Here is a 72,089-nt window from a genome sequence, read left to right as displayed (position 1 = left end):
CTCAGGGCATGTGCTCAGGGAAGAGAAAAGCAGGGAGAGAAGGCAGGGAAGCACAGAGGTGCAAAGCTCTCAGGAACCAGACCAAGGATCTCTAAATTTGCCTCCTGCTTTAGTTAACTTAGAATCAACACATTACATTTTTGAAGGCTAGATCTGACCACATACTTCTAGTTCCTTAGGCTGAACTCAAGTTAGCAAAAAAATTATGACTGTCTGAAAACAAATAAAACCCACACACATTGTGCCTTTTGGCTCTGAGCCCATGTACATTCAGCAGTTTTTGCAAAGACTTGAGACATACTTCTTAGCAAGAGAATCCCTGAAAGTGAAAATTCCCACACAACTGTCAGACTGCAGGAATGATGGGTTGGAAAAAAAAAAAAATCTGATGTTCCAACTCTTGCTGTGGACTGGAGGCAGCTGAGAACATCCAACTGCAGAAACACAGGAGTCTGTCAGGTCTGGATTATTTTGCTCATTGGAGCTATGGACAAGGATCACTACAGCCAATGTCTATCCCGTCTCCATCCGCACACAATATAACATGACTACTGTTACAAGTCTGTAATGGTGGTTTCTGTGTCAATTTATAGGCAGGTTTTTTGAAAGACAGCTGGTTCTGTCTTTTGAATAACAGCCAGCACTCACTGAAAGCACTGTACAAAGTTTTTTAGTGGCTTAGGAGTCGCCTGTCCTATTCCCAGGGCATGTTGCCCCTGCCACTGATGGCAGAGCCACATGGGCGGTATAAGTAAGTTTCACCAGAAAAAGACTGAAGAGGCATAGATTAAATTCACATCCCACTCTTGGAAATTATTTCCAGCCTAGTGAAACTGGAAATGATAGTTGTGAAGTACATTGACAAAGAGGGCTTGACAGGTGCTACCCATATTAAACATTTCAGTGGATGAAACCTCACTCTGTAAAAGCCACTCACACCCCAAGCAGCTTTTTCAATGAGGAGCCCCCACTGAAATTGTTGAAGAGAAAAATACAGCCTCGGTTAGGCAAGGGGTATATTTCATTGGAAATAATCCTAGATACATTGAAATTACTTGCAAATTTTGATTTATTTCAACAGGATGGGACCTTGGCCACTTTTGATGTAGTGATGATGAGCTCCATAGGATGGCAAGTCGTGTAACTGTTCTCATGTTTTAGTGCAGGAATTCAAAGCAAGGCATCCCTCCTAACATGCATGCAATGGAGCACAGTCACTGTTCTGCTGTTCCCAGCCTCTTTACAGCCACAAGTTAGGCAGAAATCAGCTGCCATATGATCTCACATATTATCTTTGGTACCCAAGTTGTAATACATGACCAAAGAATTCAAGAGCAATTATAAATTAATTAACACAGATACAATTCAACACTAAGCAAATGAGGTATATGACAGTCTAAAAATATTTTCATGCTAAATTTCAAAAATCCCAGGTGATTCTGCACAGTAACACGTCTGGAAAGCTCAGTTTTTGCTCTCTCCAGTGACAGCACACAGAGCTGGATCCCAGTCCTTGGTCTAGTCACTCTTCCTAAGCAGATGTCCTCACCTACTCCATGCCTTTTTGAAGCCAGGCCTCTGTACAAGAATCAGAACTCTCTTCTTAACAGCAGAACTGAGCCAAAGCAAGAAAGAGAGAGAGAAGGAAAGAAAACACCTTATTTATGACAAATTAAATAGTCTAATCAAGTATAGTGAGGAAAGGACCTGCAGAAATGTATTTATAACACACAGGATGTCAAACAAATCAGTGACAGAGGGAGCATGACTTAAGGAAGTTAAGAGTCCAAATAATCCATCAAGCTTTGAGTTGGCAAGAATGCTACAGGATCAGATGTAGGCTGTGAATCAGCAGCTTTGGAATGCCAGCACAGAAAAAATGGCAAGAGAGATCCAAGGGGGGACAGAGGCATGCAGAAACTGCTCCAAGACCATTTTAGCAAAGCACATGTTTCTAACATATATTTATGTCCCTATGATGGTAAAGTAATGGCTCAGATGCTTACTAGCTTAGCTTCTCAAAGCATTAATTGAAGTCAAAAGGCTGATATCTTGAACAGATGAAATCTACTGCTGACCAGGCACTAGGGCAAAATTTAAAATTTAAAATAAAAAAAAAAAAACATGTTTTAGAAAGACCTATTTGCTGGAGAGCTGAAGTAAAATGTTGAATTACTGCAGCTTAGTTTCCAAAATCTGCATTCTGTAGACTGACTTCTATCTTGGCTGTCACCAGAGCAGGCTGAAGAAGTGGAGGAGAGTTCTCCCATGCTGCTGGCAATGTGGTGCCAAGGGCAGGATTCCTTTCCCTGGGTGGGGATGAGAGACATGCTGAGGGCATTTGTTCCCAGCTAACTTTGGCTGTGTGCTAAAGAGCCTCAGGATAGATGTGGGTCCAGCAGGAGGGCTTGGCAGATATCCCTACCTCACCCTGCCCATTGCTCTCTCTCCTTGGCCATGGGGCATGCAGGATTCTTGCGCTACCCAGACTTCATTACTAAAGATCTTTTGGACTCTGAAAAGATACTTCACAAGCCAGTGAGAGCCTTTGTACCATTTTCTTCTTGGCAGTATCACTCCTTTCTCTATCCCTATCAGAGGTGAGCGATACCAAGCCACTTTTTGTACCCTTTGTTCTGTTTGAACTCATAGTCCCTGTGCCCTTCTAGAGAAAAATCAGACTATGTTCACTAGAGAAAGCAAATGAAGTGTCTGTTTCTAGAAACAGGAAAAGCACGTGATACTGCTGGAAGAATTATCCTTATTTTCTTGAATTAAGCCATACTTCAGGATATTTTGCAGGGTATAGTATATATCTATTTGACTTCAAATGTCTCTCACTGATTTTATGACTTTTTTCTTTTCTTCCCTTTTTCATCTTGAGTGGGAAAAAAGAAATTAATTTCTAAAATTTTAACAATAACTTTTTCTCCAACTTTTAACCCAGGAAAAAACTTTAAAATAATTTCTCTATCAGCTGACTGACTGTGAGTATACTCTGGTCTGCTCATCATACAAAGAGACCATTGTCAATAGTCAGAAAACACCTCAGCACTTCAAACAGAAATCATATGAGAGGACCTTCCTGATGCCCAGATGGGTCAGTTGGCAGGACAAGGACTGATAGCAATGAGAACCCTACTTTGCATGTGTTTATAATTACCACACAGGCCACTTAGGATATTTTTATTTATTTTTTCCTCGTGACTCTGCTGTCAGCAAAGTCAAAGGTCTTTATGGCTTCCATAATATACCCGAAGATGCATCTTCCTTGAAATCCATTTCAGCATTACAAGGCAGGAATATTCCTGTCACCAACAAAGTGGGAACTGTGTTCTTCTTTCAATTAGAAATTAGTTTTATCTTTGACTAGTTCCTCAAATTACTTTGATCTAGTCCAGAATAGCAATGCTGAGTTCTTTTCAGACAGCAGGATAACAACATTTTTTTTCTATGCTAATGAATTCTTTGGATGTAATTTGGATGAAGACAGGACAAGGAAAAAGAAAATTAACAAGAAAATATTAAGAGAATTTCTAGTGTTCTGTTCTTCTTCTCAGGCAAAAAATCCCATGCAAGATGTAATGCACTGGACCACGGGCCGCGGCCAGGAGGAGAACGTTGTTTTCAGAGGACAATTGCAAAGCTCCATTCCTTAGACCGGAGCTGTGCTGTGCTCTGGGGCATTTGGATCAATGGCATTCCTTTCAGTCCCACTGTGCCCAGACACAGACCTGGAGGATTTATTAACAATCTCTGTGGGCCCTCTGCCCTCACTGCATTCGTAGCTGCAGCTGCCTGGATGGAGAAGCAGCAGAAGCATTTCCCCACTTCTAATGTGTCTCAAACCTAACGTGAAAAGACCACAGTTAGGATGAGAAATCTATGTCACTCTTGTGTTCAGGCTTCACTTGCTGCTGCCATGGGTGACAAAAGTGGCAGTCTGGGCTCTGAGGACACCTCCTCCTTGAGGAGCACCAAATACCTGGCAGCAACATGCTACTGCCAATGGGAGAATTTACCCAAACTGTTTGTTAGAAGCATAAATTATGCCTCCCATCGCAAAGCACCTGGGCATTTAGAAATTTGGAACCGGGTTGTTTTTTTTTGGTACTGTGTAAACATGAAATTTGTTCCTCAAACAAATGCATTTTGTTTCAGTTATTGTACAGTGAAACTAATCCTGGCCTTATCAACAGAAAAGCTGGCTCTTGTTCAACACCTCTCCTCTGATAAAAAACTTGAAATACTGTAAATTAAACTAAATAAATCAGAATAAAAAAACTACCATGTATATTTCACATGAAGTGAACCTGCTATATCTGCTAAATTCTTACAGGCAATGTGTGATCTGCTTTTGATTCATCACTTGTTTAAGTAATACAGATATTTTGCTCTCCAAAGTAAAAGGCAGAAAAGACGAAGTAAAACAAAATGTAAAAATACCCAACCAGCCCTTTGCCTGATGGCTCGTGTTTGCAGGTCAAATAAAGCAGAATTCTTTGTGACGTTTCTGAAAATCTTATGGGTTTGGATATTATCTCACCCAGCAGAAAACCACTGAGAAATGTTAAGAAAGGCTTCATCAGCAAATTGTGACACCTCATTAAATGGATTAAAATAAGTTGATCTGCATCATGAACTAGAGATCAGCAGTGTGGCTCTGCGTTTGATCCTTTGCCAATTGTGCCACTGGGAATTTGTCTTTGCACTTGTAACCCAGGCAGGCAAATGGCAAGCAAGGGAGTAAAGACTAAAAAGACTCATTAATGCCTCTGTAAATAGCAGTTCTTGCCTTGTAAAGGCACTGGGAATGCTTTTTTCGTGAAGATTGGGTGAAAACCCAAGCAGTCTCAACATTGATGGGCCTTGTATTGCTTTACAAACTTTATACAGACATACAAGGGAAGAGGAAAATGCACCTGCAAAATATCTTGTTGACCTGCAGGTAGACTTATGCTGTTAATTAACATTTTGATAGTGAAAGGTTTCTTTACCTGCATCCTGATGTAGCCACTGGCTAAAGTAAAAAGCCAGATTTTGGGTTTGCTGGTACAAAACAGAGCGGATGCAGGGCACACAGAATGATGATGAGTTTGGCTGAGTCTACACATTCTTTGTGTTACATTCCCAGCCTGAATTGCAGTATCAGAGATGACAATCATAATTTCACCTTGAGAAGCTAAAAATACATGCCCTAAAAATAAAAAAGAAAACAAAACAGTTTGTACATTCCAAATTGAATGAAATTATTTCCTTCACTGACTCATGGCCGTTTGTGCAGAATTGCCATGGTAGATTGTCAGACACCTGGCAATCAGCATAATGCCAAAACAATATAATACAGTCAGTTGTACAGACCTGATGTTTGTGACTTGAAATTATATGGCTTGCTAAAGCAAATGTTTCAAGTTTTGTCAGTGATAGATTTGTTCTTCTGACAAAATAATTGAGCATTCTGTTAAAAGGGGTATTTTAGTGTGGCAACGTCAGAAATAACGAAATATCTATGACACACATCCATCGCATTCATTTGCGCAGTTGGAAGGCAAATCATCTGTCATCTGATTGATTATCTCTGTGACAGAGCTCCATTAACATTATTTGAAAATATAACTCAGTGTAATGCAGTCAAGGAGTTCGAATTTCAGCGGTGTCATCATAGGCACATAATGTTAAGAGATGATGCTTATTAATCAATCATCAATTTGACTCATCTAAAAACACCATATGACAAAGCAGAAAAAAATAGAAAGGAAATTTATCCAATCAAAATAATTCTTTTATCTATTGATTTCAGTAAATAAAACTTCCATAGTCTTATTCATCAACTTTCTTTGATTCTTTAGGAAATCAAAAGCATTGCTGCAGGGTTAAAATTGGACAGAAAAATCCGTGGAGATGGTTTGAATGAGGACTATTGCATTTAGATGAATCAGACTGTGAGAGCTTGCTTAGACAGTCTGGAATAAGAATACTAAACAATTTCCTATATTCGAGTCTTGTATCTTGAATGATGTGGAATTCATTATTTTCACTTACAACTCAGCATTGAAATCATCCTCTTACTGGGAAAAATTAATGTGAAAAGACTGCAGAAATTTAAAAAATATTGATGGTGCACTTCTATTTAAATTCAATTTTGACTGCATATGCTAATAATTTTATGATTTGGTTCTAAATTATTGAAATACTTTATATGATAGTAAGGACCATTGTATAAGCTCAATTTTATGAAAATGAACTGTGCATTTAAAGACAAAGAAAAAAGCAAAAATCCCCTCTAGCATAAGATGTGGTAGCTTATTTTTCATGCAATTATCTTTATTATCCCTTCCAAAACAGCTGATTGCTTTGATAATCACATAAAACAGTATATAAATGGAAAGGAAAAGTCCATGCTGCGCTCTGCCAGTGGAATGTCTGATTTTGATCGTTGCAAAGTGTCGATGAAATACTTCTAATACACTGACAGACCAATTTTTTTAATGTTGTGTGGATAGATAACTCTACCACACTACTCTGCCCTTAGGGTTTGTTTCCACTCAATCTGACATGCATTCATTGATATTGATGTTTCTGTTCCTACCTGGTGGGGAAAGCACAGAGTTGCCCATTACTGGCAGGCTGGTGAGTCAATCTTTAAAGGATTCCATTTTGAATCTGATTGCTCCTTACTTTTCTTTCAAATATACCACAGGCACCTGCAAAATTTGTCTCTTTGACATAAAACTAGAAGGTTTCTTTAAAATATTTAAAAATCTACTTTCAGTTGGGTGCTTTTTTTTTTTTTTTTTTTGAGAAAATGCAATAACAGTGTGGGCAAAGTAATTAAGAATTCAGGCATGGGGACGAGGGAATGTATATGAATGCCAGAAATGCAATTATCCCAGAATCATGGAATTGCTGAGACTGGAAGCAAGCTCTGGAGAGCATCTAGTCCTGCCTCCTGCTAATGCCCAGTGCCTTTCACTATGCACACTTAATACCATTTGGTAGTTTCTCTCAACTCATAACTCATGTCAGAGTCTAATCAGCCCTTTCAGAGAGCTAATGACAGAGCTCTCACAGACAGTACTTCAGCACAAAGTTTGAATCAATAATGTTTTAATGGATTCTATTTGATCTTCACAAGATACAGAGAACCGATCCGATTCTACTCCTTCAAGTGAGTGCCAAATACAGCCTCTGCTTTGGAAAAAAACTGCTCTGAGGAGTGTACTAAATGTGTGCAGCACATCTGAGACTTTCATGTGATTAGAAATGTTGTTCTGAGACTGATGCTTTGCTGTTATCAATATATTGCACATTGCTGCATATCTTATTGCAGTTTTCTGGAAGTCTGCTTAAGGTAGGTCTAAATTTACATTCAAGAGTTCTGTGGGTAAACGTTAGCATCTGACTAAAATTACCCCACTTAGGAGTCCAGTTCAGTCTTCATCCTATCTAAGCTTTAGGCTTTATCTAGGACTTGGATATCTAAAGCTACGTTAGATTACTTGGGCTCTTTTACAGTCGATAGAAGGTACATGGGCCTCTCCAGAAGATAATTTAGCTGACCTACCTTGCACTGACATAAATCACCTTCTTGGCTATTTAAATTTGTTCATAGAGTACAAGAGGAGACTAGGAACACTAGACTATGTGCTAGCTTATAGATGCTTAAACAGGTTAGGTGAAATCTGCTCTAGGTTTTAACTGTCCTGGTTGTTTAACACTCTAGAAATCCTCCTGCCCAAGGCAAGGTCAAAAAAAAGAACATATCACAACACCTCTCTGACAGACAGAACTTCAGCTTTTTTTGGTCAGAATGCTGAAGAGACTTTCTTGGACACCAAGAAGACTACAGAATATGTATACCAAGGTTCCTAGCAGAAGACCAGTGTTTCCATAGATAAAATATTACTATTTTGGCTGTTTTTTCTTTGCAGGAGCAAAGTAATCCCAAAAAAATAATAATCAATTAACCAGTTGACAGCAACTTTAAAGTCTTGTTTATATGATTTTGCCTCTTTAATGTTGAACCTTGAGGAAAGATCAAAGCAATAAATATTGGTAATTCACAGAAAGCCTGTCTGAAGCAAACCAAACCTTTGCTCCTTTTTCTGTGTTCTCATTAAATTACATAAATATCCTTGCTAGCAATGCAGTAAATTCTGTTGGCCATGTATAATAAGGAACAGAATTCAGCTGATTACCTAATACATAATTACCCTGTCTAGCAGGAACAACAACAAAAAAAAAAAGCAAAATTACTTTTGTCGCTTGTGTGTGCAGATAAAAAAAACCCTTACGGAACTAAGAAACGGGTTTGCTAAGTAAAAATCTGTAAGGTTCATATAATTTTTTTTCTCAGAGAAGAAATTCTCCTCAAAGTAAAAATCTTCTACACATCAGAATACACTAGTGTGTGCACTCTGCTGTACTTTCATTAATGCACACGAGATTTCCTGAAAGAGTTTCCTTTACAGTCTTGTATATCTCCTAAAACCTTCAGTGATCTTAATGATGACTTACATCACATTGGACTTTTTAGTTAATTCTAATGTGATGTGACCAACATGCCAGTACTTGTCTTTTTTAAAGCCGAGTCATGCTATTGAGTGGGAAGTACAAGAAAGGGAATGCATGTCTCTCAGGCAAAGAGCTGTGTCACTACCTACATCTAGATACAAAGAACAGAAAGGAAAAACATACTTTGCACTCAAAGCCAAAACCAGCTCTTGTGACATGTTCAACATCCACAAAAGGCTCAGTAGGGGTTTCTGGAGAAATCTTTAATTTGGCCAAGAAGAAGAGCCCTAAGCAGGTCAGAGGCACAACCAACAGACTTCCACGCTTACAAGCACTGCTTGTTATTCTCTGGGTTCAGGTCTCAGCACATTCTAGAACATAGTATCAGAGGATTGAAAAAGACTACTAAGGTCACTGAATGTCCCAGGCAATCCAAGAACAGCTGCGACACGTATTTAGTCTAAAAAGATCCATACAACTGCTCCATGAACAGCCCCATACCTCAGCTTGAATGCTGCTCCTGATTCCCTGTGGGCCTGAGACACAAAGAAAAAGGAGTAAAGCTGTACATCTGGGGTACCTCGAGAAGGAAGCAGGAGTGGCCATTTCCAAACACCCTCTAGCAGGAAGAATTGAAATTGACCAAAGGGTCCTAAGATGCTCCAAGAACGTCTAACACCAGAAACAAGAGCAGTGCCTCTCACTGAGCGCTCAGCCCAGGACCCACTCAGCTGCCAGAGCTAAGAACAGAAATCCTGTAATGGGAGGCTAAAGCATTGCAAACACACAGAATCTCCTCTTGAACAAGCACTTGGGTATCAACGAATTGATACAAAAGACCAGTGATCTCAAGCTTTAATTCTACTCCACAGTCACTCTTATCTTGTTTTGGGATCCCCAGCTATAAATTTATCAACCTCCATCTTAAAACACTTTGAGTTTCTTATAACAATGTACCATTGTTGTCTACCTTTTCCCAGGGAAAGCTAGCCTTGGGGAATACAACAGGAATGTGATTTTTTTTTTTTTTTTAATTTTTTTTTTTTTTTTTATTTAACCAGCATGAACTTCTGTGTTAACCCTTACATCATTCTGCTAGATAATATACATCTAAAATAATATTGACCACTGGTGTTTTCTGCAGACCAGGCTGTACCTTGGAGCAAGGAAGTAGGGCTGATGTATCTGTAATCAGTGTGAGCTGTAATCCTCACACAGGAAGGACAGCTGCTCCAGATAATCAATTCATGCATAAAACACTGCTATAAGTGAATTCATAAGTCCTAGATTATATGCAGAACACATACAAGCATAATTTTTTCCAAGACATACTAGGTACCCACCTAAGCCACTGTGACCCATGAGATGATGATAATGTTCAAGAGGGAGGATTTTCAGAAACAGTGACAGGATTAAAGAGGTATTCCTTCCTCTTCCATTTTTAAGTGAATTTAGGGAATTATATCTGCTCTGGATACTTGATCATCAATTTTATTAACAGTGAGAAATTTATATATGATTTTAATATCACACATAAAATAATGATAGTATATTTACAAAGTAAATAAATACAAGTAATTTTCTTTTCAATAACGATGAATACACATAATAATAGAAGTGGAAATTTTCAGCACTAAAATTACTTCAGCGTATTGTTAATGATGAAACTGTTGAAAATGGAAAACACCAATATTATTGGCTTGTAAGTAGAAAGGGAGATTATGTTGATGAGAATTCTGTGACAGAAAAATAGAAGGGCCTATTCCAGGGAAAACACTTGGAAAAGGACTCTGGTATGCAGAAAGATAGTTGTTTCAAGGCTGCTAACTCTGACCAGCATCAGGTACAATGTAAACTGGGCCACAGCATACAAGGAGCACTGATACTTCACACTACAAGTCTGACATTAACTAAATTAATTTCAAATAATTTTCACTTAAGAAAATATTCTGGAGGATTTTCAAGTCTATCTATAAAATTCTTTCACAAGTTATTCTAAAAATGCTTCACTGATTATGAGGTCCATGTGCAGTGACCATACTGTAGAGCTGTGACCAGATAAAGGGCTGGTGGACGAGGTAAGGAGAACTAAAGGACACACAGGGCTTCCAATCTACAGTGTCCTTAACAACCTTCTACAGGCTGATCTGCCAAATTGCAGCGACCAGTGAACCACATGCTAAAGCTTCAGCTGCCTCACTCTAAGCTCCCAACCCTCTTCTTACATCCTAACCCTCACAAAGTCTGCAAGGTAAACCTTTAATCCCACATCACTGAACCGGATTCAGAGGAATGCAGCAATCTATCACCCTTGTGCGCTGCCTGTTAAATGCTTGGCCAGACCAAAGGGCACAAAGAAAATTTTAGTTTTACTCACACTATGCTGTGTAAGTTCCAGCCATTGCAATGGGCACATAAACCTTACAGAGAAGTTTATTATGAATTCTTCCCTTTTAGCTGGTGACAAGACTTTTGGGGGGCTCTGAAAACAAAGATTACACTAATGGAGGAATCCATTTCCTTATTTTTCTATCCAAGTACAAGCCCTCTCTTCAGAGCTGTGACCAAGGAAGGAAGTATTCTTTGCCAGGAATGATGATACTATTGTTTCTGAAAGAGATGCATATGGACAAATCAGAATACAATTATGCAAGAGGCGTGGAAATCACAAAGGCAATTTCAGTTTCACTATTCCATTTTATCTCTGTATTTCTGGCAATGCCTTAAAATTTTCTGCAAACAACTAGGAAAACAACAAGGCCTATGATGTTGATGTCTACGGAAAAAGAAGAACTCGGAGTACAACAGTCAAAAGTATTAATGGCTTTTAAGATGAACCCATGTTTTTTTAATATCAGAAATAAAGGGGTTTCATAAATTGTTCTCACTGTTCTTTTGTCTTTGCCCATATTATTCACCAGTTTGGTAGGCATCATGACAGAAGTCATTCTTCCAGGTTATTTAATAGCTAGGGTAGAAAGCATGCAGTAGAAAGCATTGCTGCAACTCTGGGAGATAAACTGTGCCCTATGCTCAGCATCGAAGAAAAGAACACGAAATCATGAGCAGAGGCAGGAATAGATAAAAAAAGAGCAGCAAAGTCATACAAATAATGAAACACAAACCCAATGATCTTTAATGTCGTGAAGGTGCTTGAGTAAGAGAGAATTAAATATGTGGGGCCAAGAAAGGTTTTATTAGTAACTATACTTTTTTTTAAATTGTTTGAGATGCCTGATGGACATTGGGGAAGCAACAAATGTACCACCAAAAACCATTACAGGGCTGGATAGACAGGGTAGAGCTGTGTTAAAGCTGAAAAGTGACCACCTTCATGAATGAAATAGGGATGAGACAGAAGTTTACTTAGGATGACAAAAGCTCATTAGATGTTGCCAAAAAAAGTGATTAGTACCTGTCTCATTCCTTACCTGATTTTCTTCGCTTTACTCAGCCACTCCTTTGTGTGCTAAATCAGCACTTTAGCACCAAAGCTCCTGAATAACTACTAAGAACTGCTGCTTTCCCACATACTAAATCCATGTTGTAAGAGCTGGAAAACTTCCAGAGTAGAAAGAAAAAAAAAGAGTGAGAGAGATTTTTACTAAACAGCTTGAAAATCTGGTGTAATCTCTCTACTGTTTCCTGTGGACAGCATGGTAAACAAGCTTGAAGAAAATGTGACTGAGCTGGAGAAAACAGCATGAATTGCACTGTGACACACATGTGCACGCAAGCACACACTCCCCTACGCCCCCTCACTCCCTCCACCTAGGGCAGCACACATCCAGTTATGGGAGGATTGAAGTCAGGATGGTGAGTCTGTGTGAGGTCAGCAGGAACTTCACAGCAAAGGTTGATTTTTGAGGTGCAGTTGTCCCACCCTCTCAGTCTGGCTGAATTAGCTGCACAATCTCAAGCCAGAAACTTTCAGAGAAGCAAAAAAAAGAAAAAAGAAAAGGAAAAAAAAAACCACAAAAAACCAAAAACCAAACCAAACCTAACCAAAACAAAACACAAACACAAAACAACAACAACAACAAACCCTAGGGGCCTTGGGGATGTTTTTCCACACTCAAGATGGGACATTGCATATAATTTCTGACACCCTTATAGCCAGCTATACAAGACCATTGGACAGACTCTGATCTCCTTGGAAGTACACAGGATATAGGCCTAATGGATTTTGATAGATAATACATGTCATGTAGGTTTATGGTCATAAAATAGATAGCTTGACATTTCCTTATCCTTCATCTTACTTTTTGCACTCTTCTTTCTCCAAGTTTTGGGGTCTGAAGGACTGCAAATTAGCTATGACCTAACCCAAATTATATTAGAGTGGCAGGGGTTTTTTGGCACATAAAAGCACATCAATAAAGCAAGGTTGTCTATAGACCATACCAATGAGGAGCTGTGACTGGCACTTTACAATCAAGAATAGATCCAAAGATTGTGCATCCTTCAAAGCTCACAGTGTAACTTGTGCTCCCTAAATTTTTGTTTGACATTTAAAAGTTAAGAAAAAAGTAAGGCTGCATTTTGAAGAAATAAGCAAGGCTTCAAATGTAGATCTTTCATCCATAATTTTTCTGCTTCCAGGCAAGGTTATCAGGATATGCTCCTTCAGAAGAAAAACGCTGCAGTGAAGAGAAGGAGAAAACAAAATTGAGAACAAATTGGTGGAAAAAAGAAGAGCAAATCCAAAATGGAGCCAAAGAAAAGTTGCATTCAGAATACACTGGTGTTAAAGCTGACTTCCATTTCACATTTCAGGTACGGTTGTAGTAGCTGCTTCCTGTGGAATGGTAGTTTCCCACCAGCTAAGTATGTAACAGAATGACCATCTCAGTGGGCTTTCTTGCCAATTCTGTATGCAACCTGAGGTGCGAAGCAATGATGTTCAGCCACCAGTTGTTTGAAATTAGGTTATTGTGAGACCACCACTCCTGTCAATATCAGATCATTACAGGTGGATCAGCCAAGAACAATTTTATGTTCTTTTGAACACTTTGTATGCTAATTCTTGCAAAGCTTGTTCAGTGCGATTTTCTTTGTCCTTTAAAAAGCTTGGAAATTTCTCTCTATTTCTATATATCGCTTTATTATAGTACTGGCATGAATTTTGTTCTGCAGCACCTGAGCCAGCTCTTTTCTGGAGTACCTCAATAGCTCACACAGACACTCTCATGATCACACTTTGCCCTGGCCCCTTCCACTAACAAAGCCTATGGCAGTTATAGGATATTGTCCCTCTGAGTGTGCAAAGCTTCATTTGCTTGTTCCATATTTCTTTGCTGGCAGTAGAAAATGAGGGAACATAAATCCCATTCCTAATGCTGAAAGAGCTCCTGCAGAAATCACAAGCTTTTTTGCATGGTTCTTCTGCGTTCCCAAACTTCTGATTTCTGCTTTGCCTCTTCTATCCCAATTACGTTTTTAGTTTCCTCCTGTAAATCCATCCCTTCCTTTCTATCTTCTTCCTGAATTCAAGACAGTCCTGCTCCTTGCCTTCAGCTCTGGCTTCTGGATCAAACACACAGACTGAAAAGGCAAAGGCTGCTAAACCCCCATTACTGAGACACGGAGCGAGATCATTTGTTCAGTGATTCACACACAAGCACAGACAGCAGTGGGCACGGGCTGGGGCTTTTAGTTCCAATAAAAGATTCTGCAGGACTCTAAAGGATATGTTAATATGAGGTTTTTCCCCCAACATCAGCCTTCAGTGTTTTTTGACAATCAAAAGCAGATCCCTACAGAAGCCTCCCCACCAAATTTCAGTCTTAAGGTTGTCTTTTATAACTCCCACATGGAAGGATTTTAGGAGTTTTCCTTTAGCAGAGATGGAAAACAAGGCATTTATAATTTAATTTTTAAATAAATACATAAATAATCAGTTTTTGCACAACTATAAAAAAGTTGCTTCAGGCAGGCACAGCTAAGATACAATCCAGTGGTCAGTTTAGTAAGGGCTATAAACAACGAAAAACAACTGAGAATAGAGATTTATGACAGCATATTTCAGACAACATAGGCTGGATACTTTTAATGGTTAAGAATATAAACCAGGTCCAAAAGTGTGTTTCTACTTCAAAGAGAATTGGAGTCAAGGCTTTAGGTAGTGAGCAGACAGATTTCTTGCATGAATTTGCACAAATTAGCTGAAATAAACATCTAAAATGTGACATTATTCCCAGAGCTTGCTTTTGCTTTTAATTAGTCTATCGCTATCAGAATAATAAATACGATCTTGCTGATTAGGAAAAAATTAGAGGGTTTTCGGATTTTATGAATTTCCAGCTAAAAAGTGAAATAAACCCGATTTTTAAATTAATTACATTTTATTCCAAGACAAAGTTATCTATCAGCAGAAGAACTCTCAACACGTTTCATCCTTCTAGCTCACATAAAATCCAAAACTTGATTTGCACCAGAGATACATTCCATATCATACTGTTTGCTGGAATGAAAAGAATTTTTAGTGTTTTGCAACCAGATAAGAGCTTCGAATGATCTAGCTGGACTCCAACAATACCTTTGGCCATTGAACTTCACCCACCAACCTTCTAATCTCAATAAATCAGTTAGTGACTTCTCAAGCTGAGTTCACCAGACACAGCCTCTTGGTAAAGAGACTTAAAATATATTTATATTATTTAAAATATATTTGCACAAGCTGTTTGAGCCATAACACTTTGTTAATTTTAATTACACTCTTCCAGTGTCAGGCAATGTTGCTAGACTTCATAAGTCATCTTAATAGCCTTTATTTACAGAGTGTGCTACAAGTAACAAAGAATTTTGTTTGAGGTACACTATATCTGGCAGATTAATCGCTCTTTTGTCCTGCAAATTGACTTGCAAATTTGGAAAAAAATTGACCTGGAATGCACCTCAAATTCTCAGAAGTCATGTCATATATTTTCCCAGCACACTGCAAATTAAAATGAGAAGAGTACTTGTGTTTGCATTAGGTACACTGAATGTCAACAAGTGCTGTCAACCAATGAATCTCAGAATTTAAGTCTTGAAAGGGCAGGAGGAAGCAGCCTTAATTTGCTTCTCCACAAACACCTGGTTTAAAGATTTATTCAAATATGTAATGTTCTTTTAAAACAAAATCAAGATCACTTTTGCTCTGCTGGAACAATTTTGATGGTTAATTACATCATTATCCCGATATAGCTTCCCTGTAAGGCTTAGGTTTGCCAATTCCCTTTGCTTAACATGCTTTTATTGTTGGGAAAGACTGAAGATCTAAAAGAGCCATAAATCGTAAAAGAATTTGTAGGGGTTTATTGCACAGATCATAAAGGGAAAGAAACATTGTTAGTCAACTAACAACACAAATTCCTTACATAAATTACTTTAATAAAATGTATTGGTCTTTACTGAGAAACTTTACCAAATTTAGTGTCAGCATGGGGCATACTAGGCTTAAACACCAAACAGAACTATTCACTTTTTATGACAACTTATATTTAATTTCTTCTCATTACTTTTAAACAGTCTCTTATCCTAAGCGTCAAAAAGTGTATGCTACAGACATTACATAACATCACAGAAGACAGCAAATATATTTTCAATTGGCAAAGAAAGTACATTCTGTTATTGCCACAAAATGGGAAACTTTCCAGGATGTTTGGTCTGTGCCCTGTTCTCGTGAAATCACGTCTTTAAACACGAGTCCTCAAGGCTGCTCTTTTGGCACATCTTGGCGCCAGTAGAGATAACACAGTGCCCTCTTTGAGCACACGGCTTTGTTGTGTCAGCCTTTAAGTAGGTCATGCCAAGGAGTGGTTGCTATTTTGAACAACAGATCAGAGAAGAGAAACTTCATGACAGAGCCCCTGACAGGGATCTGAGAGCACACGTGTGCTTCAGCAGAGTTCTTTTACCAAGGGCTCCCACAGCTGGGATGGGACACCATCAGCCAGTTCTCCTATGAGCTCGCACAGAACCAACAGATCCAGAGTGGCCAGTTCCTACTACAGAGTTCACACATGCTGGCATTTTTTGTTTCAACATAGTTAAAATGAGTAATTATCTGCTCATGTGTCTGTGTTGTCTTTGTGGAGTGTCTGCTCTGTCAAGCATTCAACAGGTAAGCAAGGCCAAGCACCTATTTTCTTGAGAATCATGTATTATAGGGTTTCTTCTTTGACTGGGATGTTCTTACATCAGGCACTACATGTCAGTAAATGTGGCTAAAGATACATCCCTATGGATAATAAAAACAAGAAGTTTCTTCAATACATTAGGGTAAAGGATGTTCAGCAGATGAAATGTAATTCTGTGAGCAATAATCACAAAGTTGTTTATTTGCAGCTAACATTTCTTTTTCCTTACGTACAAAAGTAAATTAATTGAAAATTTCATAGAAACTTCTATTTCATAGAAGTAATAACCTTCTGTCACAGGAAATCTTTGAGGATCCAAATCCTGCAGCTGCATAAGAACATTCCTAACCATAAACTCGTGAATAATCCCAGAAATAGATGAGAGAGAAGCATTAATACATCTTGCTGCTTGAGATACAGTGCAATCATTTCTAAAACAGCAACCAACTAAAACAGGTTCTCTGACATGTAAAACCTAATAACAATTATGTTTAAAACATTTTATTGAAAACTGTAGACAGATGTCTGTGTATGTCTCATATGCTGGATGTTGTGGACTAGCACTGCACCTTCTACAGACTGAGCCTATATCTTGGCTTTTCCAGACAACTATTTCCACATGTGCTCATAGGTGTGGACACATCATTGTTGCTGCCCTGCATAAGACAGCACAGTCCTGCCGCATTTTTAATCGCAGTGGAAAAATCAACTTGTTACAACATGAACTCAATTTAGAAGAATTAGCTTACCTCATAAGATAAACTAGGCACAGAAATATATTTTGCATTACTCAGTGAAAAGAACCTATAAATGCAACTAGATTATTAGGTTATTCTTCTGTCAGGTGGAGCAGTTTTGAAGTGTTTGGCTTGCACACCTATCCTAAGTAAAAATACATTACTGAAATCACTAAACTGAAAAGTCTTAAAAATGGGGCATACCTGATTACAGATGGTCCCTGTTAAAATTCACATTAGTTCCCCCCTTTTTTATAATGAAAAATTAGTACTTTTAAGGGGAGCACACTGTTCTTCTGAGTCATTCTGGCCTATTAAAATGTACTAACTTAAGAGAAAGGCTCCCTATAATTTTTTCTGGGTTTTATTTTGTTTTGTTTTTGTTGTTTGTTTGGGTTTTTTTGGAGGGGGGTGGGTTTTTGTTTTGTTTGTTTTAATTTTTATTTTTTAAAATTTATTTCTATTAACTTCAAGGCTATTTGAAAAAATTCCAGTACAAATCATGATTTCTGTCAGGAAACTGACTGAACTCAGCCAAGCTGTGAGTTTGTACTTTGTTCCAATCTGAAAGTTCACGCCTGGATATAAGAGGCACAGTTGTAAAAGCGTGAGACTCTTGGGGCTCTCTATCAGAATGCTTTACCTGATGTTTTTGTCTAGATATAGTCCCTAAGTTTTAGTCAACTAGATTTAGAGCACCTGTAATAAATACAAAAACAAAACTCGCAATAAATTAAGCTTAAAAAATTGTCCAGATTTTCTTGGTTTTTCCTTCATTTGGGATGACAAGGTGGTGAGAGTTTCCATCCTGGGAGTGACACAGTGCGCTGTGGGCTGCGTGTGCTCTGACCCACTCGCTGTGTTCCAGCTCCAGGATGCACACAGTGAGGGTCACGGGCACACTGACATCTCCCTGGCATCTGTGAACACCTCACTGATGTGGATTTTTTCCCCTTTCAGCGAGTAGAAGGAAAGAAATGTAAACAAACAAACTAAAAATCCCAAATATTGTGGGCTCCTATCTCAGCCCCCTGCTTTAAGCCTTTACTCGACACTTGGCTCCTCAGTTTTGTCCCACATACAGTGCTGTCCCCAGCAGCGCCATGCCCGGCGTCCTGCTGGGACAGGGCCGTGTGGCGATAACCCTCCGACACAGCCGCCAGCGGAGCCGAGGGGGCAGCGTGGATCGGCGCCCGGTGCTCCTCACCGGGGGGGTCGGCGAGGCCTCGTCCCCGCAGCCCCTGGCCGATGACCTGCCTGAGGGAGCTGGGGGTCTTTGGCCTGGAGAAAAAGAGGCTCAGGGGTGATTTTATCGCTCTCTACCACTGCCTGGAAGGAGGGTGTAGCCAGCTGGGGGTCGGCTTCTTCTCCCGGGCAACAGGGCAAGAGGACATCGCCTTAAGATGGCCCAAGGGAGGTTCAGGCTGGACAGCAGAAAGAATTTCTTCACAGAAATGGTTGTTAGACACTGGAACGGGCTGCTCAGGGAAGCTGGGGTGGCTGTCGCTGGATGTGTTTAAGGGAAGAGTGGATGTGGCATTTAGTTGACATGATGGTGTTTGGTCATATGTTGTACTTGATGACCTCAGGGCTTTTCCAACCTCACTGATTCTGTGATTCTGTGTGGATGATGCCAGGTTGCCCAGGAACGTGGTGGAGTCACCATCCCTGGAGGTGTTTAAGAGGCATCTGGATGTGGCGACGGGTGATATGGTTTAGTGCTTTAGGGGCTACAAGGGCAGTGCTCGGTTGACGGTTGGACTTGATGATCTTAAGAGTCTCTTCCAACCTCGATTCAATAACTCTTTGATTCTGTATTTCTACGACTCTACGGTTCCACGGCTCCAGGCGCGGCGCGGCACGGGCGCCGGCCGCGGGGGGTATCATGGCACCCCGCCCTCCTGAGGCGGCCCCGCCCCTGCCAGCGCCCGCGGCGGCCCCGCGGGTCCCGCCCCGCCCGCCTGGGGGCGGTGCCGCGCCTGCGCACGGGGCGGGGCTGGGGGCGGGGCTGGCGCTGCGGCTGGTGACGTCACCCGCCCGCCCTACCGGCGGGGCGGGGCGGGACCCGCGGCCGCAGCCGCCATGGCCGGTGCCATGTTGGGGAGGAAGTGAGAGCGGGAGGCGGCGGCGGCGGCCAGGAAGGAGCCCTTCCCTTTTCCCTCCTGCCGGGGCGGGCGTGGGTTTCCCGGCCACGGCGGCTTGCGAGACCCCCGGCGCGGGCGGTGCGGCGGCGGCAGCTGGCGGCGGCGGAGCTGAGCGCCCCGGAGGCGGCGGTGGCCTAAGATGGCGGACCCGGCGGAGTGTAACATCAAAGTGATGTGTCGCTTCAGGCCCCTCAACGAGTCCGAAGTGGCCCGAGGCGACAAGTACATCGCTAAGTTCCAGGGCGAAGACACTGTCGTCATCGCGGTGAGGGGCCGCCCCGGGCGGGAGAGGCGGGGAGCGCCGCGGGGCAGCGAGGGGGTGTCAGGGGTCGGCGGGGTCAGACGCCGCGGGGATGGGCGCGCTGTGAGGCGGGAGGGCTCGGAAGCTCCCGCGGGTGGGGACGCCTCGGGAAGGGGAGCGGCCTCCTTGGAGACAGGGGGAAGGGGAAGGGGGGCAGGGGCGGCTGCGGACGGGGTGGGCTGGTCTGGGTATGGGCACGGCGGGGCAAGGGGCGGGAGGCGGTGGGAGCAGAGGGGCTGTGGGGACAGGGCGGCGGGGGCAGGTCAGGAGACCTTTGACAAAGGCTCCAGCTAAAGGCCCAAGTGCCGAAGTGCGGAGTGAGGGCGAGTCCCGCACTGTCTGCCGGCCGGGCGCTCCCCGGGCCGTCCGGCTGTGCTGTGTGAGTGCTAAATACGGGCTCGAAATACACGCGTGGGAGCGGCCCCGGTAACTGCCTGCGGAGGGTTGTGCGGAAGAAATGCGGAACGACAGTGCAGGCTCCAGAGAATTAGTGCTCGAGATCTGTAAATCAGTCTTCAGCTGACAACTTCTTTTTGTTGTTGTTAAATCAGAATAAACAGACCATTCGCCTTACTCTTTGTTCGCAAATGTATTTTAACTGAAGTCTCCTTGCGAGGTATAAGGCCTGTTAAAAACAATATGGATGTTTCAGGGAAAAAGATAATACTTTTTCTTCCATAGATCATATTTAGCTACAAAGTGGACCTGGAATATAAGAATAAAGTGCAGTAGTTTATTGCCTGGTTTGTTTGGTGTTGTACAAACACACTTTAGCCTCAATGTTTGTTTTATTTTTGTTAACTTTTAATTTGTGTTCTTGTAAATGTGTTTCTTGAGAGACTGCTGATTCTTGCTGAAAATAACTTATATGCTAGTTGTCTGTCTAAAATTTTGGGGGTTTATGTTTTGTTTTTTGAAGCTACCAATAATAGCTTTTTTGCACAGTGTTTGCAGTTGCAGGAGGCAATTTAATCAAATACTTTTTTTTAAGAGGAGTTACTGAGTACTAGTGCTTTAGTCTCTTAATATTCAGCTGAACTTGTCAATAAAATATGGAATTCCATGAGTGTGGAGTGACAAGAACAATAGCATGCTTGTGAAATGAGGTAATTTGGGTTTATTTCAGCTGGCAAATTACTATCTTGGAGTACATCACTTCTTCCTGAGGTTGTACAGGTAAACTCAGAGTAAGGAACCAATCCTGGAAAGTGGATAATTTAACTAGGGTGAATAATCTTACTTTCGTTAGTGAATACCAATTCATGGTGACAGTGCATAGTCTGTTTATAATCCACAGTTTAGTGCAGAAACCTTGATGTGTTCTAACTTAAAAAATTTTCTAAATTTTCTTCCAGTAGCCCTAGCATAAATGAAAACTTACATGTTTAAAATACTTTTTAAGTGCACTTTAAAATTATCTAAAATGTCAATTGTGCTAAGGTGGTTCTGTATCTGAGTAGAACAATTTGATGGTGTGCTACTGAGGGATCATGTCAGGCTTTCTGCTCAGGATTGATGTTTAGTGTTGCCAGCTGTACCTTGGTGATTTCTGCTTAGTAAAAATCACAAGTTTCCCAGTTGTCCTGGATCCAGGACTTGCCATATCCGACTTGGAGAAAAATGCCCCCCAAATTATTATATTGGGTAGCAGTGACAGTATTTGTGTCTTGTTTCACAAAATTTGAATAATGGTTTAATGGTGGCTGTAGGACTAGATTAATATCCTCAAAATTAGGACTTGAATCTCTAAAACTGTTGACAATAACTTGTGTTTGGCGGTTTTGTTTTTGATAGCTTGAGTGAGTTTTTTACAAATTTAAGGACCCTCTAACCTGAGCCTGTAGCCAGGCACCACTTGTTTCTGCGTGTTGCGGAATTGCCCAAGGGAGGATAACAAGCAGGGCTCATAAGCAGTGTCTAAAAGGCTTCCCATAAGCTGTGTGTTTGGTTACTTCAGCTCTTTGGTTTCTGTCCTTGTTGGTGCCTGTCACGTGTGCTGCCTGTTGAGCAGTAATTGAGCCACTTTTGGGTTTTAATAGCTGCTTTCCTCAGCTGCCTGAAGGACTTGCACCTCCTGTGGGCACCTGGCTCGGTGCTGCAGCGGTGGAGGCCGGGTTAATAATGCTTGGGAGTTGCCTGGGTTGGTCGATGGGAGGTGAAGGCTGGGAGGCAGCCGAAGCACAGCTGATCCCAGAATGCAGATTTGACTTCTCTGGAGGAGGGTGGGGAGTAAAGTCAGTGACTATAACCAAACCCTCCTCCTCCTTTCTTGACTCCCCTGTCATCTCTGAGCTAGCTATCTTCCCTTCTTCTCCTAGCTCCCATGTGGTTAATGTCATTTTTGTCTTTCTGGACAAGTGAGTCATTTTGATTTGTGTTAGATAAAATCATAGTTTTAACTGTAGCTAACTGTAACAGCAGTTTGAGGGGACAAACTGCTCTATGGTGTTGGTCTGCTTTAAAGAGCAGACTCTGAAAGTATTTTCTTTCCACAGGATGAAACTTTTTAACTAGTAAAGAGCTTATAATTTTTTAATTACAGGTGTCTTCTTTCCATCTTAATATTCTATTAATTATTTTTTTCCTAATGGCTTCTCCAGTTAATTAAATGTAAGGATTTTGTTGAAAGAGATGATGGGCTGACTCATTATATGACTTTTATGTTAAACATTAGAAATGTATCTGTATGTCAAAATTGATAGCAATTAGCTTGTGGAATTTAGGCTTTTCAGTAAGATAGAATGGAGAGGAAGAGCTGTTTGATATGGGATTATGTCCTTTGTTTTGTCAAATATAAAATGACTTGCAACTGTGTAGCTTTATAGTTCTGCATAATGTATCTATACATCTTCTTTAAAAAGCTTTCTATACCTTGTCTTTTTAATCTTAAAACTGCCCAAAAGATCCATTGCTGAATACAGTGACACTCAGGGATTTGGAACAGAAGTCTGAACCGAAACCAGCACTACCCAGTGCTGAAGTGGTGAGGCCTTCTGGGTGTGCACAGAAATGGGCAGTATGCTGCATCTTTGTCTATTCCTTATTTGTATGGCTTTTAGGAAAGAATCATGGCTACTTGTCTGTGTTTTCATATTTGTTTAAGTACTATTTTTTTTTTTTAAGTGTAAAATGTACCCCTGTGATCCTGAGAAGAGCTTGAGACATTTGGCTTTCTTTTTCATTATTTTTTGAACTAGTGTTGGATCATAAATGAGACAAAGCTAGGTTAGGAAGTTGCAGAATCAGGAAATGAAGGTTGCTTGCTACTACTGCAGATTTTAGTAGTAGGTTTTTCAAAAGAAAATGCTGAAGGCTGTACTGGACTGTATAAATTCAAGGAGTGAGATGCATTCTTAAAGTAACTTTATTATTGTTATTTGCTAATGTAAAAGCAGTGTTTCATTAGAGACACGGGAAAAGGCATCAGGTCTACAGTGGAACTTTAAATGAGTCAGGAATTGCAATCTGTCACTGAAATAATACTGTTCTTCCAGAGTTACTCTGTATTTCTTTTTCTTTATTCCATTAAATGTTGAGTAACAAGATGCTTTTCAGGTGACAGTGGTGTGATGATTTAACAGAAGGGAAATATGCTGGTTTACAGGAATCTGTAAAGGGAGAGCTTTTCTCCCTGGCTGCAGTGCCACTTGCCTAGAAACACCTTGCTCTTACTTACTGGGGTTTTTTTTTTCTGAAATTCAGTGACCATTTTTATAAACAGCAGTGATTGCTTTCCTCATTAGAAGAACCTTCCTACCAAAGTAAAGTTTGGCTGAAACATTTGTGCAAAAAGTATTCTGTTTCCATTCTGGAAATTGAGTTTCTAGTCACAGTGTTTTAAATCACATATTTTAGTCATTCTGTAGCAATAAATAACTGTTGTAAAAGTTAATGCTTGAATTACAGTATTTGCACAGAAATAACAAAAAGAGGACAAAAAGAGCTGAGATTCACTCACTGTCCTGTATCAGCTGTACTTTTGTGTGCATGGGGCTAAGAGAAGAAGAAGAAAACCCTTTCTTTATCCTAAGATGAAATTTGTAACTGTGCCTTTTCACCCAATGGCAGTGTTGGACTCGATTAGGTGTGTCAATGCAGTAATACCTTAGCTTAGTAAGAGGAAGAAGTGAGTCAGGTATCTGACATCATACTTTCCAGAAATTATTTTATTTTGGATTATTCTTTTAACATATTTTGTGCTAATGGGAAGAACATTCTTTAATATAGATGCAGATCTTAAGGGCAACATAAGCCCATTAAGTACTACTTTAACCTTTCACCAAGAATAGGCTAAACATAGGTAGGTATAGTAGCACTGTTTTAACTGTCCATTCTAGCAAAAAAAACCCAAAAAAACCCACCAAAAAACCAACAAAACAAAAAACAAAACACACACACAAAAAAAAACCAAACAAAAAACCACAAAAAACAACAACAAAAAAAAACCCCACAAAACACCACAACAAAAAACCAACCCCCCCCAAAAACAAACAAAGGAAAAAAAAAAACTCTAAAGAGCTTCTGGATATGTTGTGGTAGAAAAATATGTTACTGTTTTTTCAAGTGAATTTTCACTGCTGACTTTGCTTCAGATATCACTGTATAAAAAGTAAGGTGATCTCAGGTGATCTTATGAACAACCAATTCTGTACTTTATGGAAAGTTGAAATAGTAATATGGGTTTGGTGTTTTTTTAAATTACATCTGTGGCATAACCTTAAGTATTTCTTGGGCTGTTGATGTAAGTTTTCAGTGTAGTTGTGATTGCAGATGTTTCTGTAGTCCTCATTGGACATGCTGATAAGAAAACCTTTTCACAGAAACTCACGTGTCGTCCAAATTTTGTATAATTTAGATTGGATAAGCATCCTTTCATATAATGGGTAACTGGTCTTTAAGTTAGCTATGGAACTCTACTTCAACGTCATTCCTTTATTAAAATTCACTTTAACTACTGCTAAATCATGTTGGCAGCTGCACCTTTCTGAAGGCTGTGAGAGCACTTGGAAAGTTTTGCTGTGAGACCACATCCTTTCAAGTACAAGGCAGCTGTGGGAGCTGAAATTGTCTTGTGGTTGGCTACAGACAAAAGAAATGCTAGGCAAGGAACTAAAAGATTCTGAGAGAGGAAGTCAGAAGTTCTGCTTGTTTGCTTGGTAATTTATTTCTTGCTTATAAGGCCATATGTATTAAAATTTTAATAGAATTTGAGCACCAGTTTCTGAAAATTTCTGGAGTATGTCAAAGCAGGCTCATGCTGGGTTAGTGACACTGCTACTAGCCCTGTTAGGGACACCACACGGTGATGTTGCTTGGGCCTTTTGTGTCTTCAGTTCATCATTAGATCTGATTGTTTACTCCTTGGGGAAGAAAAGGCATCTGGTGCAGAAAAAATATCTGACACTTTAATCTTTCTTGATTAATCTCCTAAAGGTAATGGGGAGACTTTCTAGGGCATGGTAATCTGTGTAATACTGTTTTAGCTTTGTTTACTGCAGAAAGTAGACTGTAAAGAGAAGTGATAAGACATAGCATTGTAGATGTCAAAGATGTGAAACATACTGAGTGGGAGTAATTTGCATTCTTAAAACATAATTATCCTGGAACCTGCTTGTCTAAACCTACTTGATTAGATACTGATTCAGAGATGATGGAGCAGGGACATGCCACTAATAAGGATTTTCAAAGGTGTGATAAAAAAATGAGGACATGTAAGCAAATACTCCACTTTCCATCTGCAAAGGATGGGTAAGTGACAAGTTAGAACCCCATGTGAGGATTCTCTTGGCCAAAATTAAGTTGGTATATTGGTAGCAATTGTTAACTTGAGGGAAATTGAAATTGGTCATGTGCTTAGCAGCTTTCACTGTATAAATAAACAAGATCAATTAAAGGCAGTACTGCCCAAGTGAAGGCCTTGCAGCTTAATTTTCTATTCCACAATGGAATTATTTCATTGCACATTAAAATGCCCTTGAGCATGAAACAGAGCTGATGAATGTTTTGTGATGTGGCCAGTTGATATCTGTGAAATTTGAGGCTTTTTGAAACTACAGCTGCTAGTGAGAAAGATGGTGTCATCTTTTCTACAGGATCTTCCTTTTTGTGTAATGTGTTCTCAGTCTTCATTTTCTTACCTCAGGGTTACTTAACTTGTTAGTTGTCTCCCTCCTGATGTATCTAATGGCCTCAATTCTACCTGGAGAATGCAGGGATTTGAGGTGTCTTTGAAGCTGAAATGAGTAATGGAGAAGGGTGATGTTTTCCCTGCTGTGTTCTGGCAAACTTCAGCCCCTTAGGGACAGTTTCTGCCTACTGACTCTTGTGGTTTCTTGAACATATTTATACAGTGAACACTGTAATTATTTTTCCAAGAGGGCGCTCATCCACCTGGTTTCAAGGCCTCGGATAAATGTGTTTAGTCTAAAAAAGCTTTGTTTGGTATGGTGCTAGATATTATTGAAAGACAAATGGAAGGTCAGGCCAGGGAAGGGAATGTGGGTGGGTAAAAGATGGAAGCCATACTTGTTTCTTTGCCAGAGAGGCAATTCCAGAACATCCTTATGGAAGGATGATAATTAAATTTAGGCAGAACAGAACACTTAGCAGTTGTAGGGAGTTTACCAATGTTAACTGACCTAGATTCTTCGTAAACTTCACCCATCTGCTTGGCTACCTATAAAATCAAGCTCTGAAAGTGCTACAAAAATTTGAGCTTTGCAAGATGAGCATAATCATTTATATTCTAATGGATTGTCAGCTGCTTAGAGCTGTTATGAAAATCTCTTTTCTAAAACAAAGCAATATCCAGCATTCCTCTCAAAATTCTGTCACATCTTCCTCATGTAGTCTTTTCCAAAATGCGTCTTGGGAAGGGTTCCCTTCCCCACTATTGCTTTTTCTTCTGCTTGGGGAGCTTTATTTTAAGGATATCTTCTATGGCACAATAGTTTGTGTTGAATGTTTCTTCTTGGTTTGATTTTTTTCTAGAAATCCTACCAAGATAGATAACTCTGTGCCTTGGGTGTATGTTTTTAATAATTCAAGTTTACCAGAGTAAGCCTACTGCCAGGGTAGATGAGAATAAGGGTTTCTCAGATGTACAGACCAGGCATTGGCTTACCTTGTAAATCAAGTAACTGGAGGTCATGTGGCAGAGTAGTTTTGCAGAACTATGTAGCTAAGGCTAAAACCAAATACATTTAATTCTAGGCCTTCCTCCTAAGCGTGTGAAGATTTAGGCAACACTGTTTAAGCTGATTTCCTTGCTACAGTCTTCAACTGCTTAAAATAGAAGATTGGGCTGAGACAGCGTAGAATACTTCTGAACTAATGACAAGCACCTTCCAGTTCCCCTTCCAGCATTTTTGATAACTTTTCTGTTTTGTTTTGTTTTTTCTTTTCTTTCTTTACAGTCCAAGCCATATATATTTGACCGTGTATTCCAGTCAAACACGTCACAAGAGCAAGTATACAATGACTGTGCTAAAAAGATTGTCAAAGGTAAGGTGGAAGAGCAACTTTACCATAAGAAAATCTCATATTCCTGTGGATTTCAGTGTTGAAAACTAGTACTCTATTGCTACCTTTTATCTTCGAAATGTTTATTAAGTGCCAACATGGACTGTAGCACCATGCAGTGATCCTGTAGTTGAGCTAATAAATTATGTCAGTGCTTTACCCGCTGTTTCAGTTAATTGCAACATTTAGTAACATTTACCTGTTACATTTTAGGTTTGGGGTTTTTTTACACTTCTCTGCAATGATAATTTAAAACAATTTTTCAGAAATTAATCATAATACTGTTACTAATAAGTTTGAGGAGTGTCATCTACCCTCCCATGTCTCCCCAAATTTACTGGTGAAAAACATCATACAGAAGTTTTGTTCGGAGGAATGCAAGAGGAAATTAAAATTGTGAAATATGAGTTATTGCTATGCATGCCAGGGGGTGCAGTTTCTCCAAAACTGAATTCTCAGATTTGGCCTAGTAGCTTCAGAAAATCAAGTCTTGTCACAAAGAAAGGTGTGCCACAGTAAGTTTTTGTAGTAAGCAATTTAGTTCCCTGGAAATAAAATTGATTCATTTCTTGAGGGCATCAGTAAGTTCTGATTGACCCAGCTTTCAAAACAGCTTTACAAAGACTTGTCAGAAATCCCTGAAATGAGAGCTGTTAGTGACAACAGAATATTGTGTGTGTGTATATATATAAATATACTGTGTTTTTCATCCTTAGAAAAGTAAATTGCTGTGGCAGTTTCATGTTGCTGCAAGTATTTAACCCTTTAATCAGTTAATTAACATTTGAACTGAGCCTGATTATTTGCTTCTTGAAAACTTGAATTTAGTGAAGACTTGCAATGCTACCCCTTTTCTCCATGTAAAACTCTGAGCTCTGTGTGGCATTTCTCAACTGTGCTGCATCATGTGGCAAATGAGCTGTAGTGGTGAGACAAATGGATTTACGAGTATGATGGAGTGGCAAAGACCTCTGCATTGGGAGTATCTCCTCATGCTTGTTCTTGGAAGATAAAAGTTTGCTTGCAGGATGTGATTCTACAGTAGCTTACATGTGAAAAAGCCAACCCACCAGCCCCTCACCCCTCAATCTAAAACTTTGCTTGATTCATCCATAATTTGAAATAGAAGCTTATGGCCTAAAAGTAAGATGCTTGACATTTGGGGCACTGCCCATTTCATCACAATTGGACAATTAAACTTTCTCATGTTTAAGAATACCAGTGATGGTATTGTCATGTTTGGTTTCTTTTGAGAAATCAAAGACCTTCTGGTCAGCCTGGCAATTGTATTGATTTCCTTTTTGTTAACTGTGAAGTCATGATTTTTCTGGTTGAAAAACGGGTGCTTCTAATCAGCCAACTTCTAAGAAACAGTCAGTGGTGGCAAAATGCATTAAAAGATGTAGGGAGGAACACCCTCCCTCCCTCTAACTCTAGCACAAGGTTCCCAAACACTGAGTGATTTAACTTGCAGGACATTTTAGGACCTGCCTGTTTGCATGAAGGAAATGAACCCTAATGAAAATACTCTTTCCCTTTAGATGTACTTGAGGGATACAATGGTACAATATTTGCTTATGGGCAGACATCATCTGGAAAGACACACACTATGGAAGTAAGAAATGTTAAAATAATTTTCTCTTACTGTCATGTCTTTTCATCACAATAGTCTGCTTTGTAGAAATAAAATGCTTGTTTTCTTGCAACATTGTGATACTGCATTTTTTTTTTAGGACTGAGAATGGCAGTTAGTGTGGGGTTTTTTCACCTTATATAGCAGGATGAGAAACACAAGAATATCAATAGCATTTTCGCTTGTAGTAGTTTGGGAGAGTTCTGAGGCTGTTCTTTTTGCTTTTGGGGAATTCTGGGACTATGGATGGTTCACTTTACTTCATAGAGTAAGTCATACCTGTCAGGATTTTGTCCGTCAACCTGAATTGCATGTTTTGTGTTTGGATACTGTTTGTTATGCTGGATTGAGTATAAATTTTTTGTCGTATCTTTTTCTGTTAAGGGGAAGCTTCATGACCCAGATGGAATGGGCATTATTCCAAGAATAGTGCAAGATATTTTTAATTATATTTACTCCATGGATGAGAATCTTGAGTTTCATATTAAGGTAAAACTTTTCTTCATTTTTACTTTAACCTGTATTAAAACTCAGAGGTAGTCTGTGGGTAAATGGATATTCTGTGTCTGTTTCAAATGCCTGTAGCTTTGAAACCCGATAACCTGAGTTATTACTGAAGCAACTGATTTTTCCTATAAAAGAATTATGTTAACACTTTAGTTTTGTTCCAGTGAACATTGAACTATGCTGATAACCTGTGGCAGTGCTGATAGTGATTGAAACTTCTGATCAAAACAGTTTCTTCTTAAAGGTGTATTTTAGTTCAGCCTTAAGAACTTGAGCTGGATGTAGTGTTATGTGGGAGGTCATAGTAATCGTGCTGAATCCTTGTGATCAAGAAACAAAGCATTTTTGCCTTCTCATGTAACACTTTTCCTCTTCTTATTTTTAGGTGTCGTATTTTGAAATATACTTGGATAAAATAAGGGACCTTTTGGATGGTAAGACTTTTATTTATATTGAGCATATAAATTATTCTGGAGGGACATATTAAAAGAACCCTTATGTTACTTAGGTATTCATTATGCTAATAACCTTTGCATTATAAAGTTACATCATAATGGGAAAGATGGAGCTCATCTGTATGATATTACTAAAGCTGCAGTGATGGTGCTTTCTTTTATGTTAAGATTTTGTCAAGTGTTGCTGAGAGGTAACATTTATGACTCGGGGCTGCATTGTACGCAGTGCTTTCATTCTGTTTTGCCTTAGCTGTGGAATGTTTTCTCTTCCAGTTTCAAAGACCAATCTTTCTGTTCATGAGGACAAAAATAGAGTTCCCTATGTAAAGGTGAGCATCAGTTGGATGTATTTTCATCTTGCACTCCTCTAGTGTGCACCCTTTACTTGTGCCTTGCTGATGTGGCATTATTTTTCCTAATCCCCCCCCTTTTTTTTCCCATAGGGTTGCACAGAGCGTTTTGTATGTAGTCCAGAAGAAGTTATGGATACTATAGATGAAGGAAAATCAAATCGTCACGTAGCAGTTACAAGTAAGTATCATCATCTGTTTCCTCTTAGTGATGTATCTGTTTGCTTCTGGTATACCTTAAAAAAACAGGGTTGGCACAAATAGTGAGCTAAATCTTTTTTGAAAGGGTCTGGCATAAACAGTTTCAGTATGTCGTTCTGAAACAAGTATTTCAGTTAATTTCTGGTTAGATCTGGTTGCCTAGACTGGGATTGAAAGGAGAAAGTAAATCATCAGTGAGGAATTGTGCATCACTGGAGAGAAAGGTGTAGTACTGCTTTAGCCATAGTGCAAAATCTTAGTTTGTGGAAGTTGTTTCAATTAACCTAGAAATCTGTAAGTGTGACTTGTCCATGATTTGATCATTCTGTCACATATTCTAAGAGCAGCTGATCAGAATGCAGGCCTGCTGCAGATTTAAGCAGCATCCCAAGATTTTTGGCTGTAGCATGCAACTGAGTTGCAAGGAGCCATGTCATAGGTCTCCAGCCTCCCACAAGAACCAGGATTTGGAATTGACAGAGGGGTTAAAGAAGACAAGAGAAGATATAGGTGCATGCAAAGTAAGACTTGAGGTCTTAGCAGCTGTGGTGATTGTCAGAAGTCTCAGATCCAATTTGAGGATGTTTCACAATCTTCCTGTGTTTAATTCTTTATTCAGGAAGAAAGATTATACAGTCCTTAAGAAAATATAAGCGTTTTCTTCTCATTTCTTTGGTCAAGGATCAAAAATAAAAATACATTCCTTTTAAAGGAATGTTTCAGTCTTGCAGTTTTGCTTCATTGCTCCTCAGTAAGATGGTTCAAGTGGGGACTGCACTAAGGAAATGTGGATAGAATATTATTTTGTGTTCTTTTCTTCTTTAACATCAGTAAGCTGGTACTTTTAGAACTGTGAGAGATTTCTAGTTAAAAGGAAAAATAAATGGGCAGATGTTCTCATTCAGATTGCAGTCTGGTTAAATTTTGTTACTGAATTAAAATAATACTTTAAATTCAACAAGTCTTCTTTTCTCTTAATGTTTCACAGCAGAGGGGGCAGTACAAGACAGGGATGAAGGGCTGTGGCCAGTTAAAATTTTCACAGAAGGATAAAAAGGGGTACACTGGAAGCCTACAAAAAACTCTCCTATCAAGACTTAAATATGCTTTCTGTTCTAATAAAGTAAATTAATGTGTTAAATCCATGCTAAATGAGCTAGCAAATCTGATGAGTCAACTCTGTGTGATATAAATAGGAGCCCAAGGGAAAACAGGATCTTTTCTTACTCAGATGATGCCATTGGTTTTGCTGCCTTGAGAGATTACACTGTACAGCTTCATTAGCTTTGGATCTCTCGCTGCACTGTGGGAAGGGGTTGTTTTAAGTGAGATTGGTTGTACAAATCTTTTTGACAACGTGTTTGTTTTGAATTGTAGATATGAATGAACACAGCTCCCGAAGTCATAGTATTTTTCTTATTAATGTAAAACAAGAGAATACTCAAACAGAACAGAAACTAAGTGGAAAACTTTACCTTGTGGACTTGGCAGGTAGTGAGAAGGTAATTATAAGTTTCTTTTTCTGCTCTGAAATTGTGTTTTTTCTTTACAGTCAAGTATTTTATATTAGTGTAATATTAATAGTTCAGTTGTCATCTCTGAGGTGTTAATTTTGACTTTGAAACATGGTTTCTGAATTCTAGGCTGGCTTGGCTGTTAGATACTCTCTTTAGATACTATACTTTAAGCTGAGCTGCATTTCTGCAAGTGAGGGTTTGTAAGTCTGGACTAGGGTGGGGAAAGAGGGTGTGGAGTTCAGTTTCAGTATCTGAGGGTCCAAAAATAAAAGCCTTAGAGATGTGTGGGTTAGCCAGGTACAGGAATAAAGTTTCATGGTTGTGGAATATCTGGGTTTTCTTTTGTATTGATACCAAGTTTCTTAATTTGAAATTCTGATTAACATTGGCTGACAGCTTGCTTTCCTATATCAGTAGCTTAAAGCAGCGAAGGAAGTACACACTGTAATTAATCTTCTAAGAGCTGGATTTCTGACATTCTTTTCATTTTTGCTTCTGGGTTTATCCCTGTCTTTGCCTCCAGTTTTTTCAGTCGTTTCTGTTTGGTGTTTTTCCTTACATCATTGTTCTGTGACCTTATTGTTGTCTCTGATCCTGTGTTTATTCTGAAATGTGTGGGGTTTTTTGGTTTTAAGTCAGAATCTTTTTCTTTAAAAAAAAAAAGGGCTGGATTGCAGGTCTCCTTTCTCTGTAGTTCCTTTCAGTGTTTGTTTCAAATGTTACTTCGGTGCGTTCCCCCAGTCCCTTTGAAATGCATGGAATTTTCTAATGCCTTGTGTAGATTTAAAGACAGGAAAGTAGAATTGTTTAATTGTGGTCATGGTCACAGCTTGGTGGAAACAGCAGAGGGAGGGTTATAGAACTGTAAGTCAAATTCAGCCCTTGAGGCAAAAGAGGTAAGGTAAATAGAACGGCATCAGGTCAGATTTTTTCATGTTTCTACTGATACCTACTTAAGTTCCTAAAGCAGTCATGTAGGTCAGATTCAGCCTCTAAAATCTGTTCTCACAGTTTTCTGCTTGTGAAGATTTTCTGCTGTGTTTTCCAGGGGTGGTAGTAGTAATGTGGTTTGGATTTTATGGTTTGTTTTGTTAGGGTTTTTAAAAGGCAGATGGTTTTAAGGATGATCTCTGGACAAGCTATTCGTAATACTTATTTTTAAGGACTTAAATCTTTTTTACAGACTTCAAAGAACTTTTGAAGTTGTTAATTTGGCAGAAGTTATTAACTGTACGTTTATCTGCTACAAAAAGGTACTTTGCAGGGAGAATATTCACTTCAGTTAAAAACCTGAGAAATGTCTGAAGACACTGAGCTTTGAATGAGAAATTGATAATGAATCGGGGAAAGAGTATGAGAGAGTTTGCTTATGTGTATCTTGTAAAGTTAGGGGGACTGACTTATAAGTGGGGAAATGACATAAGTTTTTCTTAAATATTGAAGGTGTTTTTTGAAGATGCATTTAGTAATGTCCTTGAAATATTGTATAGGTTAGTAAAACTGGAGCAGAAGGTGCTGTGCTGGATGAGGCCAAGAACATCAACAAGTCTTTGTCTGCCCTTGGAAATGTCATCTCAGCACTGGCTGAAAGCAGTGTAAGTGTTTTCTTTAGTCTTTTTATACTCAAAAGTTAAAAGTTTGCATCTCTGAACATACTGTGCAGAAATTCTTACCAATCTCAGTGATATGAGTCAGTGCATCAGGTGGCCATTACTCTTGTACTGTATTTTTATTTATATTATTTATTTATTATTATTTATGTAATTTAGAAATTATTTATATAAGCTATTTATATATAAATATAAAAATTATTTTATAATATTGTTTTTATTTATTTATTTTATTTTTAATGCATTTATTTAGTAAAGATTACCAAGTTATTTAATGCTGAGGGACCTGAGCATAATACTGAAAGTTTCCTTGTGCTCTAAAGGTTATCAAACATAGAAATATAGTTTTGTCATACCATGCATCTTTAGTCTTATGATTTATGAATTAAAGTAGAATTTAATATCTTTCTAATAAGGTCATATCTAGCAAAAGTGTAGTTCATATTTCAACAAATTAAATGTCTGAAAACCTGTGACTGATGATTTAACCTTTCTCTTGGTAGACATATGTTCCATATCGTGATAGCAAAATGACTAGAATCCTTCAAGATTCACTAGGGGGTAATTGCAGAACCACTATTGTTATTTGCTGTTCTCCATCTTCGTACAATGAATCTGAAACTAAATCTACTCTTCTGTTCGGCCAAAGGTGAGTAAAGGACTTAATAGGATTAAATGCAGAATGAGAAATACTTGGTCTGTATCTAACAGTCCAGTAAACTTTGGAATGATACTTGTAAATTCCTGTGTCATTTGTAACTGAATTTATACATATTCATTTCCAATTAGGTATTTAGTTAGGTGGCTCTTCTTTACCATTCTGTTATTGTAGCTGCTTTGTTATGCTCCAGCTCCTGACCACTAGGTTGAATCACACCGTTTAGTGGAGCACATTACAAAAGCAGTCAGTGTTTTGCTAGTCCATCTGGTCTTTGATGTTAGTGTTCTTCTTGCACTTCAGTTCATCAAGATAGTTTCCTACTGGTCTTCTCTGAGAGGTTTTGTACTATGGAAAATAGAACAGAATATGAATAGTTAGTGAGTGTGGAGTAGTGACTGCATTCTGCAACGGTGGAGGTTTTTGGTTTCCTTTTAGAAGATAGGAGGTCTTTTCCTTTTATTAATTAGTTAACAAACTACTGGAAAGTGTTCCAGCTGCAGCTGTGTAGTTTCACTGCTTTGATATCTTCAGGAGTTAGGAATGCATTCCTTTCTCAGCCACCACAGTTAGTCTAGTATTATAATTCAGCTTTCTAGGGATGTCAAATTTATGCTGAAGTCCTCAGCTGTAATAACTGAAGGCTATGTATAGCCATATAATATATATAATATAGTAGAAAATCATATCTCTTTAAGTAGTAATGTCTCCCTAAGAATGTGCAGGAGGGTACTTACTGGAGTCAGTGCAGGGCAAGGGAGATGTTTAACTGCCATTAAGCTTTTTTTCCTGTTCTGAATTTTGGAGTGGGATATTCAGTAGTAGAAGACCAGACAGGAAAACTACTGAGACAAGTGAGGTATGGCACTATAATGAAAACCATACATTACTTCATGAATACATTATCAGTGCCTATAGTTTTGTCTCCAAACGTAATTTAATGGAAATCAACTGAATGTAGAGACTCATATGTGCTGTTATCTAATTAGCTTGTAACACCTTTTTGGTTAGTGGAGGTCTAGGGACTGGACTTTGTGATTGAAATGAGCTGTTTCTTCAGTAAGCCAGATGGTTTGCATGGTAGAAATGTTATCCTCTTCATTGGGCAGTGTTTGCTAGATGTGGAATACTATCCTTTGTTCAGAACTGTGCACAACTGTCCTGACCTCAGTTCTTTCAGATGAAGGTATGCAGCGTAATTTTTCCAGCTCAATCAGTTTGAGATACCTCAGCTTTCCAAAAGTTGTATTGCTCTGTCCTTCAACAGTTGTATCAATCCAATTAAAAGATTAGTAACTTGTCAGGGAATAGAAATTAGTTTTGGAAGAGATGACAATGTTTATGCTTTCACTAGTGATGTGAGAACATATGATTTAGTAACCGTTAATTCCTTTCTTTAAAAATGAAGTTTCAGAGCTTTTTGTTTTCTCTGTGTAGAGCAAAGACCATTAAGAACACAGTTTGTGTCAACGTGGAGCTCACAGCAGAACAATGGAAGAAAAAGTATGAGAAGGAAAAAGAGAAAAACAAGACCCTGCGTAACACCATACAGTGGCTGGAAAACGAGCTCAACAGATGGAGGAACGGTGAGAAGCAGTTATGTTGTTATTCTGCAAACTTTAGGCAAGACAAGACTAACACCTTGAGTTAGTCTTCAGGCTACCAGAAATTGCTAAGAGCACTATGCAAGGCAGTAACGAGAATATTAAAGCTATAGTATTAAATCAGCTTTGGAATATGATATTTTCCACTTCATTGCAACTGAAATAACTTCTAATAATCCTGTTTTGACAAAAGTGTCTGTTAGATTATTTAGCTCTTGCTTTTCTAGCAGGACTAGAGTTACACACATAGTAAAAAATTTGGGGGACAAAAACCTGATACTGTTTAAGTGCAGAAATTAAGTAAAATGTTTCCTCTGCTTTAGTTTTCTGATTCAAAACAATGTCACAAGATCGTGCCCTCATTTAAAACTGAAGCATGTGAATAGGCAAAAAACCCAGCCAAATCCCAAAGTTGATGGCAGTACCTAATGTGTCCCTGTTAATTTTTCCCTGAATGATTAACTCATTATCAGTTCAAGCTGCTGGCAAAATGCAAGTTAATAGTGAAGCCATAAATTCAGGAAGAGAGAACATAGGTCATACAGATGTATTCTGGAGTTTGGCAGCTGTGGAAGATGATTTTGGAATCTTGTAGACAACTGCACCACATCCTGATACAAATCTGAAAAAAAATGGATTTGCTGTAATAGGTTTGGTAGGATGTGGGTTTTTTTATTGTTTTGTAGAGCTGGTATGAGGCCACACCTGAAATGTCAATATTCTGAAAGAACTATACTTCACATAACATATTGGAGTATTGGAAAGAGCCTGTACCTCCCAAGGACTGCATAAAATGTTTTGAATAAAGTGCTAAGGAATTTCGTTTAATTTACCAGAGAAGTGCCTTGGCATGTAGTGAAGTTCTTCACTGTGAAGTTAGTGTTCTCATGGGAAAAAACTTTATGAACATAAAAGGATAAAAGTGTAACTGAAAATATTTTAAGTTAGAAGCAAAGCAGTGTAAAAGTAAATATGGCTACCTAATCAAACAGTGCTGAGGGAAAGAGAATTTCCTGTCTTCTGGAAAGTTAGATGACTTTCTAGAAGATAAAGTTTGATGTGTAATTTGAAGCTCATAACAGAGTAGCTGGGTGAAACACAATGTTTTGTGTTAAGCAGGAAATAGTTTGGATGATCTTGTGGTCTTTTTTTTCTGCCAATTAATCAGCTGAACTCAATTGCTTATTAACTGTAATACCCTTAGTAGGAAATATGTAATACTTCTCAAAGGTAATTTTGTGGGAAATATGTCATGGCTAATTATACTAAAATTAAATGTACTTCTAAGGGGAGACTGTACCAGTTGATGAGCAGTTTGACAAGGAGAAGGCCAATTTAGAAGCTTTTGCAGTGGACAAGGATATTACTGTTATTAATGATAAACCAGCTACCACAATTGGAGTAACTGGCAATTTCACTGATGCTGAGAGAAGGAAATGTGAGGAAGAAATTGCCAAACTTTACAAACAACTGGATGACAAGGTATGCCATTCTTACTTAATGTAAGATCTCTTGAAAATATGATTTGTACTATATTATTGTATAATATTTCTTCAGCATTCTCAGGAGGAGAAGCCATAGGGTAGGTACGAATCTCTTCATTGTTGTGACCCAAGAGAACGGCCTGAAGTTATGTCAGGGGCAGTTTAGGTTGGATATTGGAAAAGGTTCTTCATCCCAGAGGGTGGTTGGGCACTGGAACAGGCTGGAACAGGGAAGTGGGCACATCACCAAACCTGACAGAGTTCAAGTGTTCAGAAAATGCTCTTGGGCACAGGGTGTAACTCTTGGGGTGTCCTGCCTGACTGAGAGTTGGACTTGATGATCCTGATGGATCCCTTCCAACTCAGCTTATTCCATGATGCTGTATTTAATTTGCCAGTGTTCATTTGTTAGCTCAGCTTGTTGAAGTGTTTGCTGAGAGTGCTTCCTCTTAATTCTGATTAAGAGAAGTCAAAGCTGCCTTATCTGGTGCTAAGGGAGTGTCATTTGTTAGTTGTGAAAAAATGGATGTGGGAAAATGAGTAACCAGAAGACAATTTTTTCTTTCTGTGTTTTGGATATTTTATTTAAAATAAATAATATCAAATTTAAGCAGTAGTACTGTATTTGAATAGAAAAATTCTTTTAATTAAATTGTAATTGTTTCTTGGAAGTTAGAACAACTTGGAGAAGACTTGGAAAAGCACAGGTATAAGACTTTTGATCTGAAGCATGGTGTAGTACAAATACATGCCATGTTAAGAGCCTAATGAATCAACCAGTGAAATGAAAAAGATGGGGTTTTATTTTTATTACTTTGTTGTGTAATTTCTCGGAATAGGGAAAAGTTGGATACCTAACATCTGCTGTCTCCTAGATTATTTTTTGAGTGGTATTTGTCAGTTTTATGAACACAGTCATATTTTGACTGCAGGATGAAGAAATTAATCAGCAGAGTCAACTAGTAGAAAAACTGAAGACACAGATGTTGGATCAGGAAGAGGTGAGTTTTGCTCTTGTGTCTTTATTTTCATTTGTCTTTCCTTTAAAGAAATTTGAGGTATTTGGAATTGGTTGTGGTTTATGACCAGGGAGTAGAATGACAGCTGACTACTGCACAATAGTTCTCTTCTGTGCCTTATCTAAATGCTCTGCCTGTTCATTCCTCCCACTTACACTGTGCTGATGGCCAAACTTAAACCAGTTTACTTGGATCTTAAGTATCCATGAAGATTGAAGGCATTGAAGTATTTTATGCAAAGACAGCCACAGTTATCTTCCCTGTGCAGAGTTAGCTGGTTGTCAAAACTGAAGGTAATTTGATTTAATGTAAAAATCTGTTTTAAGGTTTACTGCTGGGCAGTTGCTGTACAGAGAGAGGAGAGAAATGTATTGGCCCATAATGAAAAAGGAAGTATCTCTGTGTTAGTTTAGACCATACTTGCTAGAATATTCAAATTATTTCTATGCACATTGGTTGGCAGGGATATAAATTAATGGGGGAAAATTCCTGTTAATAATGAAACTTACATTTAACCAAAATATTAGAAAAATTACTTCCCTATAGCACAGAGATTTAAAAAAATGGTAATCCTTGTGTACATGTTCAGCAGGAAAGGGGCAAAGGACTAGGGAAGTTGGAGCTACTGTTGAATCTAAAATAAATAGATCTGCTTTTTTACATTTGTACACTTTGTCTAGTTATTCTTTAGTAGCTAACAGAGTTAAAATACTGGAAGTTTAGTCCCTGGACCATTGACAATTTCAGATTCATGAGCAGTGTTCAGTGGCTTTTTATGAACTTGCAGTATTCCATGTGCATTTTTAATGGCTATCCATGTATGTCTTCATTTGTAATCACTTGCATTTTTAAGAAATTTAAAAACTTAAAGAACGGTGAATATAGATGGTAAATTTAGTTGTTCATTATATTCTGTTCTTAGTATCCTTATTGCACAAAACTAGCCACTAGGAGTGTAGATACAAGCTATTGTAGTAGCTAAAAGCATTAATAAAATTCAAGATATGCATGGAATTTTCTTCTTTTTTTTAATTGTTACATTTTTATTAAATCTTTATCAATATTGCAGCTTCTGGCATCAACCAGACGGGACCAAGACAACCTGCAAGCAGAGTTGAATCGCCTTCAGGCTGAAAATGATGCTTCGAAAGAGGAAGTGAAAGAGGTGTTACAAGCCCTTGAAGAATTAGCTGTCAACTATGATCAGAAGTCTCAGGAAGTAGAAGATAAGGCAAAGGAATATGAACTGCTTAGTGATGAACTCAATCAAAAATCGGTATGAAATTGGGATAAGGAGTTACTGACAATCTTCAGTGTGACTTTGCTTGCCTTACCCATATTTCTTAAAGTCATTTGGAAGTATTCCACAAGGAAAAATGAGAGCCTAAGTCTAAAACTTCGGTTTTTGGGAAATGATTTTCTAAAACCTGTAAGCTTAAGAAAAAGTGTATGGTGATTATTGACCTTGATAGCACTTGTCTTTTTAGTGCCTGTGACATTTTACTACCTGAAGAGTGTTTAGAAATATCCTAGGTGTCAAAACGTAACACTTTCGTTACATGCTGGGTTTTTTCTTTCTGGTGCAGTTAGGGAAATCCTGACTTAGGAATCGCTTCTTCCGATCTTGGAAGTTGCAGTGAGCATGCTACAGCTTTTCTTGAAAGGAGTGAAGGATAACTTATCTTGATGCCTTCAAAAATAAGCAGTTTGGTTTACTTTCTGAAAGGAGTAGTTGAGCATGTATTCCAGAAGTTAACCCTGGTTAAAATGCAGCATCAGTCTCACAGAATACTGTGTACCTACCAGCGAAGTTTCTGAACTGACTGACAGTTTGGGTGGCCAGTTATTTGGCAGACATCTATCAGTTTTAAGCAGTTAATTCTCTACCTACTATCCTAAAATTCTAAGTACTAGAAAGGATCAGCATGTTTCCTGGCATTGCAGACAATATTAATGGAACAAGTCTCACTGTTCTCTCCTAGAAGATGATAATTAGGAGGACTTGGGTCTCCTAGTGTCTGTGGCTTTCAATTTTCAGTTACTAAGATTTGACTTGGTAGAAAACTAGTGTTATATTTGAAGTTCACAAGATCAGGAAACTTCTCTTTAAACTTCTGAGTATTCTGAGCTGAGTAATCTTAACTGCTAACTTACATCACTTGAAGATGGGCCAAAAGTCAGGGAATGTATGGTCTTATAAGCAGCATTTAAAATCTGTTGGAGTAGGCTTGCTGTGTGTGTATGATTCTGAAGTGTGTGGTTTGTTTTTGGCTGGTTTTTTTTTGTTGTTTGTTTGTTTGCTTTATTGATGTAGGGTTTTTTTAATTATAGGTAGTGATTTTAGATATTATAACCAACATCCACTGAGTGTCATGAAAAACTCAATCTGCAAGAAAGCAGTTGTTCAGAGGTGTCAAAAAATTAAGACATCCCAATCTGGCACTGCTAACCCATGCAGTAATCATCCTTTGGGATCTCTGCCTGAAGCTTTCTGGCTGTAAAACTTCCGGTGTTTTTTTAAAACTGGACAACAAATAGCAGACTCTTGAGCATGTGAGCTGCTGAGCTGCAGCCACTACAACCAGAAGAGCTCAAACCAGCTGAAAAAGTGCTCAAGAACAAGTGTTGTGCTTATGAAAGCTCAGTACTGGGAGAGTACTCTTCATTTTTTGATTTGCAAGTAGGGAAGAGTTAAGAGCTCTGCAGATAAAGCTGAAATGGTTTTCATTTACCAGAATATGGTGAGAAGTGTTGGATTTGCTGTCCATTTACCCTTTTTCTATAAATATGATTCCCTGCAACATTTAATTGTATGTAACTCTAAATGCTGTTTTAAGTGTTAACACTAATTTTGCTGCAGAGGTTTAAGATTATATTTTGTGAGTTGAAGGTCTCTGTCCCCAGTACGTTTTAGTTCTTTCAGAGGAAATGCTGGTGCTCCGTAAATAGTATGAAACTAGTTCCCAGGAACAAGGGTGTGTTTTGTTTAATCAAGGATAACTTCTTTTACTATAGGTCACTTTAGCCAGTATAGATGCAGAGCTTCAGAAACTTAAAGAAATGACCAACCATCAGAAGAAACGAGCGACAGAAATGATGGCCTCCTTACTAAAAGACCTTGCAGAGATTGGAATTGCCGTAGGAAATAATGATGTCAAGGTAAGAGTTAATCGCTGCTGTCTTCAATGCCATGTATAAACACCTATATTGTGGGTAGGTGGGGATATTTTCTTAGTGTGGTAAAAATTACCACCATAGGAAGCTTTATGTATATTAATTTGGACATAAGCTTCTCCATTGCTTATATTGTGACTTAATCAGGTCCCAGACAGAATTTGATTATGCATAGACAAGGAGGAGCAAGCATGATTTTTTTCTGAAGCAGTGTTCTTGTTCGTGTTACCAAACTGCTGTATGAAGTGGTCTTAATCAACAGCATTGTCTTGGAAATCTAATATTGACCTACAGTGAGGATCAGGATGATACTTGTATTAAAAACAGGATGAGGACATGAAATAAAACCTAAGTCTAGAGGATGGCTGTAGAGCAACAATGTAAACAGTATTAGAAATCAAAAGTGAATTGTATTTCTTTCTCCAAGCAACTCATTGTCTTTGTGCAGACTTCTAAGTAATCAATCAGGAAATTTAAATACCAAAATATAAGGTTAGGATTTTTTTAAGTTCTGTGGTTATCAGTTGAGGCTGGGGATGTGTCCTGGGCATTAAGATGCTCCAGTGCACTATTAGTCACTTTTGTTCTCTGAGCTTTCTAAATGTGCTGTTCCACCTTTTTCAGCAACCTGAGGGAACTGGCATGATCGATGAAGAGTTCACAGTTGCAAGACTGTACATTAGCAAAATGAAATCAGAAGTAAAAACAATGGTGAAACGTTGCAAACAGTTAGAAGGCACACAAGCTGAAAGCAATAAGAAAATGGAAGAAAATGAAAAGGAGTTGGCTGCCTGCCAGCTCCGGATCTCACAGGTAAATATTTCTCTATAGTGTACAGTGTTCTTTATAAGTTAAATTCATTAACCTATTGGGGAAAAGAGTTGCAGGGTATTTCTGGCACCTAACAAAGCACACTGTGAGTGAACAGTCATAAGACTCAGCTGTTTCCTTAGTACTCTCATCAGATTGGGTGCTTCTGAGTAATTCAGTGTGACAGGATGTCAGAATTTCTGCAATATAGCTGTAGCCTGTTAATGCTTTTGTACCATTTGTATTAAATACTGGAGACTGTGTGTTTTCCATCACAGGATTCTTTACAAATACAAGTCTTAGAGAAGCAGTGGCTAGTGGGCACTCTGCCTGCCAATGCCCCAAGCTGGAAGTTTGGGAGAGGTAATAGCACAGTAAAATTCCAGCAGGTTTGCATAGCAGATGAAATTTATTCCTAATGTGAGAAAGGCCATTTTAATGTGATTGTTAGATAAGATAAGTAATGTGACTTCTAACACTTCTGAAAACTGTAATCCAGATATGCAGTTTAATATTTCTGTATTTTGTTTTTCATACAGATAATCATCTTTTTTAAAATCAGGACACATACATTTCAGGGCAATCTTCTAAATGCAGTGTGCCTCTCTCGCCTCTGTTAGTATTTAATGTCAAAAACATCTCCCAGCCAAGAATGTATTTCATTCCAATCCAGAATAAAGGCATTGTTTTAAAGGCTACATTACAGATCTTCTTGAGTAGTCGTATCCTTCTAAGAGTCTAGTTGGCACCATTTTTGTTTTGAGATGAGGTTACTTGTTGTGTAAAAAATAAGTATGAACTGTTCATGCAGATGTAATTCCATGGTACCTAGTTCCAAAGCAAATGAATCTTTTCATTCCACAAGCATGAAGCCAAGATCAAGTCACTGACTGAATATCTTCAGAATGTGGAACAGAAAAAGAGGCAGCTGGAAGAATCTGTGGATTCCCTTAATGAAGAATTAGTTCAACTCCGAGCACAGGGTAGGACTTCTGTCCCTACACTCCACCCACTGCTATTTTAACAACATAGTGGTAAATAGGGTATTGCTGTTCTGTTTAGGTTGAAAGGTAGAGCTATAGAAAGGCTTTTTGCCACTGAACATGTAGAATTAATCCATGGTAAAACATGTTTGCTATTTGAAAGAATTGTTACTGATAGGATTAAAGATGTTATTACTAATTTAATTCATTTTTGTGGTGGGAGGGGACTTTTTCCAAATAGTTAGGTGTTGGCAAGGGAAGGGGAAATTAGTACCATCATCCATGTGATTGCATAAATACCTGGCTGAAATATGTGTTTTGTTCTCTATTCCTTCTAGAAAAGGTCCATGAGATGGAGAAAGAGCACTTAAATAAGGTTCAAACTGCAAATGAAGTCAAGGTAAGTCAATTTCATTGTTCAAAAAAAACCAAAACTCTAACAACACAAATCCCTACAGACTGAAGTCTGGTGGTGACTCAGAGTATTTAATATGTTCTGTTTTTTTCAAACAGCAAGCTGTGGAGCAACAAATTCAGAGCCATCGTGAGACGCATCAGAAACAAATCAGTAGCCTGAGAGATGAAGTTGATGCCAAGGAGAAGCTCATCACTGAGCTTCAAGAGTAAGTACTTGTCATTATTTTAGTGGCACCAAATTGTCTCTGGACTGTGCAAGTACAGAAGCACAGTACAGTGGAAGGAAGTGATGAGAGTTTCTTCCAGAACTGTCCTTCTGTCTTCCATTTTGTTACTGAGTATGCTGAGAGCTTTCAGCTGATAAAATATTTACTTTCTGTGTTTAGCCAAAACCAGAAGATGATGCTTGAACAGGAACGTCTGAGAGTCGAGCATGAGAAGCTGAAAGCGACTGATCAGGAAAAAAGCAGAAAACTTCATGAGCTTACGTAAGTGATAATGATGCATAAAACAAATGTGTGTGGGGACACTTACTCTATAAACTAGTGACTAATATGATGCAGTGCCTGTTACTTTATAGTATGCTTATTAAAGAGGCCTTCTTGAACCTTTTTTAAAACCTTTGCACTGCATGAATACTTAAAATAGGAAATAAAATTATGAAAGATATGAAGGCCATAACTATTTTTTTGTTATTATGCTATGGATTGGAGTAATTAACTTTTCAATTTGCAGGTAAGTATTTCATTCTGTAACACTGCAAGAGTCTTCTAACAATTCCCCTTAGTCTTTTTCTGGTTCTTGTGTTCCCTTATTCTTTTTATGGTTCTTATGTGATTTAACGTGTTAGGTGGCTCTAATTGGTTTATTCTAAAAATTAAATAGTTGCATACTTCATTGATTAACTAAATACAATGTCTTAGTGAATTAGAGACTCAAAAGTTAGTGTAAAAATGGAATTACGTTCCGCTTGCAGGTAAGTATCCAAGTCAAGCTCAAAAACAGTTCTGAGCTTCTAGAAATCTGACTGTAATCTCCTGGAAATCTTTCAGAGTGTATCAGTTGTAACCCCTTCCTGGCACATAACAAATTTATCTTTACAGAAGCTAAAAATACATTATACTTAAAAGTACTTCTTGAAAAGTGCTTTTTGGCTATGTTCAAAACACAGTGGTTTTCAGGCATTTTTATAATGGAAATTGAAGTAATAAGAGGGACCTGACCGATCTGTGCTGGTAACTAAGAAGCAATGCTTGGTTTGTTTTTTTCTACTTTTTTTTTGTTTATCCTGTTTAACTGACTAAAATTTTAACAGTACTCTGGTCTCATGAATCCATCTTATTTTGATTTATTTATGTGCCACAGTGATTACAAAACTTACATTAACTACAATAGATACAAAAATACAATTCTTTTGTCTTGGAAAATTTCCTATACGTATCACATTATTGCTTTCTATTTCAGTTTGCAGGCTCAGCTACATCTAGCATTGACCGCTTTAAAGCACTTGCTGTATAAGAACATTCCTCTTCAAAAGATTTGCAAAGAAGTTTTAAAAAATAGTTTTGTATTCTGGATCCTCCCCCAGCCTTTTTGAATCCAGTTATTTTCCACTGAATATCATGAATGTGCATGGCAAATGACAGACTGAGAACAATGCAGATTATTCACCTTATTTTTTCAATTTGAAGTTGTATAAGATGCCTGGAACTCCTTACCCAGAGACATCTGGAAAATGGATAGGATAGTGACAATATGTAGAATATTTTATTAGATGAAATGTTTGCTCATTTAACTGTGAACTAGTAGTGAAACTGACTGAGCGAGGAGAAATTTCAAGAGGAAAAGAAGCTTTTTTAACTACTTAACAGGAACAGTTCATTTTCGTTCAGTCCTTGGCCTTTCTATTCTAATCTCAGGTCATAAGAAAGAAAAGTCCACGTTCCTTTCCTGTATTCTGTCATCTTGGTAACTGTACTGACTTACAGTTCTGAGAAAGAACATTTCCTGTGCAGAAAATGCTTTCACATTCATTGGCAAGACAGCAGCTCTGTACACTGATAGTCATCAGGTTATATTCCTGTACACTGACATTGTTGTTTATGATGCTGCTTTTACCAACGTGTTGAGGGTGAGGTGTTAAAGAAAACAAAGAGAAAATTTTTAATCTGGCTCATGACACTTAGCTCAGAGCTAAGAACATTTGTAGGATAAGATCTCCTCAAATATTTACTCCGAAACTGACTCTGAAACTCTTGTCTTTTACTGTTGTAGAAACTTTTGTAATTTATGCTTCTGAACGTACTTATTTGTATTCAATAATAAAAGTACATCCCTCTTTTCCTTTTGCAACTCCCCCAATCCCAGCAGCCCCATGTTGTACAGATTTCTGAGTGTCATCTCTTGGTTACATCTTTAATTTAAGACTTGAACCAAAAGACTTTTCATTTGTGCCGTACAGTGTTTATTACTCTAGTCCTCTAAAACAAAATTTCTAATTTTTCTAGGATATTTCAGGAATAATTTATTCTCTTTTAGGGTTATGCAGGACAGACGGGAACAAGCAAGGCAAGATTTAAAGGGGTTGGAAGAGACTGTGGTAAGATAATCAGAATATATTCCAAAGCAAATATCAATATTTGTCTCTTTTTTTTTTTCCTTTCTTTCTTTCAGAGTTTGTTTGGGTTGTTTTGTTAATTTCTTGTCCTTAACTGTAGGCAAAAGAACTTCAGACTCTTCACAATCTTCGGAAGCTGTTTGTTCAAGATCTGGCTACTAGAGTGAAAAAGGTAATGTGGCGCTGTAGTTAAAGTTGTTGTTCCTGAGAATGCTGCTTCTGGCTTGATCTTAATATGCAAGTTCAGATTTGTACTCAGCCTCCTGTCTCCCTCCCCATTTCTTTGTTACTGCAGAGTGCTGAGATCGACTCAGATGATACAGGAGGTAGTGCTGCACAGAAACAGAAGATTTCCTTCCTTGAGAATAATCTTGAACAGCTTACAAAGGTTCACAAGCAGGTACAGTGAGACTTCATTTCAAATTTTAATAAAACTGCTCCAGATCCATTATTACAGAAGCAACTGCCTGTTCGTCATAAAGTAACTTTTACAAGTAAATACCTCTACATCTTAAGTGTGTCTTGTGATACAGGAAAACTTTAGTCTATTATTTTGTAACATAAATTAATCAGCTGTTTTAAGTACATGTGAGTGTACAACAAAATAGCTGCATTTAAACTGAAAGAGCCCCAAGTTCATGTTTAGGCTTCATATATGAGTCTAGGAGCTGCTTGCCTGTCTGGGTGAGTGCCTCTGTTGGGTAGCAGGTTCTTCCACCTGAACTGATTTTTCAAATTACAGTCTCAATGTCACTGACCTCCACAGATTTACTAAAAGCTTAAGCAAAGTTCATATAGTAACGCTACTGTTTTGCCTCTTTAGGGCTGGGGAGGGTATTTGGTTAGCTCTCCCTCTGAAGAGAGATAGCAAGAAAATAATCACTTGTGGTTTTGTAGCTGGTACGTGATAATGCTGATCTTCGCTGTGAACTTCCTAAACTGGAGAAGCGTCTTAGAGCTACAGCTGAAAGAGTTAAGGCTTTGGAGTCTGCACTGAAGGAAGCCAAAGAGAACGCTTCTCGTGATCGCAAGCGGTATCAGCAAGAAGTAGATCGTATAAAGGAAGCTGTAAGATCCAAGAATATGGCCAGAAGAGGACACTCGGCACAAATTGGTAAATAACGACTCCCTTGCCCCCTTAAGCTTCATCTATCTCCTACTTTTGTTTTCTTTTGTTTTGTTTTTGTGAATATGTGCATCTTTCAGCCCTCATTGAAACTGCACATATCAATGGGATCGATTTTCTACAGTGAGTTATATTTTAGTTAATAGAGTGTTTGGAGGTGATACTTAATGATTGTTTGGCTTTTTATTTCTTTTAAATGGCTTTGAAAAAGGCTTACTAATGTAGAATTCTAGCCTGAGTATGTTATATTTCCTAGAAGAGACAGTACGTTGCATACGAGTCTTAATCTCTTAGATCATTCCAATTTCTAAGATTAAATAGGTATCTCAAGGCAACAAGAAAGATTAAGCCATCACCTTCAACAATAATAACAAAAAAATTGACCTGATTTTATGGAAGGGCAGACAGAAACCCACAATATCCAAAGATCCTTAATTACCTTTTCTTTGTTCCAAAACATACAGTATCCACAGCCTTCTCTAGGGGAAAATAACAGAAAAACAGGGGTGGGAAGGTGGAGGCAAAATAGCCATATTCCTTTGCTCCTCCACCTGCCATTACTCTATCGAGTGCTGTGGACCAAGGAGGTGTATGACCTGTGGAGAACTTAACTGTGCACATTACACTACAGCTGTAGAACTAAAGGATTTCAGTCATCAATACACTTCTGTTAAATGTTAATGAGACTGAAAGGAGCGTTGCAGTTAAATTTTGCTCATATTCTGCAGGTCTGCAAAGACCTGTTGCAAAATAGCCACAATTTTTTGGTCAGATGAAGTGGCAGCTTGCTGACAGGTGCTTTTCTCTTAAGTTGTCTCCAAGAAAACAATCAATTCTCTAGTGATCTCACCTGAGGTATACAGCCTCTTGTGATTGTCTATAGGAGCTAGTCATGTCTTCCTGGAGATCAGCTTCCTACAAGGCAGTAATTGAGAAGCGTTTCTCTGCTGCAGCTGCCTGTAGGTTCTTTTTGCCTGCTGAAACTTTAAGTGCTTCTCTTTTATATTACAGGACTTTGTGAAGTCCTACACATACATTATGCATGTTCTGTTAAGAGCTAAGTGCAAAACTGATTGAAAATACAGTTTATTAAGTGTATGCATCTTATGAATGACCTGTCAAAACTGCGAGATTTTTACTTTGGCTATAGAGCAGGTTTTATTTTTATGTGGTGCTAGGTTGATGGAGCAGTGTTATCTGTGGAGTATTGGTACACAGAACCACCTGCAGAGAGAGGAACTAGTGACTTTGTCAATCAAGTAGGTGTGGGAAGGACAGCAAGTATAACGATTCCTTACTGATACATAACTCTCAGGAAACTGTCTAGTGTTGTGTTTCATTTGAGTTCTTATGCCAAAACTTAGGATTCATAGCTTCATGTTAGGTGGGACAGATAGTTGTTGTGAAGGTAATCTTTATCAGAAGCTTCGCGAGCTTTACAGGGGAACAATAAAAGCAAAACCTTGTCTATTCTCCAGGGCTTGTTGTAGTTGACACTAATCTGTTGCGTTCTCAGAATGCCATTCTCTATACTTGTTCTTTTATTCAAAGTGCATTCAGTTGTGATTATTACATTTGGGTAATGATGTCAGTAAATTTGAATAATCCGAGGTATTGTTGTGTATATATTTGTAAGTCCCATTTCTTGTCATGCAGCTAAGCCTATCCGCCCTGGCCAGCATCCAGCAGCTTCTCCAACTCATCCAAGTGCAATTCGTGGTGGAGGTGCGTTCACTCAGAACAGCCAGCCAGTTGTGCTGCGCGGGGGTGGACGGCAAGACAAAGTGTGAGTTTGTCTTTCAGCATTTTTTAAAATGTGTGATCAAACTACTTTGTATTAGGTTTACTACAGTTCATTCCGTGGCATAAAGTCACTTGGATAGTCAGATTAACTCCTCCTTCTACAGAATTTTACAGCCAGTGGAATGGTATAATGTACACCTGACTAAAGATGCTGCTGCTTTTCTTCTAAAACGTGTTTGCTGTAAAATGGTAATTCTGATGGTGTTCTGCAGGAGTAGAACAACATGTGGAAACAATCAATTGGAGATGGTTATCAGTCAAAGACAATAACCACTGTTTGGGAAAGGAATGGACATTTTAAGTTCTTTTGGCTTGCTAGTGTCTTTTTAAATGTGGTTTTCTTCAGGAAAACATTCAATGACAAAATAAAATTCACCATATTTTTACATGTTATTTACTTTACTTATATTTCTTTGTGTTTCCACATTGCTTCATGTGTCAGTGATTTGGAATTATTTAACAGAAGAATTCATGTCCTCATCCAGTAAACTTAAAATGTTAGCTTAGCTAAAGTGCAGTTATAGTAATTGAAATTGTGTGCTCTTACTCTAAAACATCTCTAATCTCCAAAGTAATTGCATGTTGCATAGTATTTAATATGTTTGTTGCTTTACAGAACCACCTCTCTTTTTAATGAATCTGCTTTATAGTGGGTTGGTCTATTGTTCACCTAACAGTAATGCTTTACTTTATATTCTCTGTTGTCATCTTCACTTTTGAATGTGTCTATAAATGTCTTTTAGACGTTCCCTTAGTTAATTGTATGCATCTTCTGTTTGAAATACATCTAAAATGGGGTGGGGTGCTTGAAATCTGGGTGCTCCTCTTCTGAAGGGCTCCAGAACAGCTTATGTGAATCTTGTTTCTGTTTGTTTCTTTTTGTTTTCTGACTGACTTTTCCAAGCTTTTTCTCCAATTCAGAGAGAACCGGGCTGTAGTACTAGTCAAGGTACCTGGTTCTGTTCAGTAATGTCTCTTAGTAAATAACAGGTGGGACTGATGGGTACTTCAACCTTGAATAACATTTGCCTTGAACGACCAAGGGGTTGCCACTAGCCAGGAAAAGCAGCAGCAGTCATGGGAAATGGAGCTGGGCTATAAGTGGTTTCTGTCAGTAATGTTTACTCCATTATTGCAGTCAAAATTGCATACCCAGTCAGTTTGTCATGCTATAAATTTGTTGGTAGCAGACAGCATTGCTTGAATGCTTTGTGTTGTGTGATTTCTTATTTTAAAGTGGGTTTTTTTATTAGCACTTACCTGAGTGGTTTAAGAACTGGGCTCTTAAAGGATGTGTAAATAATGATATGGTCTACTCTAAATGTAAATAATTTTGCTTTTTTTTGCTTAACTCTGTGATTGTTTTTTTTTTTCCATTTACAGTTGCTGAAACGTAAATGCAGCATGAGGAGGATTGGATATTGTGTAGAGGGAGTCATTCCATGACAATAATCTCTCCTTTTGGGGACTGTAGGATTATTTTTTGAAAATTGTATAAATTATACCTGGCCTGTACAGCTCTTCCCCCTTCTACAAATTCTGCTAACTGATTCCCAAAAAAAACCCAACTAGAGTGCAATTTTGGCGTCTTGAAAAATGACATGTTACTTAAAGTGTAGCTCTGCTTATTACACAGTTTGTCTTTCATGTCTTAAATTTAGTCTGCACTGTGCCAAGCTGAATGTACGTTGAGAAAATCTGAGTTCAAATTTTCTAGCTTAATTTTGTGTACATCTTATTGTCTTAGGGAATGTGCAACAGTGTTTAAGTATACTTTCATTTTGATCACTTCACATAACACTACATGTCCCACTGAATTAGGGCAGCAGTCTACATTACAGCTTTCTTCTGGAATGCTGCAAAGAGCATTGGAACTAACTGTGTTTGTACAGTGTGAGGATCCTGAAGTGCTGACGATGGCTGCCACGAGGCACCGCGACACCGCCGACCTAAAGAGTTCAGCATGAACGAGGCTCCGTAACTGTTCTCTAACGCCCGGCCACCGGGTGACTTAGAATTAAATACTGTACAGTAACAAGAGTAAACCTGAGTTTACAAAAAAGACTTTGGCAGTGGATTATCCCATCTGTCCTGTTCTGGTTCTGCACACAGTACAGTCTGGTGGAGTGAAAACATTCTGCTTCATTCTGATGAGCCTGCCTGGCCATTTGTCTGTATCTGTGACGGTTCACCTTCGCTATTTTATAATAGTGAAGTGATGGCAATCTAAACTATAACTTTATATTCCACTACATACAGTACTGGAATTTTTGGCTAAAATTTTAATTTTCAATTTAAAAAGCCTTTTTCAGCAACAGGCCAATGAATTCAGATACGTAAATAAAGGACACAACTTTTTAAAACTGATGTATCCAGAAATGCCAGAGGCATGTGTTTAAAATAACAATAAAATGCTACCCTGAATTGTATTTGTAATCCATTTGTAAGTAGGTATATGAAATGTCCAAAGTAGTAGTTGTTGAATATTTTTCTTCTCTTTGCAATAAAGTCCTGTAAAGTGGCTAACAAAATGAAACATGGGGTTTTGATTTTTTTTTTTTTTTTTTTTAATTTGTTTGTTGGTTTTGAGCTCCGGTACTCTCACTGAGTTGAATCCGGGGTTTAAAGTTTTATAGTATAATTTACTTAACTTATTCATAAGGTTTAGCCACTATAATTTTTAGAACAGCCTTCTTCTGTATAGAAATTAGTTACCAGGTCTTTAGGAAAGAAGATTAATGTTGCTGGAAGAATTCAATGAGTTTCTCAGACCTAGTTGATACAGCTTTTTGTTCTGGCTTGAGTTTTTTTCCTGGGTATTCAGTTATTGTGGAAATGGAAACAGTAGAAACTCTGTGACTGTTCAAACAGCAAATCACTTTCAATTTTTCTACTTTAAAATAGGCAAAATATTTATATTATGATGGAGTATAGTCAAAGTTTAGACCTTGAACCACTTTTTTTCTATATCTACAGTAGTCTGAATTTTTAATAGTTTGATTTTTAAAGGTTGAGTGTATCAGTTGGAAATCCCACTATTTTGGAGTTTTCAGCTTTTAAGACAGTTTTCTTCACTAAGGCCACCAAACACTCCAGACTTGCAGTTGTTTTAGAGCACAGTTGAAGGCAGCATACTGAGGGAAAAAAAAAAAAAAAAAAAAAAGAAACAACAAATATTTTGAATTAAATTTCTCATCATGGAATCAGCACTGTCCATTATCTTTCTTGATGTTAACTACAGGTTTTCAGGCCTTCATTTGTCAATGTGCAATCATAAAAACAAAACAACACACTCAAATGAAGCAGGATTTTTTTCTCATGCCTGTGAATGGGGGTTTCATTCCTGTAGGTAATTTTCATGGGTTTTGGTGCTGAAAATTGCTGTGTTTAAAAAATTAGATTAAATAGTAACTAGTGTGTAGCTCATTGTACATCACCTTTTTATATATAAACTTTTTTTTTTAACTTTTATGAAGTTTACCAAGAACTGCCTCTTAAAATGTACAAAAGGAAAAAAACCACACAACTTTCTTTGCTTTCTGATTTGGCTGTCAAAGGTCAGCCAGACAGGACAATTACTGTATTTTGTAAATGAAAATATTCAGTCTATATGGGGAGTGTTCAACACTGCTATTTCAACTTGCAGTCTTTGAATGGTTCTTATTTTTATGTTCCTCTAGATCATATTTTTAAAAGATGGTTTAGGATAGGAACTTGGTGAAATAATATTTATTTCAGGTGAACAACTAAATTATTTACATAACTTAAATGCTGACTCACTGCTGTGTGTAACTCTAAATTTGACATGAGGACAAGTCTACCTGTGGAATCTGATTTAACTTCAGTACACTTAAGATGCATTAAAACAATTGGTTTGGGGAAGACGCCATATAGTTTTAACTTACCTGCATGCTGTAAATGTATTTGTGTTTAAATAAAGAGGAGAAAAATCTTTGAACTTCTTTGTGCATTTATCCTATTTATTATCTCTACGTGTGGTCAAATGTGATGATGGAACAATCTGTGTGTTGTGTGTTTTGCCTGGGGCACTCCTGCGTGTGGTGTCACTTGTCTGTATGGTGATGCTCAAAGTTCTCCTTTTATCCACATGCTTGAACAGCTGTTTCCAGAATCCATGTAAACTTGGTTGGAAGGGAATTACCATGAGTTACCACTTGCTTTGTGAACCTTTTTTTAAACTTGGTGTCTGCTGCTTCAGTGACCCCTCATTCTGATTGAGACAGATTAATCCATTTCCAGTATTTCTGTGCCATCTAGGCTTCTGTAGGCTTATTTTCCTGGCACTTATTTTCCTTTACTAGTATCTGGAATAGCTGATTCTGCTTTTTCTTAGTGCTGTTGAACTGATGTTTTTTGTGGAGCAGTGTAGTTATGCAAGGAGGCCAATCAACTTCTGGAAAATTTCCATAGAAAAAGGTTTAGCTAGATGTATAGAGCTTTGATATATATATATCATAAAGGAGGTAATGATTTAAGTCTGCCAATAGAGTTATGTAAAACAAAGATCTCAGGAGGGAGAAATTGCATCTGTAAAACTGTTCAGCAATGAGCTGATCTATACTGTAAAATATTCCACGGTGTATCCTGTTAACAGAAGATGGCTCAGTCACCGTTCCCTTTTGAACAGATCTCTGCATCTGCTAGGGGATGATCTACTCAGACCTCTTTAATTGCAGACAACCACTAAGGGATGCTCAGAAAGGAAAGGAAATTTTTCTCTCTGAAGTGTCTTATGAGCAATGGAATGGTCCAAAATTACTTTTGAAAGTGAGCAAAAAATATTATTGCATCTCTGCCAGGGAAAAGCTGTGGTTACCTGCACTGTGAAACTGATAAGGAATTCATTGGCTGGCCTAGGTGCCTTCCCCTTTGAATGCACCAAGGGTTGTAACACCCATTTAGGAAGTGTCAAAACTAATCACTATTTAACATGTGCTATGTGCAAAAGTGACACTTTAGGTATGAAGGACATAATAAAACCTCGCTAAATGACAAAGAAAACACCTCTGGAAGATGATTACTGAGGACTCATGGGTACGCCAGAGTTTTTGCCTGAGGAGTTTTGATTTCATGAGTCTTCCTGAACTCTGCACAGGGCTGTTCATTGTTCTACCTTGAACCAGCCCTTGCTGGGGGCAAGGCGGGGAGAGCAGGTTGAGCTGCTCACTGCTTTGAGTGTTTCACTGCGAAAGCTGAAGGGGCAGAGGGTACCAGCCAGGCAGCTGCGCTGTGCGGTGTAATGGGCAGAAGAGTTATGTGAAGAACGAAGATACAGTACAAAAGAGCCTATTTAGCCCATTTGTATTTGAAAAGGAAAGTAAGAGGCTAATGATTATAAAGGGAAAACTGAGGCGTTGCATAGCGTGGTGTGGCATAGTTCCAGCCTGAGATGTCTTGCGGGCTGTGCTCTGCACGGTGTGGGCCCAGCGGTGTTGTGGGATGGAGCTAAATCCATCGACTGTCTGCACCTCCAGTGCCGAGGGAAGTGTTGATGTGTACCTGCAGCAAGGAGAGCAGCATAACCCACATTCTGCGCGTTCCTGAATCCACAAAACTGGGCGTGGAAATGACTCGGAGGTGCCCCCGGGTGTGCGTAGAGAGCTATTTCCACAGCTCCTGTTGTGAGGAACAAATGCGTGGAAACCCCTGTCCTGTAAGTCAGCTAAACTGTCTCCTACAGTTGGAGACAAATACACTTCACAGTTTATAACAGCATATGGAAGATACCTGTGAAATCGCTGTTTCAGTGGATTCTTGATTTTGCTTTTGTCAAGAGCGTCATTAAAAAGTAAAGGTAAATTAGCTCAGCAAAGTGTAAATGTCGGCGTTATCCTGCCTGCTTATCACCTTCATCAACAGGCCCAGTTCTTATCAGCCAGGAGTGTGTTGTGCTGCTGGCACAGATGTTTTGAGTGATCACTCATCATCCGGTAAACAAGCTAGTATTTGGATGGTATTTTGTGGTGATGTTCCCCAAGAGGGTGTAAGTGATTCTTTAAATGCTTTTACTGCAGGAAATACCCTTCAGCAGAAACCAGGACAGAGGTAAGCTTGCTGCCCAGGAGGGCTCGTTTCAGCCACAGCTCACTGCGAGGCCTTTGTGCCCACAGCAGCCTGGTAGTGCCCGGGGCTGGTTTGCAGGGGGGCAGCAGGGTGACCCGCTTTCCTGCTGCTTTCCTGCTGCTTTCCTGCCGCTTTCCTGCCGCTTTCCTGCTGCTTTCCTGCTGCTCGGGGAAGAGGGAAGCTCCTGTAGGAGAGGGTGTCCTCTCAGCACTCGCTCAGTGGGTTGTCTTAGGGAGGCAGCGCAGCTCCTGCTGCTCACATGCGGTCAGAGCCCTGGTCCTGTCACCAGCGGGCCCTTCCCCCTCAGACTGCAGCGCTCCCCTTTGCCCGCCTCGGGTGTGAGTGGCTTGTCCCTGTGCTGGGGGAAAGGACGAGCTGCCTGCTTCTCCTGAAAGATCCTGCTATGGCTGCTCCTACAGGTCTGCTTTCCTCTCGAACGCCAGGCCCTGTGCTCAGTGTTACACAACAGGAGAGGAGCTGAGCCACAGGCCATGGAGAGGAAGGAATGCAGGCCAGGCTGTGGTAATAAAGGTTTTGAGTTTGGTTTGTGACACTTTCTAGGTCTGAGGTTCAGCTTGACTTCAGGCCAAATGATGAGTTCCTCCACTGAGGACGGGCTGAGGTCATCCTCCCTGTCCAGCAAAGGACTGCTTTGTTGATGAGCCTGCTAGGTCGTCATGAAGTGTAAGCCACTCTTGTTATCTCACTGCTCGGGACGCTAAAACCAGGATTGTCCACCCAGGGCTGAAGTTCCAGCAGTGCTGAGCTAGTGAAGGACCGCCAGCAGTAACCCGGCCCGGGCAGGAACCCGCCCGAGACCTCCCGACCATGAGAGAGCGCGGGGCCTCGTGCGCCGGGCACCGCCGGGTCGGTGATCCAAGGATCCCTGCTCCCTCCCTGGGCCCGGGCCTCTGCTCTGCCTTCAGTCGGGATCGCGGCTCTCAGCCCGGCCCCGGCTCCGCTCGGGACGCGGCCCCGGCTCCGCGCGCTGCCCGTCCAGCGCCAGGGGGCGCCCGGGGCTCCCTGTGCATTCCCGCGGGATCCGTCCGTTCCCGGCGCTCGGCCCCGCTCCCGGCCCGGGGCTCCCTGTGCATTCCCGCGGGATCCGTCCATTCCCGGCGCTCGGCCCCGCTCCCGGCCCGGGGCTCCCTGTGCATTCCCGCGGGATCCGTCCATTCCCGGCGCTCGGCCCCGCTCCCGGCCCGGGGCTCCCTGTGCATTCCCGCGGGATCCGTCCATTCCCGGCGCTCGGCCCCGCTCCCGGCCCGGGGCTCCCTGTGCATTCCCGCGGGATCCGTCCATTCCCGGCGCTCGGCCCCGCTCCCGGCCCGGGGCTCCCTGTTCATTCCCGCGGGATCCGTCCATTCCCGGCGCTCGGCCCCGCTCCCGGCCCGGGGCTCCCTGTGCATTCCCGCGGGATCCGTCCATTCCCGGCGCTCGGCCCCGCTCCCGGCCCGGGGCTCCCTGTGCATTCCCGCGGGATCCGTCCATTCCCGGCGCTCGGCCCCGCTCCCGGCCCGGGGCTCCCTGTGCATTCCCGCGGGATCCGTCGGTTCCCGGCGCTCGGCCCCGCTCCCGGCCCGGGGCTCCCTGTTCATTCCCGCGGGATCCGTCCATTCCCGGCGCTCGGCCCCGCTCCCGGCCCGGGGCTCCCTGTGCATTCCCGCGGGATCCGTCCATTCCCGGCGCTCGGCCTCGCTCCCGGCCCGGGGCTCCCTGTTCATTCCCCTGGGATCCGTCCATTCCCGGCGCTCGGCCCCGCTCCCGGCCCGGGGCTCCCTGTGCATTCCCGCGGGATCCGTCGGTTCCCGGCGCTCGGCCCCGCTCCCGGCCCGGGGCTCCCTGTTCATTCCCGTGGGATCCGTCGGTGCCCGGCGCTCGGCCCCGCTCCCGGCCCGGGGCTCTCTGTGCATTCCCCCGGGATCCGTCCATTCCCGGCGCTCGGCCCCGCTCCCGGCCCGGGGCTCCCTGTGCATTCCCGCGGGATCCGTCCATTCCCGGCGCTCGGCCCCGCTCGGCCCGGGGCTCCCTGTGCATTCCCGCGGGATCCGTCCATTCCCGGCGCTCGGCCCCGCTCCCGGCCCGGGGCTCCCTGTTCATTCCCGTGGGATCCGTCGGTTCCCGGCGCTCGGCCCCGCTCGGCCCGGCCGCTCTCCCGGCCCGGGGCTCCCGGCACCGCTGCCCGCCCGCCTGTGCTGCTTGGGTCCCGCTTGTCCTGCCGGGAGCCGCGGCCGTGCTGCTCCTTCCTCCTGAGCTGCACAGGATTGAGTCCTGGCGTTAAAACAGTGGGAAAGGACGCACGTTAGATTTCTGAATAAGTACCAGAATATTCTGCTAGACATTTTCCACCCTTTTGTTTAAACCACTTTTTTTTTTTTACAGTAAGATAGCTTGGAAATGTCGCAAAATTTGGTTCCTTTATCTGAACTGCAAAATGAAGGGTATGAATTAATGGCAGAAAGTCAGACCTGTGCAGTGGGTGAATCATTATCAAATCCACTCATAGGTGAAGCTTGAGACATTTTTGTATTTTTCTCTCATTTCCAGCTGACTTGTCTGCATTGATCCACAGACACTTGAGCAGCACGAGAGAGGTGGGAAGAGTCATTCCTGATGAGAAATGGATTTCCCCCCCCACACGCTCATTATTGTAGAAGACTGTCAGTTTCCCTTGGCAGCCTGTACAATGGACTTGCTCTGTAATAAATGCAGATAGCATTAAATTAGCGTTTCATTCCCACAGAGACAAACAGTGGCATCCAGTTCCAGCGCAGGATAATTCAATGACAATATGGCAGCAGACACGTACCTGGCCTGTTATGGGCTAATCAGAGATGCAGTGTTCAAACTGGACTCAAAGCATCCACATAACTTGGAGTGAGTTTATTAACCTTTATTAGCTGGTGAAAATGAGCTGGGAACTGGGAAATGAGAGAATATGAATAATATTTTTTTTTAAATAGCCCAAATGCATAAAAATAAGCATAAAAGCATGAATCAAATCTAATTTAAAAAATTCTTTCTACTCTTCATCTAACTCTAACTAGAACCTGTGCAGGAGCTGTCAGGGGAGGAGAGCTGTATCCACAACTGACTGCAGGAGTTTAAGCCCATGTGGGCATGAAGAAAAGGATCCTTGATTCATGTACTTGGCTGATAAAGCTGGTAGAAATTGTGCTGCCAGCCTGGGAAAGGATGGAGTTTGGCTTTGTTGTGTTCTTGGTTTGGAAACCTAGGACAAAGCAAGGCTGCGGGGAAAGAGACCCAGAGGTATCTGGAAACTTGCACCAAAGAGCTGCAGTAGAGAAGAGCAGATTCCCACTGCAGGGAGACTCCAAGGGCCAGTGAAGGGTGCGCAGAGCCCCCCTGCACCCTGCCATGGTGCTGGGAAGGGAGCTGCTGGCCCTCAGGCAAGAGGACTCTGAGCCTTCTCTCTGCTCCTCCTCTGCTGCCTTTGTTCCTCCCTGCTGATGCTTTGCCGGTGGGCCTTCGTTTGGCCCGAGTGTGAGAGCATCTTTCATTTTGGAGCTACAGCACATGTGGGAAAACACTCCAGAGGGAAGCGGATACTGAGCTTTCTGAGACAACTTGCAAAGAAGAAGAGATTTTGCAAAGACAGGAAATTCAGTCTTTGCTTTTACAATATGCCCCGGGGTTTTGTTCTGCACATCAGCAGTTTTGCAGGAGCAAAAGGACCAGCGGCAGCCTCGGAAAACACAGGGTTCCCCTTTCACTTGTGCTCAGCTTTCTGGGCTGTGTGTTTCTGAAAGGCTATTTTGGTGCATGTTTTCTCAGTGAGAGCAATGCTTCAGTTAGTGCTTGGCGTAAAATCTTACAGGGGCTAGTTGCTTTTTACTTTTTATCAGATGAGATATTTAAAAGCGTCTCATTTGTGTCCCCTAGAATTAGTCTGAAGATTCTCATCACACTTGGGTTTTTATTAATGAAAGCTCTTGGAGACACATCTGGTATATTTTATTGATCATAATCTCATGGCTGGAAGCTCATCTTGGTAGCTATAGCAACAGAACTTTTTTTTTTTTTTCCCAAATGTCAACATAGCTCCACAAAAAGTGGAGTAAGGGGGAGCAGATCATTTAAAGTACTAGACAGCTAATAACTCCTTCTTCTGGAATAACTCCTTCTTCTGTAACCAGTTCTGAGATTTCTGATTTGATACAGTAAATAATGGGAGCAGGCTGTGGGCACAGACCATGGAGGAGCAACAGTACAGAGCACGTATTTGCCACCCTCACTCTCTACGGGGTCAGGGAGGGGGCCCAAACACTGCCCACGGCAGCAGGGCTTGCTCCTGCTCTCGGGGGCAAGAGGCACTCCCAAAATGTGCCTGGGAGTTAAGATAAAATGATGCAGACTGAAATTGTAACCTTCTGTAAGTGTGCTCTGATGCCTAAAGACCCCTCTAAGGTTGGCATCACCAAACTTTTGTTATCAGAGATTTTCTCAGGTGTGTCTGCTCGGGCACAAGCAGGACCTGCAGGTGACCTGGCCTGCACTGTGGAATGGCTCTTTCCTCTGCTTCCAGCTCCAGTGTTTGGCTCTCAGAGCATTCCTAGTCATGTTTCTTCATCCGCCTTACAGCAGCATCCTGCTTGAAAATGGTGATGCTGGGACAGCCAAATAAAGCAGTGGGTGGATGCTGTTGCCTCCCTTGCTCTCCCTTAGGGCTTTGCAGCAAGGCAAGTGGAGAACCACCCTCGGCCTCCAGCCAGAGCAGAAAGTCAGATCCAGCTGTGGCTGCCTGACTTCTTCAGGTCTGCAGGAAGCTGCATATGGGTATAACCAGTATTTTCAAAAGACTTCTGGACATTCAAACCTTCACATCATCTTCTCAGCAACTGAAAAAAATAAGCCTTTGGAACTGCTGGAGAAGACAGCCCTGAGAAAATGGCAGAGGATGAAGGGCAGACTCCTTCCCTGGAGTTCCCAGCAAATGCTGCTGGGTAGGGGCTGGAAAACGTTCCCACTAGCTCCATGGCTGGTGAGCAGGGCAGAACACTTTGGTGTTCTTAATTTGTTCCCCTGATTGGTGATTGCATTCCCCACATCGCCCTCCTGGTAGGGGAAATTTCCCTGGGCCACACAGCCTCAGGCGGGGCTGAGGTTCTCGGCAGCACCCTACAAAGGGCCGAGATGACCACGATGATGGTGGTGATAGAAGCCAAACTCACAGCCGGCAGTAAATCATTCAGGGGCTCTGCTGCTCTAAGCAGACCCTCCTATCTCACCCTCCCCTTGTGTGCAGCGCTGTCCTCGGCCCCACCAGCAGTGCAGCATGAGGCCGTCCCTGCAATGCCCTTTCCACCCAAGGAAGCCCGTCGATGACCCTCTCAAAACCCAGGGCGGGTTGAGTTTGGGCTGCGCTGAAGCTCCCTGCGGCCCCGAGCTGCGGGCAGGTGGCCGGGCCGAAGGCGGGTGCCACTGACGCCGCGGCGCTTTCCCCGCGCAGAGCACGCGGGCGCTGATGCGTGCTAATCCCAGCGCCGGGTCACCGAGCGGGAACAAGGCGAGGATTGTTCCCCTGGAGCTGGGGAAAGCAGGAGCGCGAGGCACGGCGAGGGCAGAGGAGAGCCGGGCGAGGGTGAGCCGTGTTTCCATCTGCCGTGGGGAATGCCAAGGGCCGCTTGCTGCAAGGGACGCCGGAATCGCTGCCGAATAAAAGGGTGACTTGGCGCAGGTTGGCGCTGACTTGGTGAAACACGTTTCCTTCCCCTCAGCTGCACCATGGAGCACCCTGGGAGAGGAGATAACCATCGGGAAAATATGCAGCTACGGTGCTGCCAGGGATTTGACACAGCAAAATACTCGTGCTGTTATGGGTTTCTGCTGGTTGGAGTGCACCTCCCTGCCGGGACAGGTCCCTCGCTGCTTTAACACCTAGAAATTCGGGGAGGTGAGGCCGGGGGGAAGCACCGATCTGCCTCATGGTTAAGGGTGGGCCCCGTGGGACTCTGCTTCCTGTTCAGTCAGTCAAGTGCATCACTGAGAAGAGTCTGCACTTTTATATGGTGAGAGCAAATATGGAAGAATAAAGTAGGTCCGCAAGAGCACATAAAACCAATGTGCCTGAAGAGAATTTCAAAGACAAAATGGCTCATATGGTTGGGGAAAGTCAAGGGGACTTCTTAAGAAGATGCACGTGGTGTTGTACTTGAAAGGAATAAAGGTGTACAGAATATTTCTTTGCTCAATTTAATTTCTTCTCTTGCCTTTACATTTCCTGAATGCTATGCCAGGAAAAGTCTTTCACCTTAAGCAAAGGTTTTACTTCATTAGTATAGCTGAGGGCCTCTCACAGGTCAGTGCTGGAAGAGTTAGCCTGGTGCTGCTGCTAGCAGTGAGCAGCATCACTGATAGGATCATCAGCAGAGAACTGAGCACCCACTGGGAAGTTTTGAACTCATACAGACCTCAGAAATTTTAGAAAATATTAATGAGACCACCTTTTGTTTTAATTCCTGTTGTGTCTTTATAGCTGTGCAGATTGCATACCACCCACATCTGAGAGAAGCCTCAGACAAAATCACAACCCAAAATTTAGGTGCATCACAGCAACCTGCTCTGACCCAGTAGGGATCTAGTTGTGTCATCTCCTCCTTTTCCACACTTGCAGACATCAAAGTCCCTATATGTCTGTCACCTCCCAGGACACCACAGCTGGGGAGAGGGGAGGTGCTGACCCCTCGCACCCAGACCAGGGCTCAGTGTCCGGGAATGTGCTGCAGGCGACATTACAGGTTACATTATTTTGTATTCAGCATTTTCAGGACTGAGGATGGGAAAGGGCTTTTCAACTTCTGCTGATGAGTGGTGACCTCTAGGCCAGAGACTCACACTGACTTGACCCAAGAAATATTTATGGACTCCATATGAAAGTGGAGGACTTCCACCAGTGGAGCTGAGAGGGCAACAAGAGCTTGCCACTGTCCTTGGGCAGAGGAAGGGCCAGACCAGGAGTTCCCATGTCTTGGCTGTTTTAACCACAAAAACCTCCTAAACCAGAGGGTGAATGTAGCCGCAATGAAAACCAAACCCAGAAGCTAAATGAACTGAAACAGAAAGTCATGACTCATGTATGGTGCATGGGTCTGCACAGAATTTCCTACTTGCATTTCCCATGTACCTTCAAAGAGCTGTAAAAACCCATCCCCGCCCTGCCCCCCCACCTTTTTTTTTTTTTTTAAAGCTGAGTTTAGAAAGAATATGAAAGAATATTTACAAAACACTATTTTTTAAGCTCTCATGAAGAGCAGGGCTGGGCTCTACTTTCCTCAGCAATTTCAGCTCCTGCCTAGGGCATACTGCACTCCCTGCACTGGCTTTTTATCTTGTGGGGACATACCTACCTTCTCTGCATCCCCTGTGTAGTTGTGATATTATGAATGCTAGTCAAAAATTAAATATCACAGGGTGCTATTTCAGCCTAAATCATCCCTCTGACTCTGGTCTGTTCTTGTAGCTAGTTGTGTGTGATTATTTTAGCAGCATTGTTTTCTAGGCTTGGAGCTTGTAAATGCCAGCTATAGAAGGAGAGCAGGGAAATGAATTTAGTTGAGGAGTTAGGATTATCTTCTGTACATGTTACTGATATGATCATTTGTATTTGACTCAGTCAGCAGTCATTTAGTACACAGGCATTAACACACACTCATTAAAGTCAGGTAGAAGCTGATTGCTGCTTAATACACCAAATACCTCAGGCTTCTCATAGCACTGCAAAATGATTGCACTATTTACTCAGGTGTGTGTGTGTGTATATATATATATATATAAAACACATGTAAATACACAAAGGTGTGTGTAGATACATGCATGTGCATGTATGTTTGGAGACTGTTCTGTTCTGCTGATCCTTCAATACAGAGTCATCCCTGTGGATGCCCTCCAGTTGAAATGACCTCACTCAGTTTACACCACGAGTGTGGAGTGAGGCAGGGCTGTTCCCGCTGCCGGTGCAGCCCCAGCCCACGCAGCCTGAAGTCAGCAGGAGCCCTACCAGTGCCCGGGTGACTGTAGCTGGAGTTCCACCCACTCCAGGGAGCAGAGCAGCTGTGGCTGAGCATCCCTCTGGAAGGTGGGAAAGGAGCAGCTCCAGCAGAGCATTACCTGCATAAACCAGCTTGGTGCAGACTGGGCCCAGTACCAAGCGTCAGAAGAGCTCACATTTTATTTAGTGTGTCTGTTTCCAAGGCAGAGCCTGAGCTGGCTGCAGTCCTTCATTGAGAGCTTTTTCTGCCCACTCCACAGGGCACAGTGAGCGTTCACCAAGGAGCAAAACTGCCCTGAAAATGCAGTGTGTCTCCTAAAACTGTGGTCACACCACCAGTGCTGGCAGCAGCAACCCAGCAGCTTCCAAGGCAGACCAAGGGGGCACCTTGCTGTCAGGGACCAGAGGTGGCTGCTGCACTCCTGCACCAGGGCATGGGGGTAGACAGCTGTTTTGTGCCACCTCTCTTCTGCACAAGCACCCCCGGAGCATCAGTAAAGTGGAAGATCTCGTCCTGCACTCTGATTTACTTGGAAGAAGATGTCACTAAATATTGACTCATTCTGCAATGAGACTACTACTTTCCAAACAGCTGCAGGTCTCTCCTACCCTCTGAAATATTCTCGTGAGGGAGTGACGTGGAATATATTCCCCTCTGAAATATTTTCATTTGATGTGTGTTCTAATGTGTGTGCAATACTGTCAGTAAGATTACCCCAAACTGTCACGTGTTGAAGACTCTGCACAATTTGTTTCTATAATGGTACTTCTTTTTTTTTTTTTTTTTTTTTTTTAAATAAGCAGACAGATAAGAATTGGGAAAGTCTTGCTTGAAATAAGGAAAACAGCTCCCGGGGGAAAGCAATTTTTTGTTCTTGGTTTATGAAACACTTCACAGAGGTCAGACTTCTTTTCTGTGTAAAGATTGCACATGGGGTACAGAATGATTTTCTGAGTCTCACAGTATGTCAGTAGCAGTGGTATAATGTCATTATTAAGCATTAAATAACTAATGTTAATAACTAAGACGCTGATGGAAGGGACGAGTTAGTAGGGCTGAGTTCAGAATACAGCTCCTTGCTCCTGCTCTGCCTCTCCAACTGCTCCAAAGCAGGCGCACACAACATCTTGCCTCCGCCCGCGCTCTTCAGCTGCCCTGCCTGAGCTCTGCCCTTGCGAAGAAGAGCAGGCTTTTGCCCATAGGGAAAGGCACATTAGATGAAAACCAAACCGAACCAAAACCAGCGGCAAGCCCCGGAGCTGAGCGCGGGCGTTGTGCTGTGAGGGGAAGCAGCCCGCTGCCCGCTGCCCGCTGACTCACACCCTCGGTGCCCGCGGGCAGCGGCCGGGGCACGGCCCGGAACCAGGATGCTGACGGCAGCCCCGGCCACGCTCAGGGGGAATGGGAAGTTCGGCCGGCACACAGGGCTCTTCCTGTCGCAAACAGGCGCGCCCCGGGCTCGGCACGGTCTTCGCAGGCACGTTTTGAGCGGCTCTGGCTGTTGGCAGCAGTGTCCGGAGTGGCACCGTGGCCTCGATGGCCGGAGGGCTCGGAAGCTCCGGAGGTGCAGGAGGGCTCGGCCGGGAGGACCCGGGTGCCCGAAGGCGGTAACTCCCTGCTGGCTCCTGCCGGCTCCCGCTGCCCTGGAGCTGCCCCAGGCGGGCGTGGGCGCCCCAGCTGCCACGGCCCTGCCTGGAAGGAGCCTCTGCTGCTGCTCCTCCTTAAAAATCTGGAAATTAGCTTGCGTGAAGAAGTATTATTTATACTCGTATGTCACTAGATACACCTCCAAGCTGGCTGTGATACCAGGAAAGATGTGAGGTTAGCAAATCGGGGAATCCAAATCTGCTCTTCCCACTTGATGAGAGAGTGTATGATTTTCACCCTCACACCCTCACCCACACCCTCCCCTCACACTCGGGGATGTACCTCCAGCTGGCCCTCAGCTTTTTGCTGCCACTACTCGCCCAAGATTCACTGCAATTTTATGCTTCTTGAATGACTGGCTTGGGCAGAGCAAATCTCTGATTTGTATCTGATTTCTCTGATGTATTCCTACCAGCCCTGTGTATATGAACAAGATGAAGTATAGAATCTCTCACCAGGACAACAGTAATTAGCTGCAATTTGTGAATTAAAATGCATAATTAATGCCGTGTCACATACTGAGTATCAGTCATGCAATGAGAGGGTTGTGATGGTAATTAGAAATTCCTGAGTTTTAGGGCCATTGCTGTGTCAAAAATCCTGCTTCACCTGTCCAAATGGTGTGGGCAGTATCAGGCCTTTGTGCAGCATCAGGCTGACGGACTGCTGGCACCTCACAGGAGCCCTGTTGCAGCTCCATCTCCAAAGAAATGGCAATTTCTCTGTCCTGGAGCACGTCTCTGAGTGACAGAGTAATCCTGAGCCCAGGCAAGAGCCAGCTCTCCCCTGCAAAAGGGGAATATTGAAGATCCTCCTACTCACATTTCTTTCCTTGAAGTCACCTCCTACACAAACACCAAGTGCTCCCTCCCTCTCATGTGAGCTTCTCCCATTCCACGGGGCGTGGGGAACGGTCATGCCACAGCCCAGGGCTTCGATGCGATGTGTGAACAAAACGGATGTGTGCCTGCCCCAGTGCCCATGGCACAGCCGTGCGGGGCTCTGGAACCAGTGGGTGGTGCAGCTTGTCCGTGGGTGTCCTACCTCCAGTGTTCCACATCCAAAATACCTGTCCAAGAGCTGAGATACCTTTGCAATGACTCAGCTCACGTGTTGCCTGTCAGTAACATTTGCTGTTTCAAAAGACACCCCTGGGCTGATGCCACCCTGTTTGTCCTCTGCTCCTGTCAAGTGCTTCCAGCATCACAGAGGCACGGTCACACGTGTTTGGTTTGGGAATTCAACCCGGTATTTCCCAGTCTCTGGGTTTTCTCAGTCTCGGAGATGAACGTTTGGGCATTTTCATTCAGATATAAGGATACAAGGAATACAGGGAAAGGAAGGACTACCTGCCAGCAGGGGGGACAGAGAAGTGGTGTCCCTGCTGAGGCTGAAATTTAAAATCACGGTGCTTGCAATATGCTAAGGCTCTTATCAAAAGGGGGAGGTTGGTGCAGGTGCAGACAGTGCAGTGGTCAGTGCCTGCCAGAAGGAGGAGCGGAATGGTGATCTCCCCGTTAGCACCACTCCCACTCTTTCCTATGGATTTTTAGGAAGCAAATTTCGTTTTGCATCAAACACCTCCCGCCTCTATACCCCACACCCTTCATGGCCTGTTACGGTTTTTCCTAAAGCATTTTGAACTAAATGCTACTTTCAAACCTGTTCCCAAGCCCTCTTGGTACTGCCGGATCATCTTTCTTAGCCTTCCACCCCTTAATGGCCTTCTTACAATATTAATGGTTCACACTACTAATAATATGAGATTAATCTAACTCTTCATTTTTTAACATCGTAATTGTTATTAAATCTCTGAATCCTGATGAAATATTATCAAGTGGCTTCTACCAGCTGCTACTGTGGTAAGGCTGGACGCACAGACCACTGATTTCTTATTTTTTTGTGGAAGCTGTACAGGATTGAAGAAGAACCACATATTATTTTTACTGCAGACTTTCCACAGGTCACTAAACTGACACCTACAGTGAGCAGACCACCATTATTATTCTGAACAGGGAGGCAGCCCCATCCCAGCACTGGGAACTGGTTTGAGAAAATTACTGATTTTTATTTTCGGTTCAGACTCTGAACCAAAATGTTAATAAAAGAAACAAAGAAGCAATTACCAGAGTGAGCAGTATGTAAAATTTGCAGGTGCTTCTTTTAGCTAAAACAAGCCTTGTCCACAAAAACCATTCCATCTGACCCACATTAAAACATTTAATTTCCTTGCATTTGTTAAAAAAAAAAAAAAAAAAAAAAAAAAGGAGAGGCTCCATACACAGATCTATTCCTACACATTCAAGATGCCAGATGCCAGCCAGCATCACGCTGAGAAATCCTCCCTCAGAAGGCAGCTGTGCCCCCACTGCACTGAGTGAATGACAAGGATCTCACACTGACCCTAAACGCTGCTGCTGTGTCCAATTGACCAATAAATAATGTCTTGTTCAGGGATGATCTCCTGAATAGCCAGGCAGTCGCTGTGTTCCTTGGCTAAATGCTCCCTGATGGGTGGGGATTCATTTGGAGTGGATGCGAGTCTCTGATGCTTTATGGGTGCGTTTTTCTGTGCAAACTGCAAGTCTCCAAGGGTGTGGGGCCAGGAGCATCCTGCAGTATCCTCTCTCTGTAGTGGGGAGAATTGTCACCAACAATTAATCACATTTTTGTTTGCTTGTTTGTTATTTTTGCCCACAAATTTGGGTCAAATTGATGAACAGTTTTGGGATAGCTGAATTACTTTTTAGGGAGAATTTGTAGTTTCCTTCTAAGAAACTGCTGAGATCTACCTCAGCAGATTATTACTGTTATCCGCTCTGAGGATCCTTTGAGCAGCTGGAGACCATGTAGAAGAGACAGAAGTGAGACTAAACATTTTCCAAGCAAAGATATAATTAAGGATTAGAGAGACTGATCCTACTGCATAGTGTAATTAGGAGATTATGGCGTGGCATTGGCTGGGATTAGATTTGACAGAAAAATCTGTGCCCTTCTATATAAAACCTTCCAGGTTTTGAAATGGAAACCTATTAACAAAAAAAATCTTTGCTGTCTTTAACCTGTGTTCTGCAGCAGCCTGGCTGCATGTTGAGGAGTGAAGGGAAGCGGGTGTGATCTTCTGGGCAGAAGTAAAGAAACCCCTGAGGGGAGGTGACCACAGCTCTGCCTGCTGCTTCCCCTTCCCTGCACAGAAGCTGGTCCCAGCTGAGCCTCCTCTGGTGTCCCCAGCACTCTCTCAGCAGAGCCTTTCTTTGAGCACCTCCTGGGTGGAGGCACCATTGGGCAGAGACTTGAGGACCCCCTGCTTCTCCCCTGGCTTCTGAGGATTCTGCTGGGAGCTCCCCTAGGGTTTGGGAAGAGGCTTGAAGTGCACCTGCCACCTCCCCAGCCCTGGGTATTGCATGGGAGGACAGAACCACTCTTTTACACATTAAGTGAGGCAGGGAGAGAGGGAGAAACTCACCTGAGCACAGCCCTGGTGTCGCAGTGCTCTGCATCAGCCAAGCCAGCCCCTAAATCCAAGTACAAGGAAAAATGTGAGAACCAGCTACATGGATCATATTCCCTTATCTCCCACCCTAAAGCAGTTCTCAATTTGATAATCCCAAAAAAATCCTTAAATTATATCTCAGAATGATCCACCAGCAGGACAGGCTTGGTGTGCTCTCAGTAAATTGGTTCTTGTTAGAAGTCAGTAAAACACTCCAGTGAAGCATCCCCCAAAACAAGCAGTAAGACCAATTCTGCCGTTCTGCTGCAGTGCTTTTTGTGTTGGCAGAGACGGAGATTCCCTGGGGAGAAGAGGGAAATTGGGAACCGTAGTGCTCCTCCTGCAACTCCAAGAACTTTGCTGTGGGTTTCTTTGTCACACACTGCAGTTGTAGCACCAAGGCTGCCCAGTTCCCACAGCATCATCTTCTCTCTTTTATGCAGTATTAATTTTTCAGCACAGGAGCCACCTTTTTACAGTGTTATATCTATTATGAGCTATTCCTGGCAGAGTAGATTGTAAATGTGAACAACTAAGAGTACTTCACTTTCCTCATTATACTCCCCAGCACAAGAGTTGGATAATTAAATAACAGCTTCATCCCATGGTCAATTAAGAGGAATGAATCTGGGGATGAAATACATGTGACAAACCCGCACGTGTGAGAAGGCAGTGCAGCCTCTGCAGATCCATTTTTTAATTTATCAAAAATCAATGTATTGTAAAGTTTCAACAGCCTTCACAAGAAGATCTTGACCAAATCAAAGGCATCTTTTACTTTGGGGAGCATCGATTTTAGCAAGGTCAGTTGCCTTTCTCTTGCTGTGCAATCACAGAATGAAAAATTGCAGAATTTACAGAAAATGGAGCGTCATTAGTGCATCATCTTGTCAGAGTATGATTTGTCTGGAGACAAGTGACTGTCAGATTTCCTCAGTCTAGGAAGTTAATCTGAACACTGTCTGTCATCCAGTAATTGTGCTAAACTTCCCAACACTCACAACAAGCCAAATATTCAGTATACTAAAATGAAGATTAAACATGTGATTTTAAGTAAAAATTATTCCAGAGCAAGTGCTTGGCTTTTCAAATATTTTACATTACTTTTCTGAATTGTTTTGCAATTTTATCTCTCATACGAACTAAATATTTTTATACACTGTAGGCTTGTCTAGTAAATATAGTTTTTTCTCTTCTACGTTGTATTTTGCTTGGTCGGGATTATTACCCACTTAGCCTTTTTGCTATCTGACAATCTAATTAAAAAGTTACTTGAAGCTGCAAATAAAGAAGTAAAAGATTTAGAACTATAAAAAAGTAATTTGTGTGCTTCTATAAAAGCATCTCTCTGGGGAATATAAAATGACTGCGACATACAGTCAGGAATAAATGGTAACAGCAAATCAGAACTGCAATTTCATCTCACATTAAGAGATTAAATAATTTTCCTGTCACAGTGATTGCAGCTGAGCTTCAACATAGTTGAAGTTGAGCTTCACACCTGAAGGGCAGGATGTAATCTAGAGGGACCCGGACAGGCTCAAGAAGTGGAGCCATGGGCACATTGTGAGGTTTAGTAAGACCAAGTTTCAGGTGCTGCCCTGGGCTGGGACAACCCCAGGCATCAGCATGGGCTGGGGACTGGAGAGATGGAGAGCAGCCCTGCTGTGGAGAGCTTGGGGTGAATGAGGAGCTGGACATGCCCCAGCCATGTGAGCTCACAGCCCAGAGAGCCCAGAGTGTCCTGGGCTGCATCCAAAGCAGGGTGGGCAGCAGGGGAGGGATTCTGCCCCTCTGCTCTGCTCTGGTGGCACCCACCCGGAGCACTGCATCACCTCTGGGTTTCCAGTACAGGAAGGACATTCTTGGAGCAAGTCCAGAGGAGGCCACCAAGATGATAAGAGGGATGGAGCACCTCTCCTGTGAGGAAAGGCTGGGAGAATTTGATTTTTTCAGTCTGGAAAAATGAAGGCTTTGGCGTGATCTAATTTCAGCTTTTCAGTATCTGAAGGGAACCCACAAGAAAGACAGAGAGGGACTTTTTACAAGAGCATGTGAGGGAACAAGGGGGAATTGATTCAAACTGAAAGAGAGTAGGTTTAGATTACATATTAGGAAGAAATTCTTTACTGTGAGGTGGCCAGGCACTGGCACAGGTTGCCCAGAGAAGCTGTGGATGCCCCATCCCTGGAAGTGTTCCAGACAAGCTGGAGGGAGCTCTGAGCAACCTGGTTTAGTGGAAAGTATCTCTGCCCATGGCAGGGGGTTGGAACTGGATGAACTTTAAGGTCCCTCATAAGGACATATAATATGAAAGCATGAGAACTTGTTTTAAAAGTGTGCGTTGACAGTCTGTACAAAGTACAGTAGACTTTTCCTCCCACATTTGGCCCAGCAGGATCACTAGGTCATTTGTCAGAAGCTGCAGAAATGGTCAGGAGCTCCTGAAATGGGAATTTTATACCTTTTTTCCACAGTAGGTTTTTTTGTCTTTTGTAAGACCTTGAAGATCTAACTGTTCCTAAAATACCTGCTTGCTTAGGGGAATTTTAAATGTGAGCCTTCTCACTTGTGTTTATTTATTGAACCCGTGAGAGAAAGAAGTCTTCTTGTATGTCTAACGAAGTACCCTGAAAAGATCTAGATTTAAAGCAAGCCTACTCACCTGCCTGACAGCCCAGTTCTGTGGAATAATCTTGTTCCTTGGGGTTCATCCAGAGCCCTGGGGGCAACTTGCTCCCTCACCACGCCCAGAGATGCCCCTTGCACTGCAGTGAGCCCAGGTGATCCACCCAGCTTAGGGGCCTGACCTGATTCCCTGGAGCTGGGATGGCTCCCTGGCGGTGCCCGCTGGTTTCCAGCAGACAGCAATAACCCATACTGGGTGAGAGGGAGCAGTGGGGTCTGTGCAGAGCTGGGGCAGGAGTGCCCCAGCAGCCCTGCAAGTCCCTGGGGTGTGCAGAGAGGGAAAGAAGGGAAGAGAGAGCAAGGCAATGAATAATACATCACTAAAATCTAGCCAGTGAGAAAGTGCATACACAGGAGAGGGACAGAGTGCATAATTCATCTATAATTGCTTGGGGGGGGATTTTAAATAAAGAAGAGAGCTGGGTTTTGTTTCCCTTTGTTTCTCTTTTGAGTTTTCCAGCAGTGTAAATGTGTTTTTTATTCACCTGTCTTGGCCCTAGGGCTCAAAGGTGACCCAGCTACCATCCTGCCATCTGTCAGGTGATGGGGCTGGTCATACATGAGATGCCAAGGTGTGACTGAAGCATGACCTAAAAATGACTGTAGCCTGTAATGCTGCAGGCCCAGAGTGGTGAATGTTGAGGATACACCTTTAAAAAGACCGGGACAAAATGCTGATACCATCTTGTCAGTGGCTATTTCACAGTTGCTGAAAATACCCTGAAGGAATTTCTATCTTGTGATTCATGGTTAATCATCCTGCTCACTTTGCAAGCCATAAAATTTAGTGAGGTTGACTCTTGTCACAGCAAATGAAAACCTGTTTCGCTTTCTTACGTTCCTGCAGAGTGAACAAGGGA

The 72,089-nt window shown here is 41.4% G+C and overlaps 1 protein-coding gene across 1 annotated transcript; it reads left to right on the top strand.

The window, feature by feature from the left end:
* Positions 1-19,443: 19,443 nt before the first annotated feature.
* Positions 19,444-53,266, top strand: KIF5B (kinesin family member 5B). The gene is made up of 26 exons (XM_040056605.2): positions 19,444-19,783; positions 27,235-27,322; positions 28,882-28,955; positions 29,358-29,462; positions 29,866-29,914; positions 30,209-30,264; positions 30,379-30,466; positions 31,864-31,988; positions 33,494-33,598; positions 34,117-34,262; positions 35,709-35,857; positions 37,164-37,357; positions 38,292-38,360; positions 39,448-39,654; positions 41,394-41,537; positions 42,177-42,365; positions 43,228-43,345; positions 43,684-43,745; positions 43,859-43,968; positions 44,149-44,250; positions 46,301-46,361; positions 46,480-46,551; positions 46,675-46,779; positions 47,277-47,493; positions 49,162-49,291; positions 50,692-53,266. Exons 1-26 carry the CDS (start codon positions 19,658-19,660, stop codon positions 50,696-50,698), a joined length of 2,898 nt encoding a protein of 965 aa, XP_039912539.1. The 5' UTR covers positions 19,444-19,657; the 3' UTR covers positions 50,699-53,266.
* The last annotated feature ends 18,823 nt before the right edge of the window (positions 53,267-72,089 follow it).

This window comes from Hirundo rustica, chromosome 1 (assembly GCF_015227805.2).
Source record: "Hirundo rustica isolate bHirRus1 chromosome 1, bHirRus1.pri.v3, whole genome shotgun sequence".
Lineage (NCBI taxonomy): Eukaryota > Metazoa > Chordata > Aves > Passeriformes > Hirundinidae > Hirundo > Hirundo rustica.
This window is presented reverse-complemented; position numbering and strand designations above follow the sequence as displayed.

What these genes read in the sequence shown, in the direction of transcription:
- KIF5B (XM_040056605.2), top strand. Translation starts at nt 19,658, where the DNA reads ATGGCGGACCCGGCGGAGTGTAACATCAAAGTGATGTGTCGCTTCAGG. An exon ending in AAGACACTGTCGTCATCGCG is followed by an intron (nt 19,784 to 27,234) that starts GTGAGGGGCCGC and finishes CTTTCTTTACAG; the next exon opens with TCCAAGCCATATATATTTGA. An exon ending in AGATGTTGGATCAGGAAGAG is followed by an intron (nt 38,361 to 39,447) that starts GTGAGTTTTGCT and finishes TCAATATTGCAG; the next exon opens with CTTCTGGCATCAACCAGACG.